A 72,089-nucleotide genomic window follows, 5' to 3' on the forward strand; every position below is an offset into this window, starting at 1 on the left:
GGGGGAAAGGGAGCTGAGGATGCATGCTCAGGCCGGACAGGCTCTGGTGGCAGAGCGTGGCCTGCTCAGCATTCTGCTGCAGCACGCCTGGCTCTAGTGTGGGATGCAAGAACACTTGAGCTATGGGGCGGCTGCATGAGCAGCATGGGCAAGCCCGGCAGTCCTCGACTTTGCTTGTGTCCTATCCCACCTTGCTGTGGGCACTCTTAACCTGATCCATGGCATTGAGGCAGCTCCAGATGCCACTGGAGATCGACATTATGGCCAGGGAGGTGGCTGTGATGGGGTTGTATATGTGAGCCGCATGGTTGATACCTTGCATAAACCCCCATGCAGACTAGAGGGAAATAGACTGATGGACTTGTTCTACTCTGTGGCAACATGGTGATTTTCTCTCTGCCCTTCTGTGGTTCCCTTCAGTGAACTGTAAAAAAGGCTGGGGCCTTGAATATGTTCAGAAGAACAGGCTGATTACCTCTGCACTGCCAGGTGAGCACCTGGGCCACAACAAAGCGGGACCATGAATCAGTGGTAAATTTACACAATCACTGTGACTACCACAGACATGGGTACGGGCTCAGTGCTGATAATGCTATCCTTGCATACAAGCAGGCACAATATATTCATAATAATGGTCCACCACTATGGCCCGACTCACATAGGCAATTCATTTATGACCTCCAATTAGAGAGATTTATCTCAAACTGCTTAGCCATTCTGTTATGTATAGTGCTATAGAATGTAGCTATTAGGGTGTAGATTGTAGAATGTATGATGTCAGTTATAATTTAATGAAAGCGGTGGAGCGTGGGTGAGAGGAAACTGTAGGAGAGAGAGGGAGAGAAGGAGCTCTTCAGGGGTAATGTACCTGTATGCTTCTTGTGGATGAATAAACTTCTAAAACATAACCCTGTGTTGGAGATCTATATTCAACAGTATTGGCAATGAGATGGAATTCATAGAAGAAGGAGCAGACAGAGTCTTCTTTACTGATTAGGTGGACTGGCGACTGATAAGGAACAGAGACCGCAGTATTAGGGCTTATCTGCATACACATCAGGAGAGTCACTGGAAGAAATGGTCTGCAAACTTTTTAGTTTTTTAGTTTGGAGTTCGCTGTATAGTGCCGCTAGCCACGGCTCACACATTTGTAGTGTCTGCATTCCTTTACTCCCATCTTCCTGTGATACGCCTCATGAAGTCTAGAGCAGCTGCACTTCTGCACATGCATCTTCAAGATTACAACTTTGCGAGTGTAGCACGAGACTTCCTGAGCTCAGTTCTCCGGCCATAGAAATAGGGTGGATCAAGCATTGGCAATACAATGGGTCTTGCATTTGCTTGAGTTAGAGCTATCAGCATTGTAAATTATTAAGGCCCTCTCCCTGCAGAAATTTAGTACCTTTAAACAAGGGGAGGGGTGGGCTGGGTGGGGTTAGGAACGGGGCAAAATTACCAAAAAATTACAAATATATTTTTTTAAAACAGGCGCGATTGAGCTGTATAAAACCTTGAATTCGCGAAGGCGCGCTAAGATAAACAATATAATAAAACTGGTAGCCATGAAAAGCGCTAGATTACTGCCCAGCGAGATTGCGCTGTGTTTGAAATAAAAATAAAAAGTAGTCCAGAAACCATACAGAAATCATGGAGCGTCGTATGTTTTCAGTAGTTGTCCAGTGCGTTCGAGGAGGGCTAAACACGGGAAAAGGCATGACCTGTGTGTAGTTCTCAGTGGCGACTCACAGGAGGAAAAAGGGGTGGTGCGGCGCGGCACATGGTGGGGTACAACAACAACAAAAAATACAATAATTAAAAAAATGACTTACCTTACGCGTCACGCTGGTGATCTGCTCTGCTCCTCTCCTCTACTGCAGGTACAGGTTATCAACCTGCCCTGCGTCCAATCCTCACATTGCTTTCATGCCTCTGGCAGCATGAAAGCAGCATTAGGATTGGACAGAGCACCCAGCTAGGGCACTCTTAGGCAGAGTGCAAGTCTCTCCCTGCTGTCTCCAACCGAGCAACACAGTGCCTGCGTTGCAGGGTTGGAGAAAGCCCAGTGTGCATGTGTGTTTGGCTGGCCGGCCAAACATGCGTGCACACTGAGGGGGAGTGCTGTGCTCATCGCAGCCCCATGGCTCCACCCTTTTTTCCTATAAAACAATAATAAACGTAGTTTAGTCTAGTGTCATATCTAGTACTACCAGGAGTGGCTCCTCCGCTATGGCAGCAGCTGCAAAACTTTTACTATAAAACAATAATAAATGTAGTTTAAATAATATTGTTCTCTTTAAAAGTGTTATAATTATTTTACATTAAGAGGGTTATTCAAAGATATAAAAGCTGAAATGTTCTTGTTAAAATCTGGTCAAAATCAGTATAAAATAAGAAAAAGAGGGGTAAAAAATGTATTGCCCAAGTTGATTCTTATAAAGGTTTTAGACACAACTACAGCCCGATCCACTGAACGGAATTACACCAAATTTAGCCGAAAGGTAGCTCTTGATCCAGAAAGTGCTTTTTTGTTGTTTGGTGTAAATCCATTCCAAAGTTTGAGAGAAATTAAATGAAACCCAAATTTGTATATCTAGGGACGTGACAAATTCACGAATGCTCTTGATCTTGTGGAGAGATCTCATTGACTCCCAACACTTCAACCCGGAAGTGTTGACTGACATTTTGGGACTCTGACTAAGACAAGCCCCAAACAAAAACATAAAAAATATAGAAAAGGGGGCAGGGTATAAATACCTTAAACCCCCTAGCCTTGATGCTGGAGACCCTGCAAAGGCACAAAAGCATTTTTTTAAAAAATGTTTGCTGCTAATTTGCTGCAAATTCATGGCAAAAAAGAAAAAGAATAAGTGTGGGCTCCTGCGCTTGTTTTCAAAGAAAGCCCTTTGGTGGGCCAGATCCCGGGGGCATACAGCAATATATAAAATTAAAGGAGGAGTACAGAGGGCCCCACTCCTAGAGCTCTTAAGAACCCCGGGGACCACCACCTTCCTTGGGCATAATAATTATTTTGGAAGAAGGTCATGCGGACCCCCCCTCCATGGTCTCAAATGAGCCCCAGGGTCTACCACATCCCAGGGACTTTATTTCATTCATGGGGAGGGCTGCGTGGCAGTGGGTGGATTAACGTAATGTAATTAAAATTACTTAACATTAAAAAAAACATAGAAATTCACTAACAAAAACAAATGTTACAGGGATGTTATAGTTAGAAAACAGAATTAAAATAACATAGACATTCATTAAAATAATAAAGGTTACAGGGGTGTAATAATTAGGTTCTGAATATACACACACAAAACTATAGAAATTCAGCAGTCATAATTAAAGTAACTATAACTCGTACCATAAGGTACATATAACTGGCGCCCCCGCCATGCACCATTTTGTCATCAATAATTGTACTACATTTATTATCAATGATATCATAGAAGATGTTATGAGTGATTTAATATATGGGGTAGTTAGTAGTGCATGGAGATGGTGCGAGTTATAATTACCTTAGGACCTAAGGATCCAGGGGGTGCCAAATTTATCCCAAGTGTCAGCATGTGGGAGGGGAAACTCCTGGCCACTCCTTAACCAATAGATACTATACATTCTCAGGGGTAACCTTACCCACTTTTGCAACACTTCCTGTGTGTTTTACTGTAAGCAATTCCACAGCACCCCTCTTTCCCTAAAAAAAAAAGCAGAACCCTTTTTCTCCTGATCAGAGCTCCCTGTGCCCACCCTGAGATGTGGCTGTGGAAATGGGCAGACCATCCCTTGTGGTCACTCCAAACCAGTGCTGGGGCAATTTCACCCCCATCTCCCCACTGGTTTTGGAGCCAAGCTGGCTAGCAAGGGAGGCAAGTCAAGGTGTGAGCTACATCCACCAGTGTAAGGGTAGGCATCCTTTGAAGCTCAGGAAGGAGCTGTGCACTGCCCTCTAGGCCTCCCTGCTCAAGGAAGAAAAACACCTGTCCACACCCAAGCCCTTTATCCACTGTCTGTGAGTAGTCCACATCTCGCCACAGGTGAGCCATCAGGATCAGTAGACACTGTACACTTACAGAAAGGCCTATTTGGTTTAGGCAGGAAAATTACAACTTTCTAAAAGTGTAATTTCCAAAATAGCAATACAAAATCCAACTTGGGCATTAAGTTGGATTTTAAATTACTATTAAAATGACTCATTGAATATTTTTTCAAGCAGCTCCCAAACTGAAATTAATGGGTATAAATTGTTCTAGTGTAACCCAGTGTTTGCTTATGGGAGAGCTAGCCTTGCTACAGTGAACAATGAATTTGAGTATTTTTCACTGCCTGGACCTGTAAATCATTAAATGAACATGCCCTTCTTTTTAAACACTATGCATCATTCACCATGATATTAAAAAGAAGGTTTGGGCCTGGTAAACTGTTTACGTTGTCAGGTTAAACTGGCAGTTTAAAACTGCATACCCAGGCTGCAGGGGCAGGCCTAGAGGCATGCTTTATAGTGCTACTTTAGTGACTAGCAGAATGAGTGCTGAAACCCACTAGCAGCCTTTAATTTACAAGCTACAGATCTGTATGTGCCATATCTTAGGGACATGATAAGTAAATTATTTGTGTCAATTAAGTATATGTCAATCTTACCATGTTTAAAGGAAGGGCACAAGCACTTTACCCTGATTAGCAAGTGTGCAGAGTCCTAAAATCCAACAGAAATGCAACCAATAATGGGCTTACTAAAAGAAAGCAAAAATCTGGGGAAATCTCACACAAAAGGATTAATATTTACAGTGTTTTTGAAAAGGGTGCGTTGTAAAAAGGAGCTGACACATGTTTCACTCACTAGAAGATTTGTCTAGGGTGTAGTGCCTTACAAACTAAACTATTATACACCAAGGGGATACTTCATAGTACGATATAAAGTTTTTGAATTAACTTGATAGATGTGATCATCTTTGTGGTCTTTTGCTAAAAACTACACAAAAAAGTAACACGCTCATGATTACAGTTACTCTACTGAACCTGCTATAGAAGCTGTTGATTAAACAGTAGCTTAATTGAATATTAAAATTGGCTTGTTATCCATACAGCCTTGAAACATGTCAAAGAGAGCTCCTATGGGCTTGACAGTTGCTCCACTTGTATCCAGTGAAGTAGAGTGTTCAGTTTAAGATCTTATGTTTGGTTCTCTAGGCTTTTCAAGTAAGGGCCCTCACAATTGAGGTCGATTGGGGCTTTTTGCATTGTGCTCTATGATGTATCTAGACTCCATTCTTGTAAGAGCTTGCTCCCTGTCACCTCCTCTGCTACTCACAGCTATTGCATCAATAACAAATTAAACTAGTCCCTTAGAATTATTCTGATGGTATTGCTCAAAGTATCTGGCCACTGCATAGGTCTGATCCTTATTCATAATGTCCTTCAAGTGTTAGAGTATTGTCTTGTGGACCGGTAACGTTGTGCTACCAATATACATGAGATCGCATAGACATTGGAGGTTACACACCACAAAGCTGATTTTGCAATGGTAGGCACCTTTGATCTCATATTTTCTGTGTGGGATAGACTACGCCAAGTCTTTCTTTCTTTTTTTGCTGACTTCTGGACTGCTTTTGACTTGGCTTTCCCTCATAGATCTGGCTATCCTAAAAGTTATTCCTGGTCTTTGATGTACCAGTTTACCTATCACATGATCGCTCCTAATCAGGTGCCAGTGTTTATGAACAATAGGATGCACCGCCTCTATCCTGTAACTGTTTTCTTCAATATTTTGGAGTTATTTGGGGTAATTAGCAGTGCATGGCGAGGGGTGGAAGTTATAGTTACCTTAGGACACGAGTTATAGTTACTTGACATAACTCTAACTATAACTGGTGAATTTCTATGGTTTGGTACGTTTAAAATGTTAGCTTAACTATAAATGCATTTCTGGTTTTTAAATGAATTTCAGTTTTTTTGCAATTATCTTTCCTAACTATAACACCCCTTTAACCTTTTTTTTCAGTAAATTTCTAGTTTTTTTTTTATGTAATGTCATTTTCATTACTAAACGTTAATCCAAAAATCGCCACACATGGCGTTTGGTCGTGCACGACAGCTGTTGGCCCACAGGGCTTGCGGGCAACCCCCTTAACCACCTAACTCCATGCTGTGCATGGCCCTTTGGATGTGTGCAGTGGGAGATGGCCACGTCCTGTATGAGAATAGGTGTGGTAGGGTGTATCTGGGTGTAACTGGGTTTGAGAGTGGCTGTAAGAGTGTCTGTCTGGGTGTGAGAGTGGGTGCTTTAGTGTCTTAGTGGGTCTGTGAGTGGGTGCATCAGTGTCTGTGTGGGTCTGTGAGTAGGTGTGTGAGGGATTCAGTGGGTCTATGTGAGGGTGTGTGAGAGTCTGAGTGGGTCTATGAGTTGGTGCGTGTGTTTGAGTGGTTCTATAAGTGGGTCTTTGAGGGTCTGAGTGTAGCTGTGAGTGGGTGCACAAGAGTTTGAGTGGGTCTGTGAGTGGGTGCGTGAGTGTCCGAGTGAGTGGGTGCATAAGGGTCTGAGTGGATGTGTCAGTGGAAGAAAGAGATTGAAAGTGAGAGAGCGAGAGAAAGAGAGTGAGAGGGAGAGAGACAGTTTTTTAGCCTTTGTTGAATAATATACTTGGAATGAGATATTGCTGGACAAATTGAAAAGAAAAATGTATTTGTCAATTAAAAACATTGAGATCTTGTTTTTTTAAATTAACCTTAAACTTTTGATGTTGCCAATAAATTAAAGTAGAGAAAATGATCACAGGCACACCTGTACCAGAACCCTCAATTTTCAATGTGAGGATTGGTGACTTTAGCCATTAGGCCACAGATAAGCCCTTACTTTTTTAAAAGTCATTGCATGGAGAGACCACTGCAATGACTATCTCTCTCTCTATCTCTCCCATCTCACCATGGGATGGAAGAGAGAGAGAGACAGAGAGAATGACAGGACAGCGGGGAGAGCCTCAAAGCCCCTGCGGTCCTAGCCGGTTCCCCACATCCTGTGGGAGCTGACATTGCTCCCCCAAGTAGGGAGCTGCTTTTAATAGCAATTGGAGCAATGTTTTCATCTGTCTTCCCTGCACGCATATTTGTGTGCAGGGAAGACAGATGAAAACACCGCTTTCTGACAGCAGGAGCTGTTTGACAGATCCTGCTGTCAGAAAACAAACTTTGGTTTTGCTTGGTGGGGGCTGTCAGCTCCCAGCAAGCAAAAGCAAACAGCTATGTCCTGGGGGTGGGCCTCCGGGACATAGCAGAATCTGGCCGTAGGGTGGTGGCTTTACCCAGGGCCGTCAGTGACTCCTCAAGGGGGCTGCACAACACCCCTCTAATGAACATAGCCCCGGGGAGGTGGTGGTCCCCAGGGCTTGGGGGTCCGAAACGTGCCCTCTTCATTCTTTTATTATGGCTCCTGGGAGGTGGTGGTCCCCAGGTCAGCAGGGGGTGCCACCTGCCCCCCTGCATCAAGTTACCTTAATGCCCTTGGGAGGTGGCTGTCCCCGGGCCAGCAGGGGGGCCACACTGCCCCTGCGCATCAAATTACTTTAATGCCCCAGAAAGGTTGTGGTCCCTGTACAAGGTGGGGCAGTGCGCCTCCCCATCAAATTACTTTAATACCCCAGGGAGGTGGCAGTCCCCAGGGCAGCGGGGGGCGCCTGGCCCACTGTATAAAATTACATTAAAGCTGTGGGGAGGTGGCAATCCCCGGGGCAGCGGGGGGGCTGGGTACCCCCCGCACACATAATCTTTTTAGCCCCGGGAGGTGGCGGTTCCCAAGGCCCTGGGTGTAGCCCCCCACATTAAAATTAACAATGCCCCCATTACTTGGCCCACCCGGGGGCTTGAAAATAATGAAGAGCAGAAACCGTGCTTTGGCTTTTTAAACATTCTAAACATTTTCACCAGATCCTCCACGAATCGTGGCAACATTTTAAAAAAATGCTGTTTATCTCTGGGGGCGTCCGTATGGGACCCCAGCACCAGGACTAAGGGGTCAGAGTGACTCTACCCTGGCCTCTTTTGTTTTGTTTTTACACTTTTTTCTGGGACTCAGCTGAAGCCGAGTCCCAATATGGCTGCCTAAAATTCCTTGTTGAAGTGTTGGCACCCAATCAGATCTCAGCAGATTGAAACGGGTCACAAATGCGCATTCCTGTATATACAAATTAGTTTTTCATTAATTTCTCTAAAACTACTGAACAAATTTACACTATGTAACAAAAAGGACTCTGTAACAGGGTTGTGGCAAACCTGTCACGGAACAAGGAAGCGGGCTGATATCATCATACCCCAGGGGTACCGGCGAGAGAAAGGAGGGTCCGACCCTTTTCACAATCCCGGATATCCGGGTTAAAGCGGGAAGAGAGGCAGCCGGTAGGGAGAGAGATAAGAAGGAGAAGGAGGACGCTGAGCAGAGTGGGGAAGAAGGATAAGGACCGAACAGCGGAGACGACGAGGTGACCCGGACCGAGACGACCAGAACGAGCGAGGACGAAGGAGCAACTGACACGGGTCGAGAAGACACCAACTCGGGACAAGACGACAGAATCAGCCATGTCCCTGGAGGGACGTGGCTCATGCAGGTATATGCCTGTCTACAGAACCCTACAGGGTATTGGTGGAAGTGGGGAGGCGGGAAGGACAAATTGGGAGACAAATACGAGCATACTTGAAACAAAGAGGGAAAGGATCCCTGTACACCTGGGCTTGCACTACAGAACTATTATGCCATGAAAGTCTATTGTTTTCATGCGCACAACAAGGTGATTACACTGTAACTTTGTAATTTCCCACGTGGGAATTTTCCCTCCCACTATTTGCCCATTCCGCCCCACCTATTTGTTTTTATTTTTATAAATAACAATAAGATAAGAGAAAGCAGTCCACTTACCTCTTTATCCTGGTTCTATTTTTCCCGCATAGTCCCGCCGACGTTGGAGGGGACTCAGGTAGATATATACCTAAAAGAAGAGAAGAAAATGAAGGAACATCAGAATCAACAAACAGAGAAAACCCAAGTCTAAATAAGACAAGAGGAAAAGAACTGTAGAAAGAGATAAAGAAAGAAAATAGATTAAGACCACTCACCTGTACATACACAACTTCAAATAAATTCATCCAGTATAAGATCCAGTTGTATCTATTCTTGTGTCTTCCACAAATACCCCTAAAGAACCCGCCATAGACTCTTTCTGGACCAACAGCTACCTTTCTGCCGAATTTGGTGTAATTCCGTCCAGTGGTTTTGGCGCTATCGCTGTACAAAATCCCTATGGAAAAATGATTGGGGAAAATGTGTTTTGGGACACCCCCTCTTAATCGCACCCGTCCCCCACTTGATGTATCACCCCAATACTTTCCAGACAGCAGCTGAAGTGAGCATAAAAGGGAATATTTTGGAAAGATTCTTCAACCGACACCAAAGATATAGGCAAATCAAAAAATGCTTTTACTATTGAAACTAGGTCCTAACTATATCCACCTAGTGGTGACCGCCACTAGGTAATATATTGTATATTTGAACAATATACATATTCAGTGTCGCCAGGGAAGGATAAACCTAAATCTTCCTACAAGGGACCCATTGTTCTTGTTGCTGTTTAAGTATCCTGACACCAAGATGTCCTGTAGTGCACAAATACTGTATAAATTAATTAATTAATTACCAGATCGCACAATGCAGAATCTCAGTTCTAAATGCAATGCTTGCAATGCTGGTAATAGGCATAAATCTTAATTGGCACAAGAAGAGTATCTCTGTACAGTGGTGCGCCACAGTCACTGAAAACCTAACAATCTTGTGTTTTTCCTCTAGCACTGACATATAACACAGTTTTTAGATCTGGGGACATAACAGCACTGTACGTGGATTAAACTGAAAGTGCTACAATTGAATTAGCAAATTGTGCAAGATCTTTCTTAACACAGGGGCACTACCTAAACTGTTACCCAATATTTGTAAACAGAGACACCCAGTAATAAAGTCAAATGTCCATCAACTTTGTTAATTGTTATATTGTAAAGTACAAATGGTCTAACCCAAAACAAGAACAAAAATCCAGTAGTCAGTATCATTTTCTGAAGCAACACAATTGCAATTGACACCTACTTCATGCAGAGAGCCATCTCAAAGCTACTGACATTTTGAGTTGAAGTGTATAAAGGGAAGCTGAGTATGGATGTGTTTGATTAGGTATTTTTGAGTACAGAATATGGGCTATCAGTGGGCATATTTCTGTGTGTTTTTACCATCGATGATGTGGAGAACCAAACAAAGATTGCTCAAAACAATATCCAGCTAACTAAATATGTTTTATAAGGCACACTTCTTAAACTGCCCCAAAACCTCTATTAGCCTCAATCGAGTGCCATATTACTTAAGTGATAGATACATACAACAGATAGTTGTGCCATCTCCAGAGAAGTGTCACTCAAAAACAGATCCCACATACTGTGAAAGAGTGCTTTACTTTACTCCTGGTCCCTATGTCACCCTTATCATTTAGCCTGTGCTAATAATGATAGAGCTATATTTTCAGATGATCCGGAGGAAAAGTCTTAAGACTATAATAATATTTGAAAGTCTGTGTTTGATAACATTGTTCCTAAAACAAATCGCACTCTCCAGCCAAAACTCAAGGGCCGGAGAGAGTTTAATGTGGAGTTATGCATGGAGAAGAGACACCACAAAGGTTTTAAAGAGAAGTGTAGAACTAATTTGAGACAGAGAACACAATTGTCAACAAACATTAAGTAGTTACAATCATAATATTGGAGCAGCAAAGAAACGCATATAAAAGAATGAAAAATATGTCTAAAACATTATTTAAAACCTTGAAATCTTTTGTAAATCCCGAAGCTTTAAAAATTGCAGGTATCACCTTCACAATTTTTGTCGTTAGCTTGAGTACCTCGATCTTGAATATCCAAGTGGATTTTTTTCACATTCCGAATAGTATACATTTAATTTGACAGTAGTTACTAATAAAACTACCTAATCTATATTTTAAACTTTCATTAAGATTGCAGAAGAGAAAATGATCAAACTTTACCAAGTCACATGTATTTCAGGATCTGCTTTAGCCACCTGCCTTTGTAGATTTCTATACCTTGTGAAGTGGGAACCTGGCCTAGCTTCCTATTGGAGCGGGATTAAGACTGGTTTGCACCCAGCTGGTCCCTTTATGATGTGGTATGGTGGACAGAATAATGATGGAGTAGATTGTGGCCTAAAGTGGTTACCAGTGGTTGATATTGATTCAGTGAACCTTACCCATCACATTTGAGTTGTCCTCAACTCCTTAGGTAGGATGGATATGTCCCTAGTTCACAGTACATGGAACTCAAACTCCACTTCACTAACAAACCCCAAATAGGGTCAAATGGGTCTGAGGTTGCTTGTGTTCCGATCTAAAGGGGACTTATCCTGGCAGTTCGTGCTGGACTGTTCCTAGTGGAACAGGACAGGTCTGATTTGCATGTAGCAGATTTCTGTTTGGAGCGGCACACTGGGGGAAATATTAATGCCTGTAATGTGACCCAAGCAATTGCTATTGATTGAGATTAACTCTTGCATTCCTTCCATCAACGTATTGTTTATGCTGCACTTTTTTGAAGCTCAACACAGCCAAAGCTGCTGTTATGCCAATTTCAATTCTTTCAGCAGTTGAGACACAAAGCTTTCGACCATTGCACTTGGTATCTTCACTCTGTGCCTACACCTAATCTACAGACCATCTAAACTTTCTTTTTTGAGTAGATTTATCAAGTATGTTACTAGTAGAGGTTTGAGATCGATAGACCAACTGTGATTTGTTGTTCTCAAATTTCATTTGATTAAATGGAGTGGGAAATCTTTCCCTGTACAAGGCTCTTAGGACTGAAATTAATTTACTTTAGATACCAGAAAGGAATCATATTTAAAGGAAAATGACGGAGCGCAACACTGCACCAAAATTGGCAGCGCCACGCTCCGTCATTTTCACATTGCAGGGATGGGCCGTATTTAATTGAATATGGCGCACGCCTGTGTTGTCCCGTGCGCTGGTGCTAAATTGAGCTGCCTAGCGCCAACGCAGAAGTGCCAAAGCATAATTTTGAAATGACTGTTTATGTGCGGGAAGGGACACCTTCCTGCACATAAAGAAACATGCCTGGCATTTTGCTCTTTCTATTTGTGCTGCAGCAAAAGCAAAAAATGAGGAGGAATAATAGTATTCCTCCTTGTTGCGCCTTGCTAACGCCACCCCTGGGGTGACGTTAGATTTTGGCACTGCCTCAGGTTTACGAAAACGCGTAAATCTGAGGCTGCGTCAAAATGCAATGGGTGTTGCTGTGGAACGCCCACAGCAACACCCATTGCACCCCCCTTCCACGCAAAGGGGTGCTGTGAAGGGGTCATATTTACAAGGTGGCATTAAGCCACAAAAAGTGGCTTAACGCCACCTTGTAAATATGGCGCAGGGCATTGCGCCACCGGAGAGTCACAAAACGTGACGCTCCGGTGGCGCTAGGGGCCCATGAATATGCCCCCATGTCTTTCGAAAATTGGTAAACCACTGAAGACTATGGGCCCGATTCACAATGGTTAACTAAGACCAAAAGTTTAAGTTTAGACCAAAAGTCTAAACTTAGACCTAAAGTCTAACTTGACTCGCAGTTTAGTTACACCTTTTGTCTAATTTTAGACTTTGGTCTAAGTTTAGACCAAAAGTCTAAACGTAAACCAAAAGTCTAACTTTTCTACGAGTAAAGTCAGATTTTAGTTCTAAACTTAGGCTTTTGGTCTAAGTTTACCTTTGTGAATGGGGCCCATGGATTTTTACATTGTAAACCTTTCTGTCATTTTTTAACATCTGTACTTTTTTCTTTTAGAATCTCAAGAGGTCTACCAAGGTGAATGCTGCACCTCATAAAATCCCAAATAACATAACATAACCCTTCTTAGGCCTTCACTATGTGTGGCCTCTTTACTTTGATGGTGCTGGTAACACCAGATATGAGCTCTATCAGGATTATATTTTTTTCACTTTTACACAGAGACTTTGCTGGTAATAGACACAATCTCCATGTGAACATCCTGGGGTAAATGAAGTATTACTTAGGGAATCAGACTCAGAATTACAGTTCTCTGATAATTCCTTATTTTGTATCAAACCCTTAGGGTCCAACTCAAAATAAACATAATTGACCCCAATTCAGAAGTCACCAGTATACCCTGGTATAGTGAAGAACTGTACAAGCTCAGAGCTGTAGGAAAAAATCTGGAAAAGAGTTGGAAAAATGAACAAGTCACCCAGAAGTAAATCTTAATCAATAACAGCAGGAAACTCATTAAAAATCCGAGACACAAAATGCAAAAGCAGCATACACTCATAAGCAAACTTTCTTTTCTCAGATCCCAGCTCAGATCATGTTCAATTTCATTAATGGAAGCACATTGTATCCCAAACCTAAGCTTATTTCCCCCTTAGAGGAAAAATGTAATGAATTCTTAAGATTTTTCTTAGGAAAAAATCTCCAAAATCAGAAGCAAACATCCTCCTTTCAGAACTTCAAAAACTATATACTATCTTAAAACAACCAATACATGGATCTTGGTTTTTTCTGGCATAACTCTTTATTACATTTTCAGTGAAAGAAACACACAGTGTTATACGGATATCAAGCATCAACTCAAGGGTGTGATCCTACCACATTTTCGGGACATAGTACATCCGAGTAAAAGTGGCATATCGAATTATACATTGTAAGGACCGTTATGAAATATACCAATACCTCAAGTAGATAGCACCACAGAACACAAAATTACCTACACATATCAGATTTTGGACAGATCTCAGAACCAATTTGTACAATTCTATTCCCTTTTCATCATATAACTATGCAAGATATCCACATCCCCTTCCATAAAGTGTCACTGAAGCCAATATTCTTAAAGGATCAGGTATTTCTCCCCTCCGCCACTGTTCATGTACACACGTGCTAATGACCTGTGTTTGCCTTTGAGCATGTTGTGACCTGTTTCCGATGGCATAGGTGTTCAGTAGTCATATTGTGTCATGTTCCATGTCTCAAAGCGGTCTGTCATCTGATTTGGCCTGTAAAGCCAACTGGAGCATATTCTATTATGTGATTGATGGTCCCTTGACCAATTGAGGATGGATGTGGATTATGACATTTATTTCTGCAATGTACCATTTCATCAGTTCCTGTAGCCAGTTTGTGATTGGTTGGGCATTGACAGCCTTCCAGATCATCGTGGGTCACGGTAATGGTCAGACCGCTGCCAATGCGGCGGCCTGAGTGGCATATTATGACTGTAGCGATATCGCTACGGTCGGACAGTCAGCACCGCCAGATTTTGATTACACGATGGCCTGGCAGTGCTGAAGGTCCTAATCCACCAGGGCTGAGCTGCAAGCAGCGCTGCCCTGTGGATTATGACCCCCTTCTCTGCCAGCAATTTCATGGCGGTAACACTGCAATGAAAAGGCTGTCAGAAACAAGGTCCAGGGGTGGCCCCTGCACTGCCCATGCACTTGGCATTGCAGACAGTGAACACTGCGACGGACGTTGGTGCACCCTGCGCACTACAGCATAGCCGCCGGTTCTATTATGAGCCGGAGACAATGCTGTAGGACGTTTCCCACTGTACCAGTGGGCAGAAACTGATTTCCACCTGCTGACCCAGCTGGAAACTCGTAATGGCCCCGGCGGGGAGGCTGCCACACTGGTGGCAACCTACCCATCGGAACTTCGGCAGAAGGGCTTTTCTGTCTGCTGAAGTCATTTTCAGGGCCTAACTGTCTGCCTGTCAAGTTACAGGGAGTTTGTTTAATGTGTCACAAGGAGAAGTTATAACCAACATAATCAAACAAATATGGTCAACATACTTTGATGAACTTTTGCCTGCTAGAATACTAGAAGATAATTTCCATCATCTATTGCCATAATGGCTGACGCTGATCAATGCCCCTTTGCAACAAGATTCCTATAAAAAAAACTCAAGACTGGACAAATCTCACTGGTTTCCAAAAAAACAAATTCCAATCCTGAATCCCATGACAACTATAAACCACTTACTAATTTGCCTTAGTTAAGCAAAGGCATAGGTACATGTGTAGCCTTCCAACTAAAGCATTATATTGATGAAAACACATTGTTTGCACCTTCACAATAAGTATTTAGAGCAAGTCACAGTATGGCAATGTCTACAATAAAAGTTGTAGATTATGTTATTTGATTATTTGATCATGGAGATGTCTTTTCACTCAACTACACTTTTTTGCAGCTTTTGACAAAATCAATAACAAAATTCTTTTTAAAAAGCTTGAATGCCAAATGGGCCTCCAAGTTTTAATACTCAGCTAATTCAAATAAATTCTAAATGCTATTCAAGCCTTGTAAAATTAGGAATCTATATATCCAAACTAGAAAAGGATACCTGTGTGGTCCCACAAGGATCAATATTATCCTCATTCATGTTTAATCTTCATGTTGAATCCCATGGCCAATTCTTGGAGAATTCTAACATCATACTGCACCAATACAAATATACCAATACACAACTCTATGTAAAAATATCCTCCCTGGAAGACATCACTCCTTTTAAAGGAGGCCTAGAATTGCTATGTAAATTGGTGACAGAGACTCCTTGAAACTCAACCCTCAGAAACAGGAATTTATGCTAACATCCCAGAAATCCAACATAAGAATGAACCCAGCCTTAATTGCAATGTTTACAGAATACGGATACTCATCTTCTCCCTCCACAATAGTCTAATCACTTAGGGGTTCATTCCAACATTGGCGGTAAAAGGTGCATACCGCTGTCAGAAGACCGCCAACATACCGCCGCGGCCGCGGTAAACCGCCACGGTCATTCTGACCCACAACACGCAACCCGCCAAAATACAAACACCCACAAAAGTCCGCCACACCAAAGGCCAGCGAGAAACTGGCGATAACCAAACCGACACCGTCACGCCAACAGAAATACGCCCACACTATCACGACACACGAATCCACCCGGCGGTCTTTCAAACGCGGTATTCCATTGGCGGTACACACCGCTGCGCTCAAAATACACACACACTTACAAAACACAGCCACATTGGACAATTCCAAATACACACACCTGATACACATACGCACACCACTCCCACACACCCAATTAAATATAAAACACACACCCACATCACCCACAAACCCCCACTCCTAAAAAATCGGGACCACGCACAGAGAAATAGAGAACCGAGCACCCAGACGCGCATATTACCATCACCCAGCAATATTACCACGCACTTCACACAACACACCAATATACATCACCACACTTAGCACCACACAATCCACCCCACACATCACCTACACCACCCCATGGCACCGCAAAGACATCCCAGGTTTTCTGAGGATGAACTCAGGGTCATGGTGGAGGAAATCGTACGGGTAGAGCCACAGCTATTCGGAACACAGGTGCAGCAGACGTCCATTGCCAGGAAGATGGAGCTATGGAGCAGAATAGTCGACAGGGTCAACGCTGTGGGACAGCACCCAAGAAATAGGGATGACATCAGGAAGCGGTGAAACGACCTACGGGGGAATGTGCGTTCCGTGGTATCCAGACACCGCCTTGCAGTGCAGAGGACTGGCGGCGGACCCCCACCTCCTCCCCCAGAATTTACAACATGGGAGGAGCAGGTCTTGGCGATCCTGCATCCTGAGGGCCTCGGCGGAGTATCTGGAGGAATGGACTCTGGTAAGTCTCATCTTCACTACTTCATCCCCCCCACCCCACCAGCATGCCAACTCATACCCCCACCCTCACCCTCACCCCCATCTATCCTACCCCTTGCAAATGTCTCACCATCACGACCCACCCATCCCAACACCAAGCCCTGCATGTGACCACAAAGCATGGACACCCATCACGAAAGCATGCCCACTGCACATACCCACCCCCCCCCCCAAACCACCGTCACAAAAGCCCCCACACAGGAATGCAAGCACTGGGGTACACGGGCACCCACCCATTGCACACCATGGCACACACAAATGCAATAATCATTGTTTTATACCCCTGCAGGACCCGAACGCCACATCACCGCGCAGGAGGGTCCACAAATGTCCACTCCACCCCCAGAAGAGGCCCACAGTGATGACAGCAGCTCTGTCGACCTGGATCTAGATGACCAGCCCGGCCCATCGGGGACCTCGGGACAGTCGGTTCCCCTCAGACAGCCACAGGCCACAGCAGACCTTCCCCCCTCTGGGAACACCAGCACAGCACCCACCCAGCGGGCCCATACCTCTGTCCCCAGGACACGTCAATCAGTGGTGTGTCCACCACTACAGGGCACCCAGGTTAACCCACCACCACAACAACAACAGGGACCTGGGGGCAGTGGCAGTGGGCACACGGTCCAGGGGACAGAGGCCCAGGGAAACAGGGGAACTGGGAGGGCTGCTGTGCGACAGGGGGGGGACAGGCCCAGGGAACCCACTCTCCATGAGGCCCTCTCCAACATCATGGGAGCGTACCATCATTCCCAGGAGACGATGGCGACGGTACTGGCCAGGTTTCAGGAGACCCAGCTCCTGCAGGAGGACCAGTATTTGGGGTTCAGGGAGGAACTACGAACCATCAGTTCCACCCTGGGCACCATCGTATGGGTTCTGAATCTGGTAGTCACCACATTGCGGGACACTGTGGCACCACAAAGGGCCCCTGACACTAGCATGGACCAAGAACTGCCTACCACCTCCGCCGGTGCTAGTGGACAGGAGGCCCGCCACAGGACCAACAGGCCACCAGCACCCTACCCCCTGCAGAAGGAGAACCACCCCGCAAGCGGTCCCTGAGATCCAGGAAGAAGACAGAGTAAGATGCCAAGACCCCCGCCAGGAAAGGATACCTCCCTGATTGTCATCCCACTGTCCCACATTGTCACCCTGTCCATCCTTAAACTGCCCCAGCTCCACCTTCCACAGGCATTTGGACAATGCACCTGTGATACTAATAGTCTGGACTCTGCCATGGACATTCCTCCACCATCACCCCTCACCAATTTGCAACCACCCACCAATATAGAGCACTGTAATAAACACAGTTATTGCACAAAACAATCAGGAGTCTGGCTGTGATTTTGAACAAATGTATTAGACATTACCGTGCCAAAATGCTTATTTACATTGTGATGCCAACATACCAATGTCACACAGCTGTAGTCCATGGGGAAACAAAGCAGATGTCACACAGTGGGGCCCACATCTCTGAAATCGGAAGGGAAAGTCACAACTCAGTTACCATACACTGGGTGAAAAGGGCAGACAGTAGAGAGGCAGTAGTGTTTAAGTACATGTAGTATGCCGGTGTGTATTCTTACCTGTGTGTCATTGGAACTATTGCTGTATTACTGTGTTCCTGTTGTCTATGTCGTCTTCTTCGGCTTCCTCGTCTTCACTCTCCACAGGCTCCACAGCTGCCACAACACCACCATCTGGACCATCCTCCTGCAGAAAAGGCACCTGTCGTCGCAAAGCCAGGTTGTGAAGCATACAGCAGGCCACGATGATCTGGCACACCTTCTTTGGTGAGTAGAATAGGGATCCACCTGTCATATGGAGGCAGCGGAACCTGGCCTTCAGGAGGCCGAAGGTCCGCTCGATCACCCTCCTAGTTCGCCCCTGGGCCTCATTGTAGCGTTCCTCTGCCCTTGTCCTGGGATTCCTCACTGGGGTCAGTAGCCATGACAGGTTGGGGTAACCAGAGTCACCAATTAGCCACACACGGTGCCTCTGGAGTTGCCCCATCACGTAAGGGATGCTGCTATTCCGCATGATGTACGCGTCATGCACTGAGCCAGGGAACTTGGCATTAACATGGGAGATGTACTGGTCTGCCAAACACACCATCTGGACATTCATGGAATGATAACTCTTCCTGTTTCTGTACACCTGTTCACTCCTGTGGGGGGGACCAAAGCCACATGGGTCCCATCAATGGCACCTATGATGTTGGGGATATGTCCAAGGGCATAGAAATCACCCTTCACTGTAGGCAAATCCCCCACCTCAGGGAAAACGATGTAGCTCTGCATGTGTTTCAGCAGGGCAGACAACACTCTGGACAACACCTTGGAAAACATAGGCTGGGACATCCCTGATGATATGGCCACTGTTGTTTGAAATGACCCACTTGCTAGGAAATGGAGCACTGATAGCACCTGCACTTGAGGGGGGATTCCTGTGGGTTGGCGGATAGCTGACATCAGGTCTGGCTCCAGCTGGGCACACAGTTCCTGAATAGTGGCACGGTCAAGCCTGTATGTCAGTATGACATGTCTCTCCTCCATTGTCGACAGGTCCACCAGCGGTCTGTACACCGGAGGATGCCTCCATCTCCTCGCATGTCCCAGCGGACGGTGCCTATGAAGGACAACAGCGAGCACAGAGTCAATCAACCCACAGGTACGTAACCACAGCTTGCACAGAACACGATTCTTAATCCATAGAATGGCTTGTATGAGTGTTGATGCAAGGCCTAGGTATGTGTGACGCAGTAAAAAGTAAGCCATGTGGGCCCCTGAAATGGAGGCTGCCTGACCTGTAAAGTGCGACAATGGGATGTGAGGTAACTGCGCTGGCGTTGCACACCGTGGCGGTAGGCGGTCGAAGACCGCGGCGCAATGCAGCATTGGTTAACATTGAACCCTATGGGTCTCAGGAGCCAATGACGATGTGCGCCGTGACCGCCATTTTCTATCTGCTTAATCACTCGATACCTGATCTTCGACAGGAGAGGATCTACACTGCAAGTGCTGCTGTGACCTCGGTCTGGAAGAGACAATGGCTCATGCGACTGGGGAAAGGGCCCCTGCCTTCACTGCAGAGGAGTTGGATAAACTTTTGGATGGGGTCCTCCCCCAGTACGCGCTACTCTACGGTCCTCCAGACAAACAGGTAAATACACTGGGAGCATGCTTTATGGGCTATGCCTGTGTTGAGTGGGGTGGATGAAAGATGGGGGGAGGGGAGCGATTGAGGCATGCATCAAACGACGGTGAGAGCATGTGCCACATGGCAAGGGTAGGGATGGGGGGCCACTCACATTGAGGGTGCAGAAGGTAATGACTATTCTTCTCCCACTGTATATTTCATATAGGTCAGCGCCCACCAGAAGATTGATATTTGGCGTGCCATCGCCAAGGACGTCCGGACCCTGGGGGTCCAACACAGACGGGGCACCCACTGCCGGAAGAGATGGGAGGACATCCGCCGCTGGAGCAGGAAGACGGCGGAGGCTCAGCTGGGGATGGCCTCCCAACGTGGGAGGGGTGCCAGTCGGACTTTTACCCCCCTGATGTCCCGGATCCTGGCGGTGGCCTACCCTGATTTGGATGGGCGCGTGAGGGCATCACAGCAGACACAAGGGGGTGAGTACACTCTCATTCTGCTGACTTTGCGCGCAGTGGAGGTGTCTGGGTGGAGGAGGAGGGCTGTGGGTATCCCTAGGCCAGGGCGATTTCTGTAGGCTAGGCCCCTCCGTAAGGCATGGCCCTGTGCCCCCGCCCCCCACCTCTGTAGGGTGCCAAGTACAGCTATTCATGGCCCTGTGTCATCTATGTGTGCAGATGTCGTCCATAGGCTTGTAGGCCATGTCCCAGGGATTGAGTAGTCGACCCCAAGTGCGCAGCGTAGTGCAGGGGGCTTCTGTGTCTGTCCTGTCCGCCAACGGTGTCGCCAATGCATGCACTCAACATGTCTATATTCTGTTCCCCCCCCTTTTTTGTGGTCTTCCTGTTCATGTGTGCATTAGCATCATCAGGCGGAGGAGAAGTGGCATCGGAGCAAGAGGGAGCTGCATCCCACATGGTCATGGAGGGCCACGCAACGGACTCCGAATTCACCAGTGGGACGGAGGGCGAGGGGAGCTCCACAGCGGGGTCTCGGGCAGACATCAGTGACACCGACTCGTCCTCTGAAGGGAGCTCCCTTGTGGTGGCGGCAACATCTGTGCCCCCCGCAACAACAGGTACAGCCGCCACCCACCGCACCAGCACCGCCCTCCCAGCAGCCCCTCAGCGTTTGGCCCGTGCCCGCTCACCCAGGAAGGTGGGCATCTCCTTCGCCCCAGGCACCTCAGGCCCTGCCCCAGTCACCCCTGCTGCCCTCAGTGAGGAGGTCATTGACCTCCTGAGGACGCTCACTGTTGGGCAGTCTACCATTTTGAATGCCATCCAGGGTGTAGAAAGGGAGGTGCACCAGAGTAATGCATACCTGGAGGGCATTCATTCTGGTCAGGCGGCCCTTCAGCGATCATTCCAGACTCTGGCCTCGGCACTGATGGCAGCCATTGTCCCTGTCTCTAGCCTCCCCCCTCCAACTTCCTCCACCCATACCCTATCACCTGTACCTCTGCCTATCCCAGACACACCATCAGACCAGCCTGCACACACCTCAACACCCAAGGGAAGCTCAGCCAGACATAAGCACCACACATCCCACAGGCAGTCACACAAGCAACATCCACATACAGACATACCAACACCCACTGCCTCCACTGTGTCCCCCTCCTCCACGTCTCCCTCCTCCCTCCCTGTCACCTCTCCCTTCACACCTGCATGCACAACATCTTCAGCCACTACGTCCCTCAGCAGCACACACACCAGAAACCCCGGCACACGTGCAGTGACCACCCCCACTGCCATTTACACATCCCCTGTGTCCTCTCCCAGTGTGTCTGTGACCTCCTCTTCCAAGATACACAAACGCAGGCAGCCACCCACCCAACAGCCATCCACCTCACGACAGCCTCCAGCCCAAGCACCTGCACCCAAAGCCACCAGACTTACAACTCCTACAACCACAACCTCTTCCTCCACTCCCATACCCACTACACCTACCCGTCCCACTGCTCCAAAAAAGTTTTTCCTGTCTAAACTCAACCTCTTTCCACCAACTCCCCCACCCCATCCATGTCATAGGACAACAGTCAGCACCTCAGCCACGACAAAACCGGCCCCTGTCATCACAGTCTGCCATGGACAGTGGAGTGCCCCACCCACCAGGGCAGCCAGTTTGGTGCGAAGCCAAGGCACGGGCAGCCCACCCCCGGAGAAACAACCCAAGATAGGCAGTGGCCGGCGGGAGAGGGTGAAAACACCAGGGACTAAAACCCCTACCAGGGCTCCGGCAGGGAGTGTGGAGACAGCTGGCGCACCGCCCAAGGTGGGGAAGGGCCACAGGCGATCAGGGAAGGCTGGGAAGGGCAGCACGCCCGACAACTCCGCCATCAGCCCAACTGGCAAGGAGGGCCCCGCCAGCCACAGGACAGATGGGCAGGAGGGCCCCGCCAGCCACAGGACAGGTGGCAAATGACCTCCCCGCCATGGCCGGAACCGCTGAACTGGGCACCGCTGTCTCAAGCACCGCTGAACTGGGCACCGCCGTCTCAAGCACCGCTGCACTGGGCCCTTCATCTCAAGCACCGCTGCACCGGGCCCTTCATCTCAAGCACCGCTGCACTGGGCCCTTCATCTCAAGCACCGCTACACTGGGCACCGCCGTCTCAAGCACCGCTACACTGGGCACCGCCGTCTCAAGCACCGCTGAACAGGGCACGGCCGTCTCAAGCACCACTGCACTGGGCACCGCCGTCTCAAGCACCGCTGAACTGGGCCCTTCATCTCAAGCACCGCTGCACTGGGCCCTTCATCTCAAGCACCGCTGAACTGGGCCCTTCATCTCAAGCACCGCTACACTGGGCACCGCCGTCTCAAGCACCGCTGAACTGGGCACCGCCGTCTCAAGCACCGCTGCACTGGGCACCGGCGTCTCAAGCACCGCTGAACTGGGCACCGCCGTCTCAAGCACCGCTGAACTGGGCACTTCATCTCAAGCACCGCTGCACTGGGCCCTTCATCTCAAGCAATGCTACACTGGGCACCGCCGTCTCAGGCACCGCTGAACAGGGCACCGCCGTCTCCAGCACCGCTGCACTGGCCACTCCATCGCAGGCACCGCTGGCCCATGAGCGGCAGGGGCTGGGCTGCATCTGTGTCGGGCAGGGCTGCACGAGGCACTCTGGGCACCAGGCCCCCTCCAGAACCAGTGGAGACTGTTATTCACTTGTGAGACTGTGGCTTTGCACTCCCCAGGATTGAGCAGTGGGCAGCCCACCCACTGTATAGACTTGTGATACTGTGGCTTTGCACTCCCCATGATTGAGCAGTGGGCAGCCCACCAACTGTATAGACTTGTGAGACTGTGGCTTTGCACTCCCCAGGATTGAACAGTGGGCATGGAGGCCCCTCGTGGATCTGGCGTCGTGCACTCATCTGGCTGAGGTGCCCCCCTTTCCCTTCCCCCTGAGGTGCCTGTAGTTTTGCTATCTGATGCCCCTGCAGTGTTCTCTCCGTTAGAGTCAGGTATCCTGTGTGGGCTTTGCCCATTTGATTTGGGCCCAGTGGTCCACGGACAATGCCTGCTACAATGCTCGGACTTGTACATTTCTGTATATAAGAGTTTTTGATGTGTATATATATTTTTTTGGCAGTATTAGAATATATTTCAATGTTTAGAATCATTTCCTTTTGTCTTTGCATTCTTCCGGGAGGTTTGGGGGGTGTAACTGTGATGTATTGCTATGCATTGATGTGTGTGTTGTAGTGGGTGAGGGTGGGGGTGGGTGTGTCGTGTATGTGTGTCCCCGTAATTTTTTCCCTCCCCCCTCCCCTGTGTCGTAGTTGCAGTACTCACCGTTGTCTTCTGCGCCAGCGTTCGTGCTCCTGGTAGAGGAGCAGGAAGACTATCGCTGGGAGTATGTGGAGTTCGGGTTCCATGCTGTCCTGATTCCTCGTGGGGTGTATGGAGGTGAGCGTTTTCCCTTCGAAATGGCTGTTTCCGCGGAGTTTTTATCGGCGGGGCTACCGCCCAGGAAAAGGTGGCGGATTGGTAGGTTGTGATACTGTGGGCGGTACATTGACTCCCGCCTGTCTGTTGGCAGGGACCGCCGCGCTGTTTGTTTGTACCGCCGTGGCGGGCGGTGTGTTAATGTGGCGGTCTCTGTTGGCGGTTACCGCATCGGTCGGAATTCCATTTTTTTTACCGCCAGCCTGTTGGCGGTTTTGCCGCCGCTTTAACACCGACCGCCAGGGTTGGAATGACCACCTTAGTTCCTAATCAACTACAATCTTTCTTTTAAGTCCCACATCAGCAAACTAGCACAAACAGCCAACTGTTACCTACAACAACTAAAAAGAAATTAGCACTTGCTTTTAAATGAACAATTAAAGTCTGCTGTCCAAACTCTAGTCATCTCCAGATTGGACTCAGGAAACACTATCTTAATTGGCCTTCAAGGTACGTTTTGCTACCACTAAAAGCTTTTCTGCATTCTACAGTACAACTGAGCACTGGAAAAAGAAAATTCAGTTACATCTCGACGATCCATAATAATCTCCACTGGCTTTTCTTAGAATCTTGAATCCAAATAAAACTTTGTTGTGCTCATATGAACGTTGTTTTATATCAGAGTTTCTGAAAATCTCTGATGGCTTAAGGGAATCAGCAAGGACTCTCTCATTATTGAGCCCCCAAAATTCAGAATGGCACTAGCTCAAAGACAATCCTTTCCTGCATCAGGTTCTAAAAATTAGGACACCCTCCCTACCCATTTAAGAAGCACTTCTGGCATCCTCTTCTTTTGTAAAATGCTCAAGACTTACCTATCCACATGATTCCTAAAGTGAGAGCTCACAAGATAGAGGTGGTCATTACAACCCTGGCGGACGGTGTTAAAGTGGCGGTAAGACCGCCAACAGGCCGGCGATAAAAAGTTTGCAATTACGACCGTACCGGAAACCGCCAACAAAGACAGCCACTTTAACACTCCGACCGCCACGGCGGTACAAACAAACAGCGCGGCGGTCACCGCCAACAGACAGGCGGGAGACAATGTACCACCCACACTATTATGACAGGCCAATCTGCCACCTTTTCCGGGGCGGATTCACCGCGGATAAAAACACGGCGAAAACAGGAATTTCGAAGGGAAAACGCTCACCTCTACACACCCCACGAGGAACGAGGACACCATGGACCCGGAGCTCCAAATTCTACCTGTGATAGTCTTCCTGCTCCTCTACCAGGGCACGAACGCCGGCGGCGAAGACCACGGTGAGTACTGCACCTACGACACAGGGGAGGGGGGAGGGAAAAAACAGGGACATACACACGCAACACCCCCACCCACTACAGCACACACACTAATGCATATTAATACATCACAGTTACACCCCCCAAACCCCCCCGGAAGAATGGAAAGACAATAGAAAATGAGTGTAACCATTGTAATATATTAAAATCAAGTAGGCAAAAATATATATATATATATACACCATTTACAAAATATATACCAAGCATAGTAGTCCAGGTAGTGCTCCAATTAAGTCCATGGAACACTGGGCCCACATGGTATGGGCGAGGCCCACACAAGATCCCCGACCATAACGGAGAGAACACTGCAGGGGCATCAGACAGCAACTAAACAGGCACCTCAGGGGGAGGGAAAGGGGTGGCACCTCAGCCGCTTGAGTGCACAACGCCAAATCCACGAGGGGGCCACGTGCCCACTGTTCCATCCTGGGGAGTGCAAAGCAACAGTCTCTCAAGTCTATACAGTGGGTGGCTTGCCCACTGCTTTATCCTGGGGAGTGCAAAGCCACTGTCTCTCAAGTCTCTACAGTGGGTGGGTTGCCCACTGTTCAATCCTGGAGAGTGCAAAGCCACAGTCTCTCAAGTCTCTACAGTGGGTGTTTTGCCACTGCTCAATCCTGGGGAGTGCAAAGCCACAGTCTCTCAAGTCTCTACAGTGGGTGGGTTGCCCACTGTTCTATCTTGGGGAGTGCAAAGCCACAGTCTCTCAAGTCTCTACAGTGGGTGGGTTGCCCACTGTTCAATCCTGGGGAGTGCAAAGCCACAGTCTCACAAGTCTCTACAGTGGGTGGGTTGCCCACTGTTCCATCCTGGGGAGTGCAAAGCCACAGTCTCTCAAGTGGATAACAGTCTCCACTGGTTCTGGAGGGGGCATGGTGCCCAGAGTGCTTCATCCTGCTAAGGACAGAGGTAGTGGATGTATCTCTCCACTGGTTCTGGAGGGGGCCTTGTGCCCCGAGTGCTTCATCCTGCGTAGGACAGAGGTAGTGGATGTATCTCTCCACTGGTTCTGGAGGGGGCCTTGTGCCCAGGGTGCTTCATCCTGCCAAGGACAGAGGTAGTGGATGTATCTCTCCACTGGTTCTGGAGGGGGCCTTGTGCCCAGAGTGCTTCATCCTGCCAAGGACAGAGGTAAGTGGATGCATCTCTCCACTGGTTCTGGAGGGGGCCTTGTGCCCAGAGTGCTTCATCCTGCCAAGGACAGAGGTAGTGGATGTATCTCTCCACTGGTTCTGGAGGGGGCCTTGTGCCCAGAGTGCTTCATCCTGCCAAGGACAGAGGTAGTGGATGTATCTCTCCACTGGTTCTGGAGGGGGCCTTGTGCCCAGAGTGCTTCATCCTGCTAAGGACAGAGGTAGTTGATGTATCTCTCCACTGGTTCTGGAGGGGGCCTTGTGCCCAGAGTGCTTCATTCTGCCCGTGACGGACTCAGTAGCGTCAGTGCCCTTGGCGATCATGGGTCAGCGGTGCTTGAGGCGGCGGTGCCCTGTTCAGCGGTGCTTGAGACGGCGGTGCCCTGTTCAGCGGTGCTTGAGGCGGCGGTGCCCTGTTCAGCGGTGCTTGAGCCGGCGGTGCCCTGTTCATCGGTGCTTGAGGCGGCGGTGCCCTGTTCAGCGGTGCTTGAGACGCCGGTGCACTGTTCAGCGGTGCTTGAGACGCCGGTGCCCTGATCAGCGGTGCTTGAGACGGCGGTGCCCTGTTCAGCGGTGCTTGAGGCGGCAGTGCCCTTTTCAGCGGTGCTTGAGGCGGCGGTGCCCTGTTCAGCGGTGCTTGAGGCGGCGGTGCCCTCTTCAGCGGTGCTTTAGACGGCGGTGCCCTGTTCAGCGGTGCTTGAGACGCCGGTGCCCTGTTCAGCGGTGCTTGAGACGGCGGTGCCCTGTTCAGCGGTGCTTGAGGCGGCGGTGCCCTGTTCAGCAGTGCTTGAGGCGGCGGTGACCTGTTCAGCGGTGCTTGAGACAGCGGTCTCCATTGCAGGGACTCAGCTGCTGGCAGTCCTTCATGGCCCAGCGGGGCTTGTGCTGGCGGTCATTCATGGCCCAGTGGGGCTTGTGCTGGCGGTCCTTCATGGCCCAGCGGGGCTTTTGCTGGCGGTCCTTCATGGCCCAGCGGGGCTTTTGCTGGCGGTCCTTCATGGCCCAGCGGGGCTTGTGCTGGCGGTCCTTCATGGCCCAGCGGGGCTTGTGCTGGCGGTGGCCTCCTGGGCAGCTTGGCTGGTGCTGGCGGTGGCCTCCTGGGCAGCTGGGCTTGTACTGGCGGTGGCCTCCTGGGCAGCTGGGCTGGTGCTGGCGGTGGCCTCCTTGGCAGCTGGGCTTGTGCTGGCGGTGGCCTCCTGGGCAGCTGGGCTTGTGCTGGCAGTGGCCTCCTGGGCAGCTGGGCTGGTGCTGGCGGTGGCCTCCTGGGCAGCTGGGCTGGTGCTGGCGGTGGCCTCCTGGGCAGCGGGGATGATGGCGGTCTTCTCCGCCGTGCTGCTCTTCCCAGACTTGCCGGGTTTCTTGTGGCCCTTCCCCACCTTGGAAGGTGTCACAGCTAACTCCACACTCCCACCGGGACCCCTGGGAGCGGCTTTGGTGGCTGGAGTCTTCCCCCTCTCCCGCCGGGCACTGGCCAACTTCTGATGCTTAACAGGTGGGGGACTGTCTGTGCTGTGGCTCCGTGCCACACTGGCTGCCCTGGTGGCCGGTGCACTCCAGATTCCAGTGACTACAGGCACCACTGGTCCCGGAGATGTTGTGGCTGAGGTGCTAGTTCGGTACCTATGAGACAGATGGGGTGGGGGAGGTGTGGGAAAGAGGTCAAGGTTGGACAGGAAAAGTTTTTTTGACACACTGGGACGGGTAGCTGGAGGGGGTTTGGGAGTGGAGGAAGAGGTTGTGGTTGTAGGAGGTGTTCGTTTGCTGACTTTGGGTGAAGGTGCATGCGCTGGAGGCTGTCGTGAGGTGGATGAATGTTGGGTGGGTGTGTGCCTGCGTTTGTGTATCTTCAGAGGGGGAGTCACAGACACACTGGGAGAGGACACAGGGGACGTGTGAATGGTAGTGGGGTGGTGACTGCACGTGAGCGGGGTGTGGTGGTGGGTGTGCTGGAGAGGGACATAGTGGCTGTAGAGGTAGTGCATGCAGGTGTGAGTGTAGGCGAGACAGGGAGGGAGGAGGGAGAAGAGGAGGAGGGGGACACAGTGGAGGCAGTGGATGTTGGTGTATCTGCATGTGTGTGATGCTTGCGTGAGTGCCTATGGGATGTGTGGTGCTTATGTTTGCCTGAGCTTCCCTTGTGTGTTGACGTGTGTGCATGCTGGTCTAGAGGTGTGCTTGGGATAGGGGATTGGGTCGGGTGGAGGAAGTTGGAGGGGGGAGGCTAGACACAGGGACAATGGTTGCCATCAGTGCTGAGGCCAGAGTCTGAAAAGCTTGCTGAAGTGCCACCTGACCAGAATGAATGCCCTCCAGGAATGCATTTGTTTGTTGCAACTGCCTTTCTACACCCTGGATGGCATTCAAAATGGTAGACTGCCCATCAGTGAGGGACCTGAGGAGGTCAATGGCCTCCTCACTGAGGGCAGCAGGGGTGACTGGGGCAGGGCCTGAGGTGCCTGGGGCGAAGGTGATGCCCACCCTCCCGGGTGAGCGGGCACGGGGCGAAGGCTGAGGGGCTGCTGGGAGGGCGGTGCTGGAAGGGGGTTGGCGGCTGTACCTGTAGATGGTTGGGCACAGATGTTGCCGCCACCACAAGGGAGCTCCCATCAGAGGACGAGTCTGTGTCACTGGTCTCAGCTCCTGTCCCCGCCGTGGAGCTCCCCTCGCCCTCCGTCCCACTGGTGAACTCCGAGTCCGTAGTGTGGCCCTCCATGGCCATGTGGGATGCAGCTCCCTCGTGCTCCGATGCCACTGCTCCTTCGCCTGGTGATGCTAATGCACACAAGAACAGGGAGACCACAAAAAGGGGGGGGACGACAGAAGAAAGACATGTTGAGTGCATGCATTACCGCTACAGTTGGTGGACACGACAGACACAGAAGCCCCCTGCACTACGCCGTGCTCTTGGGCTCCACTGTTCAATTCCTGGGAAATGGGTTACAAGGCTATGGACGACATCTGCACCCATAGATGACACAGGGGCATGACTAGGTGTACTTGGCACTCTACAGAAGTGAGCTGGGGTGCCACATGGCCTGCCTTACAGAGGGACCTTGCCTACGGAACTCGCCCTGGCCTAGGGAAACCCACAGCCCACCTTCCCCACCCAGACCCCTCCACTGCACGCAAAGTCAGCAGAATGCTAGTGTACTCACCCCCTTGTGGCTGCTGTGATGCCCTCAAGCGCCCATCCAACTCCGGGTACGCCACCGCCAGGATCCTGAACATCAGCGGGGTCATGGTGCGACGGGCACCCCTTCCACGTTGGGAGGCCATCCCCAGCTGAGCCTCCGCCGTCTTCTTGCTCCAGCGGCGAATGTCCTCCCATCTTTTCCGGCAGTGGGTGCTCTGTCTGTAGTAGACCCCCAGGGTCCAGGCGTCCTTGGCGATGGCACGCCAAATATGTTTTTTCTGGTGGGCGCTGACCTACATGATTTGTACAGGGGGAAGAGAAAGTTATTACCAACTGCACCGTCAAAGTGATTTGCCCCTATCCCTACCCTTGCCATGTGGCACATGCACTCACGTTGTTTCATGCACTCCGCACTCTCCCCCCTTCCTTCTTACATCCACCCCTTTCCACACAGGCATAGCCCATACAACATGCTCCCTGTGTACTTACCTGTTGGTCTGGAGGACCGTAGAGTAGCATGTACTGGGGGAGGACCCCATCCACGAGTTTCTCCAACTCCTCCGATGTGAAGGCAGGGGCCCTTTCCCCAGACACTCGAGCCATTGTCTCTTCCAGACCGAGGTCACAGCAGCACTTGCAGTGTAGGTCCTCTCCTGTCGAAGATCAGGTATCGAATGATTGAACAGATAGAAAATGGCGGTCACGTCTGCGGCGGTGCGTACCGTCACCGCCGGCATACATTGTCATTGGCTCCTGGGACCCATGGGGTCCAATGTTAACCAATGCAGCATTGCGCCGCGGTCTTCGACTGCCTACCACGACGGTGTACAACACCAGCGCAGTTACCTCACATCCCATTGTCCCACTTTAGAGGTCAGGCAGCCGCCATTTCAGGGGCCCACATTGCTTCATTTTCATCTGCGTCACACATACCTAGGCCTAGACTCAACACACATACAGGCAACTTTTTGAGTATGAATGGTGTTCTGTGTAAGCTGTGGGTACGTACCTCTGAGTTGTTTGACTCTGTGCTTGCTGTTGTCCTTCATAGGCACCGTCCACTGGGACATGTGAGGAGATGGCGGCATCCTCCGGTGTACCGACCGTTGGTGGACCTGTCGACAATGGAGGAAAGACACGTGATAATCACATACAGGATTGACCGTGCCACAATCCAGGAACTGTGTACCCAGCTGGAGCCAGACCTGATGTCAGCTATCCGCCATCCCACAGGAATCCCCCCTCAAGTGCAGGTGCTGTCAGTGCTCCATTTCCTTGCAAGTGGGTCATTTCAAACTACAGTGGCCATAGCATCAGGGATGTCCTAGCCTGTGTTTTCCAACGTGTTGTCCGAAGTGTTGTCTACCCTGCTGAAACACATGCGGAGGTACATCGTTTTCCCTCAGGTTGAGGATTTGCCTACAGTGAAAGGTGATTTCTATGCCCTCGGACATATCCCGAACATCACAGGTGCCATTGATGGGACACATGTGGCTTTGGTCCCCCCCCCACAGGAGTGAACAGGTGTACAGAAGAGTTATCATTCGATGAATGTACAGATGGTATGTTTGGCAGGCCAGTACATCTCCCATGTGAATGCCATGTTCCCTGGCTCAGTGCATGACGCTTACATCCTGCGGAATAGCAGCATCCCTTATGTGATGGGTCAACTCCAGTGGCACCGTGTGTGGCTATTAGGTGAGGACCTGGAAGCTAGTCAGTGGGAATGGTTGTCAGGGTCTGGGGATATCCCTCCAGGTTAGTGTGTGTGTCTAACAGTTGTCCCTCGCCATTTGCAGGTGACTCTGGTTACCCCAACCTGTCATGGCTACTGACCCCAGTGAGGAATCCCAGGACAAGGGCAGAGGAACGCTACAATGAGGCACATGGGCGAACTAGGAGGGTGATCGAACGCACCTTCGGCCTCCTGAAGGCGAGGTTCAGGTGCCTCCATATGACAGGTGGATCCCTATTCTACTCACCAAAGAAGGTGTGCCAGATCATCGTGGCCTGCTGTATGCTTCAAAACTTGGCTTTGTGACGACAGTTGCCCTTTCTGCAGGAGGATGGTCCAGATGGCGCTGTTGTTGCAGCTGTGGAGCCTGTGGACAGTGAAGACGAGGAAGCAGAGGAAGAAGACATGGACAACAGGGACTCAGTGATCCAGCAATATTTCCAGTGAAACACAGGTAAGAATACAAACCTGCCTACTACATGTCCTTATACACTACTACCTCTCTACTGTCTGTCTTTTTCACCCAGTGTATGGTCACTTCATTGTCACTTTCCCTTACGATTTCACAGATCTGGGTCCCACAGTGTGACATCTGTTTTGATTCCTCATGGACTAGAGCTGTGTGACATAGGTATGTTGGCATTACAAATGAAAGAGCTTTATTATTGCTAATACAGTATTCCGAAATCACAGACAGACCCCAGATTGTTTTGTGCTATAAGGGTGTTTATTTTAGTGCTCAAAATTGGAGGGGGTAGCAAAATGGTGAGGGGTGATGGCGGAGGAATGTCCATGGCAGAGTCCAGTCTATTAGTCTCACAGGTGCATTGCCCAAATGGGCATATGAAGTGGAGCTGGGGCAGTTTAAGGATGGACAGGGTGACAAAGTGGGACAGTAGGATGACAAGCAGGGTGGTCTCATTTCTTGGCGGGGGTCTTGACATTGTTCTCTGTCTTGTTCCTGGATCTCAGGGACCGTTTGCAAGGTGGTTCTCCCTCTGCAGGGGGTGGGGTGCTGGTGTGGTCGTCCTGTGGCGGTGCCTCCTGTCCACTAGCGCCGGCGGAGGTGGTGGGCAGTTCATTGTCCAGGCTAGTGTCAGGGGCCCCTTGAAGTGCCACAGTGTCCCTCCTGGTGTTGAGTACTTCCTTCAGCACCCCTACGATGGTGCCCAGGGTGGAATTGATGTTTCTGAGTTCCTCCCTGAAGCCCATATACTGTTCCTCTTGCAGGCGCGGGGTCTCCTGAAACTTGGCCAGTACTGTTGCCATTGTCTCCTGGGAGTGGTGGTAGGCTCCCATGATGGAGGAGAGGGCCTCGTGGAGAGTGGGTTCCCTGGGCCTGTCCGCCCCCTGTCGCACAGCAGCCCTCCCAGTTCCCCTGTGTTCCTGGGCATCCGTCCCCTGGACCGTGTGCCCACTACCACTGCCCCCAGGTCCCTGTTGTTGTGGGGGTGGTGGGTTAGCCTGGGTTCCCTGTAGTGGTGGACACACTGCTGATTGACGTGTCCTAGGGGCGGAGGTATGGGTCCGCTGGGTGGGTGCTGTGCTGGTGTTTCCAGAGGGAGAAGCTCTGTAGTGGCCTGTGACTGGGTGTGGGGAACCGACTGTCCCGAGGTCCCCGATGGGCCGGGCTGGTCATCTAGATCCAGTTGGACAAAAGTGCTGTCATCACTGTGGGCCTCTTCTGTTGGTGGTGTGGACATGTGTGGACCCTTCTGTCCGGTGACGCTGTCAGGGGTATAAAGTTATGATTATTGCATCTGTGTGTGTCAAGGTGTGCAATGGGTGGGTGACCGTGTACCCCAGTGCTAGCATTCCTGTGTTGGACCTTGTGTGATGATGGTTTAGGGGGGTGTATGGGTATGTGCAGTGGGCATGCTTTAGTGATGGGTGTCAATGCTTTGGTGCATGCAGGGATGGTGTTGGGATGTGTGGTTTGTGATAGTGGGACATTTGTGAGGAGTAGGAGTGATGGGGGTGAGGGCGAGGGTGGGGGTAGGTGATAGCATGCAGGTGGGTGGGGGATGAAGTAGTTAAAAGTTTGACTTACCAGAGTCCATTCTTCCACCTACTCCTGCGAGGCCCTCAGGATGCAGAATCACCAAGACCTGCTCCTCCCATGTTGTTATTTGTGGGGGAGGAGGTGAGGGTCCGCCGCCAGTCCGCTGAACCGCCAGGTGGTGTCTGGAGACCACGGAACGCACCTTCCCCCGTAGGTCGTTCCACCTCTTCCTGATGTCCTCCCGATTTCTTGGGTGCTGTGCCACTGCGTTGACCCTGTCCACTATTCTTCGCCATAGCTCCATCTTCCTTGCAATTGAGGTGTGTTGCACCTGTGATCCGAATAGCTGTGGTTCTACCTGGACGATTTCCTCCACCATGACCCTGAGCTCCTCCTCCGAGAACCTGGGGTGTCTTTGCCGTGCCATGGGGTGATGGGTGGGGTGGTGTGTGGGGTGATAAGTGTGCTGATATGTAGTGGGGTGTTGTGTGAGGTGCGTGGAAGTTATGTGGGTGATGGTGTTGTGTGCCTGTGGATGCTAGTGTTGTTGATGGTGGTGTCTCTCTCTGGCTTTCGGTCGTGATTTGTTGTCATAAGGGTTTGTGGGTGATGTGGGTGTGTGTTTTATAGTGTATTGGGTGTGTGGGAGTGGTGTGTGTATGTGTATCAGGTGTGTGTATTTGGAATTGTCCAATGTGGCTGTGTTTTGTAAGAGTGTGTGTATTTTGAGCACGGCGGTGTGTACCGCCAATGGAATACCGCGGTTGAAAGACCGCTGCGTGGATTCGTGTGTGTCGTGATAGTGTGGGCGTATTTCTGTTGGCATGACGGTGGAGGTTTTGTTTTCGCCAGTTTATCACTGACCTTTGGTGCGGCGGACTTGTGTGAGTGTCTGAATTTTGGCGGATTCCGAACTGTGGGTCATAATAGCTGTGGCGGAATTCCGCGGCCGCGGCGGTGTGGTGGCGGTCTTCTGCACGGCGGTAAGCGGCTTTTACCGCCAATGTCATAATGAGGGCCTGAGTGTCTCCAATTCTGTGACCAAGATCATTTTAAATGCTTTTCCAAACATTAAATAGCTCAGCTTTACCTGCATTTCTGGCTCCGTTTATGGTCTTATGATAATGTGTGAGATGTTGTCATAACAAAGGCACCTCTGAATTAAGAGCTCACGAGTTAGAGCAGCCCCACTTCTGGGAACAAGACAATCTAATATGCTTTTCCATAAACTATATAGCCCAACTTTGCAGGCATCTCTGATTCAGTTTATGTTTTAGTATGGTGCTGAGTCTTATAATCACTGCATCTACACAAGTCACTCCCTTCCTCTTCCTTACTTGCCCTTTCCCCATTTCTGTTAACTTTTTGCTTGGTCTTTTATTGCTGTACTTTGTAGGATAATTGTGCATAAACAGTTTATGGTTTAATGACTGCCTTTTGCCCTTCTATATACATCTACAAAGAGTTCCCCCAAAATAGAAATTGTTAGATACTTGCCAATGACTGATAGTCCCTTTGTATAGTAGGGTTACATCAACTATTTTCATAATACTCAACACATGTATTGTAAATTAAAATGTCCATTCCTCACTATAAACCAGCTTTCTTTATCCTACTGAAAATGAGCACAATTCATTAGAGTAGCTAGAGTGTATATGCAGATTATTAGGTCGAAACTCCAAAGCATTGTGATTCATTGACATTTCAACCATTTGTATCTGAGTTGAGAGAGCCCTCTAGTAACTGCTTGTGGAACTGCACCTCCCCTATTGGAGTGTTTTATGAGTATGAAGAAACTAATCCTCTCAAATCAAAGACAAAGCTTACAGCCAGAAAACATAAACAGCCAAATTAAGCTATCTAATTCTACACATACTTACCAGTGAATTAAAGTTCCTTCAAACGGTAAGGTATGATCACAGACTTAAAAAAAAAAGAAATGTCATGAAATCTGTAATTTTAACTCAATTTTACGAAACAGCCCTCACAAATAATAAATCCTATGCAAAACAAACAAAATTAGCCAAATAGCTACACTATGTATGCAACTATATATATACTAAAAGGAAACCTAGTAATGACTAGTGAAAGTACACATTCACAAAAGAATATAAATGTTTTTGCATATGACTTGTGAGGGACACCTAGTAACAACTTGCGGAACTGCACTTTTATGAAAGAATATCAAAGCCGAAAAGGCTGGAAAGTGGTACCTATTAACTACTAGAGGAACTGCATGCAGTTCATCAAAGGCATGAAATGCTTTTGCATCTGACTCAATTGTGAACTTTACTAATGTTTTGAGGAACTGAAGCTCTGGGAGAGAATTTTGAAGATCTAGCATTTGACTCGAGAGGGATCTCTAGCAGTGACATGAGGGTTTGAAGATTTGATTATATGTATTTATATATTCATTAAAAAAAATAAGGGGCATATTTACAAGCTCCATGCACCACCAGTGTGTCAATTTTGTTTACGCACCAGCGGCACATACTTCAGACCCATAGCTACAAGGCCAAGCAAAGCCACTTTGCATGGCTTTTCATGGCCTTGTAGATATGACGTAAGGCAACGCAGCACAAGCCGCTACCATGGGCGTTGCAGTAAATGTTCCCACACAACACCTATGGATTTTGCCAGATTCCCTGATTTACAAGAATCTTTAAACCTGAGAATGCTTCAAAAGTGTACGCCTCCCAAGGGCAGGTGCAACTAGGAGAAATATCTTTATTTTTCCTGTTTTTTCCTCTTTCTATGTGTCCAACATTCTGAAGCACAAATAGAAAGAGGAAAATGCTTCCCAGGATTGTCCCTTCAGGCACAAAAACAATCCTGCCAACAGTGTATACACCCTTGCACCATGGTGCAGCGCACGCAGAGAGGTTTGCTGCACTGCCCTACACCAATTCCTGGTAAATATTCCCCTAAAGGTTTAAGATTACCTATAGCAAGGAAAACTTCATTTATTATTTCTATCCGATAACAACTTAAACAGCGCAAATCTCGTAAATTCAGAAGTTATAGTTAAACCTTGAAGTTATAATTTTAACCCCACCCAAAACTTAATATAACTTGTGCATCTCTGTACAGAGTATTACCAACTCGCTAGCATGACTAAATTAACTATAGCTTGGCCTTTTACCATGCACACTATTCTCATAAATTATGTCATTTGAGATATCATGAGTGATGTTATGAATGTCATAATTTAACCTGCTATAAGTGAAGTATTATGAAAGAGTATAAGGAGTGCTTGGGCAAGTCGACAGGTTTATTCATTTAGTCTGGCTTGCACATTCACAACAATCTGTAGGGAGGTGCGCGAGTTATAAGTAAGATTTGGGCAGGGTGGGGTGGTGGTTGTGTTTGTGAATTATACAGATACTGCAATCGTGATGCAGTAGTTTTGTTTTTGTAAAACAGCATTTTAATGGCTTAGAACTCTGTCAATGTAAGAAACAGGAACTGCATAGCCTTTATACCCATTCAATTTGATATCTCCAAAGGAAAAGGTTATGCCCTTTGGAAGAGGGAATATCTTTTTTTCAAAAGCCACCTTGCAACTTTTGGGTAGCAGCAATGGCGGAAGAAGATGATCAAGTGCTGTTGCAAGAGAATGAAGAAGATATGACATGGAGGAAGAAATCAAAGGAATCCTTTGTATAGAATTTTCCTTCATTGCCACCTATAGAGAATTCTAAGTGCGTTACATGCAACATATGTAACAAAGTAATGCAACATATGTAACAAAGTAATTCTTGTAAGAACATTTAACAGTACTCCATCGGTAAAAAAGGGATGAGAAAACACCTGCAGACAACTAATTTCACCAGGTTGGTGCATGCTGAAATGAGGTGTCAGAAGGAGATAGAAAAGACTGAAGAAGCAAGATCGGCAGCTGCCTTTTCTTTGGTTACGGCACCACCTTCAACTTATTCTGCTTCATCATCAACCCCAACAACTAGATCCTGCATCTGTTCCTCCCCTAACACCTTCTACTTCTTCTGCTCCATTTGCACCTCCACCAACACCCGGTGCAACTGCCTCTCCACCAGTATCTGCTCCTGCAGCGCCAACACATCTTTTGAAACAGGTTTGTGAAATAGTTGAGCAGAATAGCAGTGCAGCGACCTACTGTCTCCTCTACCCTACCGTCATTGTTCCAGGGAAAAGAAGATATGACCATCCTTCATGAGCTTGTCATGGCTCACCATTGTCCTCCCCAACACCCTTTTTTACTTTGTTTTCCTCCTGTTTTATGTTCAGACTATTGTTTTGGTTGGTTATGTTGATCTTGTCGAAAAATAAAAATGTCCAGAAAAAATCTTAAAACAAATAAGAAGGAACAAAATGTTATCTTCATAATTAACCAAGTGTCTCAAAATATAAAAAGCTTCTACAAATGCTCTGCTTTCCAACAGTTGGCAGAGCCTCTAGAGTTGTTGTTGGTATTTAGTAGTATTGTGCTGTGTGTTTATATCCCACTTTGTGTAATGAACCAATCACATAATACTTTACTTCATAATGTTATTTCTTATCTAGTTTTCTACTCTTTTTCATTGTCATGTGACCAAAAACGTGTGTGTGTCAAATGGCTGTCTAATGCTTGTTAAACATCATTGCTGCAAACTATTTTATTTTCTTACCTCATTTTGGTTTTTGTTAGTATTCTGCATTATATATTTGTGGCCCAAATCGTATTGAAGCCAATAGTTGTCCTCCTTTCAAAATTAAGTTGTTGGTATGATCTAATTTCCTAATTGCCAATATTCTACCTCTTTATATATTCTTTTGACTGTCTCTGTGTTCCTTATTCTTGTATGTCAGTGTATGTGCAAGATGTGTAGGGTTTGGTTTGATGGCCACAGTTTCATTTTTTTGGCCAGAGAGTATGCAAAGAAATTAGGTATTGAACATGCTTTAGGTTTGAAAGGAGTTGAACATGGATTGGTGAAAGAGGTATGAAATGGAATTAGTTACTCCCTTTACTTTCCTCTGCCAGTAAATGTGACCTTATGGTAATCCACTGTGGTGGCAATGATATAGGACATGTAACTGTAGTTACATTGGAAATTGAGATGAAGGAGATATTTTTCATCTTGATGTTTGTGTTTGCGAATACACATTTTGTATTCTCAAATATTTGTCAGAGACAAAAGAGGTCTACTGCAAATGCTGCTAAGTTTGAAAAGACTTGAAGACATGTGAATAAGGCAGTGTCAGCATTATTTCACGTTCATAAATTGTCTTTCATTTTTTTCATTTGCATATAGTGCAGCACTGTACTGTCTTGATGGTGTACATTTTCAACCTATGGAAACCATATTTTAATTTCAAACCATAAAACTTGGCCTTAAAAACATATATAAATAGGTTTATTAAAAAGGCTCTTTGAAGAGTCACTCTACAGGGAGTGCAGAATTATTAGGCAAATTAGTATTTTGACCACATCATCCTCTTCATGCATGTTGTCTTACTCCAAGCTGTATAGGCTCGAAAGCCTACTACCAATTAAGCATATTAGGTGATGTGCATCTCTGTAATGAGAAGGGGTGTGGTCTAATGACATCAACACCCTATATCAGGTGTGCATAATTATTAGGCAACTTCCTTTCCTTTGGCAAAATGGGTCAAAAGAAGGACTTGACAGGCTCAGAAAAGTCAAAAATAGAGAGATATCTTGCAGAGGGATGCAGCACTCTTAAAATTGCAAAGCTTCTGAAGCGTGATCATCGAACAATCAAGCGTTTCATTCAAAATAGTCAACAGGGTCGCAAGAAGCGTGTGGAAAAACCAAGGCGCAAAATAACTGCCCATGAACTGAGAAAAGTCAAGCGTGCAGCTGCCACGATGCCACTTGCCACCAGTTTGGCCATATTTCAGAGCTGCAACATACTCAGAGACATGGCCAAGGTAAGAAAGGCTGAAAGACGACCACCACTGAACAAGACACACAAGCTGAAACGTCAAGACTGGGCCAAGAAATATCTCAAGACTGATTTTTCTAAGGTTTTATGGACTGATGAAATGAGAGTGAGTCTTGATGGGCCAGATGGATGGGCCCGTGGCTGGATTGGTAAAGGGCAGAGAGCTCCAGTCCGACTCAGACGCCAGCAAGGTGGAGGTGGAGTACTGGTTTGGGCTGGTATCATCAAAGATGAGCTTGTGGGGCCTTTTCGGGTTGAGGATGGAGTCAAGCTCAACTCCCAGTCCTACTGCCAGTTCCTGGAAGACACCTTCTTCAAGCAGTGGTACAGGAAGAAGTCTGCATCCTTCAAGAAAAACATGATTTTCATGCAGGACAATGCTCCATCACAAGCGTCCAAGTACTCCACAGCGTGGCTGGCAAGAAAGGGTATAAAAGAAGGAAATCTAATGACATGGCCTCCTTGTTCACCTGATCTGAACCCCATTGAGAACCTGTGGTCCATCATCAAATGTGAGATTTACAAGGAGGGAAAACAGTACACCTCTCTGAACAGTGTCTGGGAGGCTGTGGTTGCTGCTGCACGCAATGTTGATGGTGAACAGATCAAAACACTGACAGAATCCATGGATGGAAGGCTTTTGAGTGTCCTTGCAAAGAAAGGTGGCTATATTGGTCACAGATTTGTTTTTGTTTTGTTTTTGAATGTCAGAAATGTATATTAGTGAATGTTGAGATGTTATATTGGTTTCACTGGTAATAATAAATAATTGAAATGGGTATATATTTGTTTTTTGTTAAGTTGCCTAATAATTATGCACAGTAATAGTCACCTGCACACACAGATATCCCCCTAACATAGCTAAAACTAAAAACAAACTAAAAACTACTTCCAAAAATATTCAGCTTTGATATTTATGAGTTTTTTGGGTTCATTGAGAAAATGGTTGTTGTTCAATAATAAAATTAATCCTCAAAAATACAACTTGCCTAATAATTCTGCACTCCCTGTATATTATGGCTAATGTTATTTTATCACATGCATATTTTTTAAATGTCATTAGGTACTGCTGTACTTTTAGATAATTTCAAGAAAGTACCGTGATAGATTGTAAATATGTTCTACATACTTATCTAACTTCCCAATTGCTTTCTTTACACTATAGAAAGAGTAATAAGCTATAGATCACATAAAAGTACATATCAAAAACAAAGTGTGATCGAAACAATATGGCTGTCTTTTTATTTTGCAAAGGCTTTTATTAACCAATAATCTTGTGTTCTGTCATCACCATCTACTGTGGTACACCGCATAGGTACCGCTGTGTACAGCGCCCAATTAATCACTAAGTTTTTGTCCCTTATTACTTAAAAACAAATTCAGATCAAATAAATTAAAAGACATTTTCCACACCATAATCTATATTCCTGCTAAATTTCATGTACATCTGTTCAGCCTTTTTGCTGCTATGTCTGTTTTAAAAAGTCTACGGAAAATGCATTGGTGGAAAAACCTGTGTTGGGATCTCCACTTTTTTCTTAGTGCCCCTTAACTAATCACTACAAACCTTTCCATTATCAGTCAATGTAGTAAAAAGGATAGGTCTGCAAAGTTTTGTGTAGGTTCATCCAAAAGTGACAAAGTTATGAACAAGTGAAGCAAAACAAAAATCTGAGGAATTCCTATCTCTCAGAGTTGTAACTGTAACTATAGACCTGATATATGAACCCTTCACCAAATTATTTGTATCTATTGGTTTGCATGTTTCTTATTCCTGCCCTAGTTCTTGCATAGGTTAGAGGCCATTTGTCATGAGCACAAACATAACCTTTGGGCTGCTGAGAAAGTCACAACATACAGAACGCAGTGCAGCACACAATGCCCCCAAAATCCATTCCTGGACACTTTCAATGTATTCTTGTAGGTCCAGGGGTCTGGAGCATTGATGTGACACACATCACCGCCACACGTATACAAAACACCAGAGTCACACACCAACATAACCGCAGCTACACAAACGCGTTTCCACAATGTAGCACTGCACACCTACAACAACAACACTAATAGACAACTCACAACCAGTCAACACAGGAACACACCCATACAAGATACCAAATAACACACCACGCCCACACAGCACACAACACAGATGACAAAGCCATACCTACATACACGGGGACATACACAACAACCACACAATGGCAAACAACAGAACCACAACACATCACACCACTCAGAAAGCACAACTAACTCCACATGGTAGGGGCATCATGGGGGCAGGCAGGCACCTCAGGGGTGAGGATGTGGTGGTGAAGGGGGTGGTGTTGGGGTTTAGGATGGGGGTCGTTGGGTTTGGGGGAACTTGGGTTTGGGCGAGGGGGTCTTTAGCTTTGGCTTTGGGAGGGGGGACTCTGGATTTGGGTGGGGTAGATTTATTTGCAGAGGGAGGAGCGTGGGATACACCAGGGTGGGCATGGGAGGAGGCAGAGGTGGAAGGGCAGGACTTTGGCAGGAACACAGGGTGCTTTGGGGACTCAATGGGTGGGAGAGGGGCAGTGGACAGGGTAAACTAAAAAAAGAAATGTTTTTTAGGTACACAAGGGTGTTCATTGGAAAAGCGTTTGGGAGTGGAGGGAGTGGAAGTGGTTGTCAGATGTGTCCTTGAGTGTGTCTTGGGTGCAGGTGCATGAATGATATGCATGTGTGTGCTGGGTGTCTGTTGGGTGGGTGAGTGTGGGCGTTTAGGTGGCTTGGGAGAAGGGAGGGAGGAGGTGCTGGGAATTGCCGTGATGGATGGTTGACTGTGTGTTGGGGTGATGGCTGCAGGTATGGTTGATAGACTGAATATGGGGGTGTCGGTGGTTGTGGTGAGTGCAGATATGGTGACTCGGGTGGATGTCTGTGGGTCAGCTATTGTGGTGACTGTAGGTATGATGGGAGTAGTGGCTGGATCAGGGAGCGTTGATGTGATGCCAGCAGGTGTGAGTGATGTAGTGGCTGTGATGGAGGGGATGGTGGGGGAGTCTGTGCAGGGAGTGGATGTTGTTGTGTCTGCAGGTCTGTGTTGTCTGTGTGCATGCCAGTGGTGGGTCTTGTGGTGCTTTCTGTTTGTCATGTGCATCCATGTCTGTTCGAATGGATGCCTGCGTGTATGAAGGTGTGCACTGGATGGGTGTGGGGATAGAGTATTGGGATTGGGAACAAGTAGCTGGAGGGCCAGAGCCTGAAAGAATTTCTGCAGGCCAGACAGGACATCATGAATGCCTTCCAGGAACGCATTGCTCTATTGCACTGGAGCTGCCAGTCCCTAGATGGCATTCACAATGGTGGTCCGACCTACAGAGATGGACTTCGGGAGGTCAGTAGCCTCCTCACTGAGGACAGCAGGGCTGACTGGGGCTGGGGCAGAGGTGCCTACGGCGAGGGAGACACCCACCCTCTTGGGCAAGCGGGCATGGGCAACTGGGTGGGGAGCTACAGGGAGGGTGGTGCTAGTAAGGGGGTGGTGGACAAAGATGGTGCTGGGGAAGGCCCCGATGGGTCCGCCAGGGAGTGTCCACTGGAGGAGGATTCCAAGGATGATGTTGATCCTGGGTCCCTTAGCCTTACTGGATTCAGCCTCATGGGTGCCGTGGGCTGCCACTTCCCCATGCTCCAGTGCCCCTTCTCCTTAACAAGATGATGCCGATGCACACAAAGGGAGAGAAAGACAGGAGAGGGAGAGAGAAAGATAGGTAGGGAAATGGTCAAAACCTAACTCGCCTAAACACATATGTACATGTACATATCACTCATTACATCATATGTCAGGGCAGGCCATTGCAATTGCACTCCAAGTATGCCAATACATATTTCATCCCGCAAAGCTGTAATGGACATGACACATCAGATATACACACAAGTAGGAATATGGATATGAAGAGGCAGTGACACTGCATCACTCCAGGCTTTTGGCCGGGGGCTATGTAATTTCACATGGATTCACAGAGTAGTCACTTCAGTCACTTCCATGGGCACTTACCACATCTAGTACCATCCCATTGTTGTAAGGTCAAATCCACACACTGATATCTACAACAACTGCACTTGCTGTACCATCTGTCCCCATGTTAGTCCATTTGGCAGTACCCCTTTGTTGTGTACCTATACATCCCTCAACACTGAATGTGACATGTGATTGCATAGTCAGCTATCAGGCCAATACTCCTGTCCCATTGAGGCCCTTCTTGTGTTGGCAATGTGGCGGCAATGTGGCGGCAGACCCACTAACAGTCAACGGCAGCAACTATACCAAACCAATACATACACTTTTCCAGTAGGAGACCAACACAGATGGATTTGCATTTACAGCTCTGATACACTGATGGTGATGGTTGGAGCAGCTCAGACACAATGCATAGGTAGCCAAAACAGCACCAAACAGGGTAAGTTTTGGAGTGCACTCCACTGACAGCATTGTCTTGTCAGACAAAAACATGAGTACCCTGGCACGGTCACTAATACCCATTGTAGTTATGTGTCTACCATTGTCCACATTCACAGTATGGCAGAATCAAGCCACCCAATCCCACAAAAGCCCTGTGAACTGTGAGCTAAGAGTCAGTACTCACCCCATTGTGGCTGCTGTACTGCCGTTAAGCACCCATCCACCTCAGGGTAGGCCACTGCCAAAATGCGGGCAATTAGGGGGGTCAGGGTCCGATGGGCACCCCTCCCTCATTGGGAGGCCATCCCTAGCTGGGCCTTCACAATCTTCCAGGCCCCCTGTCTCAGGTCCTCCCACCGCTTAATGCAATGGGTGCTCTGTCAGCTATGGTCCCCCAGGGTCTACACTTGCTTGAAGATGGCACGTCATATCCCCTTCTGATGGGAGCTGACCTGGATGGGTGACACAGACAGGAGGAGAACGTGATTAGGAGTGGCACAACATCACCAGCAGTCGACTACAAACACCAGACACATCCATCCAAATGGGTCACACTCCACAGATCCATGTTCCCAGCAAGCATGCACTCTGTGGCCGGTATGCCTACGACACTCACTATGACACACACACCTAACACACACTACAATGGCATTGTACTCACCTGTTCCTCTGGGGCTCCATGAAGCTGTCCATAGACAGGTAGGACCCCTTCCGACAGTTTCTCCAGTTCTCCTTTAGTGAAGGCTGGGGCCCTATCACCTGCAGGACGTGGCATGATGCCTCCCAGAGGCAGTGCACAGCAGCTCACATAGTGGAGGTGTTTCTTTCAGGAGTGTCAGGGTCAAGTAAGCTAGGTGGCAGAAAATGGCAGTCATGGGCGCTGCGTACAGGACCATCACCGCCGGCGGTGATCCACATTGGCCCCAATCCCCCATAGGCATCAATGTTAATGAAAGTGCATGGTGGTCGCGACCGCCTACGGCCATGACGACATCCACCGGTGGACTTGCATCACTTCCAACTGTCCTGTGCTGCAGGACAGGCAGCTGCCATTTTACTTATAGGTAATAGGATTTTCCAGAAAATGTACATGCGGCATGATAGTGAAATGTCCATATTTCTGCACAGGCCCATGTATTTACATCATGTGTGGGCACATAAATGGGACATTCAACACCGATGTCACCTGAAGTGCATTTCCCCTACATGTTGCCCCATAGGCAGTGTTGCACTCAAGATCACTGTCATATTGACATGCATGTTCCATGCAGGACACATATGTGCACACTACATGGAATATAACATGCATTGGGTGGTACAAACAATGAACAGGGCCATCAATGGGCAGCACACATGACATTAATACACAATGAAGTAACTGTCACCCATTCGGGCATTTCTGCATTGTTCAGTGTGTGGCACACAAAACTGACCTGCTAACTTGTTGGGAGTGCTCATCACATGCTACATTTTCTCATCTACACCTAGATACCATGTAATGGGGATAAGGAGAAATGAATCTGTGTACCGTCCATTAGTCAACCATGCTACCTTGAAAGAGAGACACATTATGCAGACCTTTCATCTGAATCGTGTCACCATCACAGAGCTCTATACTCAGTTGGAGCCTGATCTACTGCCTGCCACCTGCAATCCCTTTGCAATCCCTACCCATGGTGCTAGTATTGTCGGTGCTGCACTTCCTTGACACAGGCTCCTTACAGGTCACAGTGGGCTTTGCTGCAGGGATGTCACAGCCCAGGTTCAGCATCATGTTGTGGGATGTACTGTCAGCTTTCCTAAAACACATGGACAGTTACATCAGGTTCCCCCAACCTGCGGATTTGCCCACTGTGAAGGCTGACTTCTATGAGCTGGGACACATCCCTCACATTCATTGTGATTGCTGCAATTGATAGCACCCATGTTGCTTTGGTTCCTCCAAGGGCCGGCAAAGAGATCGATTGTAACCGGAAAAACGCTCACTCCTTTAACGTTCAGGTCGTGTGTGTGGTGGACCAGCACATCTCCCAAGTCACTGCCAAGTTCCTGGGATATGTCCATGATGCCTACATATTGAGGAACAGCAATGTCCCACACATAATGGCACGTCTACAAAGAGAGAGGGGTTGGCTCATTGTTAGGTATCCGTGTAGATATGTGTTTCTGTTGTTGCATCTGTCAACACTACCTTCCCTATGCCTGTCCTTGACTTCCAACTGGTCCTGCCTTTATTCATACAGGAGACTCAGGATAGACTAACCTTCCGTTGCTGTTGACACCAGTGAGATACCCTAACACGGATGCTGAGACACTTTACAATGAGGCCCACGGCAGGATGAGACGTGTGATTGAAAGGACTTTTGGCCTACTTAAGGTAAGATTCTGGTGTCTCCACGTCTCGGGAGGTGCCCTCCTCTACAGTCCCCAAAAGGTTTGCCAGATCATTGTAGCCTCCTGTATGCTCCACAATTTGGTCCTCAGACATCAAATCCCATTACTGGCAGATGAGGAGATGGCTGCTGGACCAGTGGGTGGTGATGGACACATGGATAATGATGAGGAGGCAGATGATGATGGGGCAGCTGAGTCTAGGACGGAGCTAATCAATCAGTACTTCCAATGACATACAGGTATGTTGTGTGTGTAATGTAGCAGGTGAGATATTTGCACTTGGATTCAATAAACAGCCCCTTCTGGCCAGGTATATCAGTTGGGATGTAATTTTGTCATTAACCATATGTGGGTGGTGATACACAACTGAGTTTATGTCAGGAGCATTGTCAGTGGTTTAAACACTGCCATTTGTACCGTAGACAGGTTGCTAGGTTGACATCTACCGAGGATAGTCCTGCAGTGTGCTGTGTCATGTAATCCCCTGCCCATATCTGAGTCAAGCTATGGGTTCTGTACAGCGTTTCCTCTCGTATTCTAACTGTTGCCTGAGCCTTTCATGTAAACTTGGGTCTGCTAACAGTTGAAGGTGTTGTGTTGAGCCCATTCCAGATGTCAGCTACAGGTTTTTGTTTATGTCATTCTTGAGTTTCTTGATGTTGAGGTGTAATGTGTTGTGCCCTGTTTCCTTGACAGAACACAAGGGACACTGCTACAAATTACTGCATATGTGCAAAGGGTGGCACCATGGCTCACATCTTGATTTGTGCCCGTGTTGTCCTTTTTACAGATTGAATTACTGGATCTACTCTGGTGTGTGGCTGGACTGCTAACGCTCCTTGAGAAGCATAATATGACATCTCTGGTGTCCTATGTTCTCTGAGGTCGATGCCTCCCTCTACTGTGATTTGTACTGGCTGTAGGTTGATGGGTGGTATGTCACATGACATTTCATTTTGCTCACATTTCCATACCATACAACAAAGACACAAATGCATATGCTCAGTGTTTATTGTGCAACTATTGTCATACAGTTGATGAGTGGGGTCATAGTGGATGTTTACATTGGAGTAGATGGCCTAGCTGTAGGTGGTACAGGTCCAGTGTCCAAGGGCCACGGGAAAAGGTGAGAGTTGACATTGTACAGTCAAAAGGGTGTGCCAGTGGCACACAAGGGAGAATGTTCAGGAGAGGTTCACTTCCTGGTAGTGGTATTTTTCTTGGCTTCTGCTCTAGCTGGATGCCTGGCTGGACGACCCCATTTGCGGGGTGTTCCTCAGCTACATAGGAAGGGGTGTCAGCGGCCTGTGGGTCCTGTGGCAGGGCCTTCAGTCCACTGGCTGCTGCTGATGTAGATGGCTTCGATAAGGGGGTGCCAGTGGAAGAGGCCTGCTGGTGGGTGGAGGTGGAACGCAGGATGTTGAGGAGGTCCTTGAGCACCCCTGCAATAGTGGCCATGGAGGCATTGTTTGCCTGCCACTGTTGCATGGCCTGCTGATGGTATTCCCTCTGTAGCCTTTGGTTTTCCCCCAAGATGTTGAGAATTTGGTCCATCTTGTCCTGGGATTGCTGGTATGCTCCCAAGACTTGGGAGAAGGCCTCCTGGTCAGTCGGGTCCCTTGCCTGCCCCTTCCTCTGGCCCACTGGTGCCCACCCACACCCCCTGCCCCCATGTGCCTGTGCCACAGGCATAGTGTGCCCACTCCCAGCATCACCAGGACCTTCATTGTCTTGTGTTTGTGGGTTAGACTTTGGTCACTGTACTGTGAGGCACAAAACTGATTGTCCAGTCCTTGTGACACAGGTTTGGGGATGAGGGGTTGGCTGTGCCGTAATTGCCACCGTAGGGGGGTTGGATGTGGGCATGGTGAGGCTGAGAGTGGTGGACTGACCAGATGTGCCCGATGGGCCAGGTAAGTCATCACTGTCAAGGCATCCTGAGCGTACTCAACACTGGGGCCTTCATCCTGGGGAGGGCTGGCAGTCTCTGGCATCGTCTCCATGGTGCCAGTGGCTGGGGTATCTGTGAAAGGAGTGGAAGATTGTTACCTGGTGAAGTTATGATTCCCAGTTATTGCAAAACACTGCAGGCACTGTTTGTGAATAGTGGATTGTGAGCAAGATGACCTGTTACATTTAATGGTGGGGCATGGGGATTGCATTGCTGTCACTGCCATGAGTTGGTCCTCATTCTAAGCATCCAGTTGGTGTGGGGGATGTAATGGTTGTACATGCAGGAGTTGTACTGTGCAGTGCTGTTATCAGGTTTTGATGTGGAAGAACAGGTGCTTTGTGGGAGTTGTAGTGATTGTTCTTGGCAGTGCTATCTGTGCACTTGGGTGGGACTTTGTGGGTATTGTGGCAGGGTGATGGTGTGGCCTGCAGGGGAGGGGAATTAGGTGTTTGGGTGTGAGTTGGAGTGGCAGATGGGGTGACTTGGGGAGTGATAGGGTGGTGAGGGGTATGCTGTACAGGTGTGTTTAGTGCCAGGGGTGTGATGGTTTCTTACCAGACTCCAGTCCTCCAGTTCTCCCGATTTTCTTGTCAGGCCCTAAGAATGCAGTATTGCCAAGATCTTCTCCTCCCACGATGTAAACTTGGGGGGGCATCGCCGGTCTTGTTAATAGCTACCTGGTGCTGTGATGCCATGAACCGCACCTTCCCCTGTCGGTCTTTCCACCTCTTCCTGATGTCCACCCTAGTGTGTGGTTGGTTGCCCACTGAGTTGACCCTATCGACAATTCTCTGCCATAACTTAATTTTCCTGGCAATGGACGTTTGCTGAACCTGTGCACCAAACTGTTGTGGCTCTACCCTGAGGATTTATTCGACCATGACCCTCAGCTCTTTGTCTGTGAAGCATGGGTACTTTTGACGTGACGTGGTGGTAGTGTTGTGGGTGCTGGTGTGTGTTGTGTGCAAGGGTGCAGTGTGGTGTAGTTGGTGGGGTGGGAGGTGTTTTGTTGTGTGCACTGGTTGTATGTGATGTTTGTGTGCAGTGTCGGATTTGTGGCTGTTTTTCGGCGGTATACCTTGTGGACTCTTAATACAGCAGGCAGGATACCGCCAACACTGGCTGTCTTTTGGTTGCAGCCACCACAGCAGTCTTGTCAAAAGACCACCAAACTCGTAATGAGGGCTATAATGTTCTCATCTGCACCTTGCATGCTGTTCTTTAATGACAGTTAATACCTTACAGTTCTGTATTATGATTGTGACTTGTGTTGGAGTGTGTTCTTTAAAAGCAATAATAATACGAAAAACTTGCAATATATATTGTGTGATGAAGCTGCATAGAAAATGTGTTAACGTAGAAAATAATGCACGCGTTTGAAATGTGCCCATGGGGAGTGGCTACCAATGTATACGAAGACTGATGAAAAGGCTTATTAATTCTGAATTTTATGCAATAATGTTTGAATTAGTATTAGTATATCGTAATTAGGGTTAAGTGTTAAGAGTTGCTTTATTTAACAAGAAGGGCTTTATCTTAGCGAGGGTTTGGGCCTAGCTGCCTGGCCTCATATTGAATTGTATTTTCTAACGTGTAATGTGCTGTTTTCCTGAAGGACACGAAGCTGTACTTTTCCAAGAGCTCTATGTGTGTAGCCATAGTAAATTCTTTCTCAAGAGAACCAACTTGTTTAAGGCGATGTTCTTGCTAGATGCAACAGTGTAATTCGTAACAGGTGCAAGGTTAACCGTACTAGGAGAAGACAAGGAAGACACTGACTGGAGTGCAAAGTGTAACATTTCCTATCTGACATTCCATCTGTTGAAGACTTCAATAACATGGACCAATCCGTGGCATGGGAACTGTGAACTCTGGAAAATTCTAGCAAGGTGCTTACCAGATTATTGGACAGAGATAATGAGGCACCATACTTTATCCAATGAGGAATTAGGGAATAGTTAGATAGCGTGACTCAAGAACAAACCATCCATTTTGTCATTTTCTCCATTCTCATTTCTCCATTTTGCCATTTCCCTTTCGCCATAAGACTTTTGCCATTTGCCATTGGCCAGACACTCCAAACTCATACTTTAGTTTTAGTTGTCCTATCATCTAAACCATCCTTTGTCCACCTTTTGCTTGATATTATCTTCTTCACTATTTGAGGGAAGTAAAATGTTCCTTAGCTATGCTATTTCGAGACTTTGTCCCGTCCTATCTCTGCTGATGGTGAATTGACTGTTGTCCTGAGGACGAAGACTGATGCTGCTTGCTCATCTGTTGAATTGGTAACTATCCAATGCAAATTGTGATTGTTTGTTTGCCTTTTCTTTCTAGGTACCAACTGGTATTTTGATAGAGGCCTTAGTATAGATGTTTTCTAAATTTGTGTTCACTAAAACGTTTTGCATGAAGCCCAACATGCTAATGCTAATTTGAGGTTAGTTAAGGCATTCACTAATACCTTGTGCAAATAGACAAATGACTGAGTTCTTGCTTTGTTGAACCATGTACTAATGAGACTTTGCTAAGTTGATTCATTTTAAATGTTGTGTCTAAAAACTGAATGAATAGTCTATGCATTGATTAAGTTGTGCTCTGATTTGCTAATTAGGAGTGCTTCTGATGTGGTTTATTGATATTGGAGTTAACAGACATGATATTAGATTGTAACTAATAGGGAAATAAATATCCTAACACTTAACTAAATTGATGTGGTTATTCATGGCTGAAAGGTCATGATGTGTTCAAATTATTGATTACTATTGATTGTTCTATTGAGAAATTGATTGTCATTATTGTTTGTTCATTGATTTTTGATTGGTGATGTCAAGATAATATCTTGTACTGGGAAGTCCCCAAACGTGGTTCAAAGGTTTGTCGACCTAAACGTGTCTCCTTGTAAGTTTACTTATTAAGGCTCTGACGCCCTAACAGTTTTGGTAGCAGAGGTGATGGTTTGGCCCTTTGGGGCCCCAGTACGAAAGATTAACAGTTTTGGTAGATATTGATGAGTTTGGCCCTGTGGGGCCCCAGTGCAAAAGGGCTTGTTAGTAGAGTTGAAGGGGTTTGGTAGTAAGCAAGGTGTACCGAATAAATTGGGTTTTGAATAATTTTCAACTGCAAATTGGAAAAAGGATGTGTCCCTAAGTCCCAAATGACTTTCCTGGAATCTCGGAGCTTGCTGAAGGGAGTTTGAGTATGTTCTCGGCATTCTAGTGATAGTGTGAATGAAGTAGGTTATTGCGCTTGCACAGTTTATGCATATTGCAGGTGAATTGTGGTGTTTGTGAGGATTTTAGGCTAGATGATGATGTTTTAGTAGGAGTGGGCGTACTCCGCAGTATGAGAGTAGGGAAGTCGGCGAACTTCATGTGAGTGTGGCGCTTTGTGCTCAAAATTGTCCACGTGGTTGTTAATGATGTACGGACCTGGCGTGGTCTAAGACTCCGGAGTATATTGATAAGTGTATGAGACACTTGGTTTACGTTGTAATTTGTGCGGTTTAATAGGTCGATAGTAAACTCGACGAGTCGAGTTTGAGTCAAAGTGAGTGAATGAAAACTTCAATGGGGATCTGGTAAGTTCTAAAGTGCACTAGAACAAAAATCCATTGACAAGTCAAGACGGGTCAAATTTTGCTTGCGAGTGCGGGATCTGAGAAGGAGAGAGTAGAGGCCGAGGCTAAGCGAAATCTCTGTACAGTTCTGAAGCGATTGTGTTACCCTTCCTGTGGTAAACCAGCAAATTTGAGTTTAATTTTGGTTGGTGCTCGCAATATATTGCATTAGTTTGTGTGAATCGAGAATGGGAAGACAAGCCGCTAGACTTTGTCAGCCGCAGTGTGTGTGAGTGTCACGTTATTGGAACCGCACTGGGATAGGTTGGTTAGTAAGAAGGGTCGTGCATGGATTTGGCAGCCGTCCTTGAGAGGCAATTGGTTGAGAAGTTAGGCAAAGAGAATTCTGGGAATTAAAGTCACTTCCTGATTTGATTGTGAACAAAGTAAAAGACGCAAAGATTAAATTTTTTAAGGCTTTAAAGAGCGTTTTGAGGGGAGACGTATATATTACCGCGAGTGTAGGGGAGGTTACACTGCCAGAGGGTACACCGGCTTATATTGTAATGGAGGAAAAGGGTGTCGCGCCATGCCTTTGGCTAAAGCAATGGTGCAAAGCGACGGAGAAAAGTGGGAGCCTAGCGTTTCCTGTAAATGGGACGTTCAATTTGAGGATTTTGGAAAATGTGTGGATGGTGCTATATGATCTGAAGCCACCTCCGAGGCCAGCACAGTTTGAGGCGTTAGCAATCTGGGAGCTAATGGCAAGACAGCAACAGCAACAGAAATTTGAGAGGAGAATGAGGAGAGCAGAAGAGACAGTAGAAGAGGCTAGATGGGATTGTATACAGAGAGTTTGGAGAAGAGAGACATTAGACAGGGTTGAGCTGTTTCCAGTGATAACCCAAGAGGGTGAAGATAAAGGGAGGAAAGCTACTCGGAAGACTGACACAAGTCCTTTCAGAAACAAGGAGCTAGAAGATCCTCGATAGGAACAGAGGACTCAGACGATGATGAATTCCGTAATCAGTTACTGAATGATCGCCCACCACCATATGTGGCAGATGAAAATGGCCCGAGTACCAGTACATGCCCTACAGGTTCGATACAGGAGAAGGCGACAATGAATCCGACACAGGGTAGTCCTGTCTCCACACAAGTCCCGATGCAGAGTAGTTTTGCCGTGTCTACCACTCAGGTTATGCAACCTCAGTTGCAACCGCCACAGGTTCAGAGGCTTTACCCTGACGTACCCATTTTAGAGACTACCACTAATTTGATGGTGCCGACAGAGCCAGTATATGGGAGACCAAAGTTGATTCAGATTGAACAAACTCCACCTTTACTGCCCCAGGTGCAGCCGCAAATGACCCCAAGCTATACTTCGGTCACAGGACCACAGTCAAACTTGACACCAGTGATGAGCCAGAATATGGGAGTTAGCCTTGCACAGGTTTTGGGAAACAGACAGACACCAGATGCCATATCTTTGCCTATTACGGTTGGTTCACCAGTACCATCGTATGCGCAGGCGAGGCCTAGAGTATGCAATCAAGGGGTAATGATACGACAAGAGGAGGGTTCATAGGAAGCCCCCAAGGGACGACTCCAGTGGAAACGACATTTGAAGGATCTAGGCCCTTGCTAGATTTCAGTCCGATCAGGGCTTCGCCAGATGCCATGAGACAGTCAGGGTCGAGACTGCTGACACCGCAGATCTCGGCTGCAGATGTACCACAGACACCTTTAGTGCAAGCTGGGAACATCTCATTGCAAGGTTTAACAGCACAACAGCTGACCGACTGGTTAGACAAGCTTAATACCCCACAGACTACTTCTGCAGCAGCAGGAAAAGTGGAAGGAGAAGAGTATTTGAACTATGTGAGGTTGGGCATGGAAGCCAAAGAACTCGTTGAAGGGAGCATGGGTGTGAACAGGCTGGAGTCATACACGGAAGCAGAATTGAGGTACTTGTGCCCAAAGATAACTAGAGAAGTGAGTAAGGTGCACCAGAGGTTGGCAAATGTGGCAGACAAGCACGGCATCGATTTAGAGAATACCAAACATCTGAAGAGAAGTTACAGATTAGATTTTGAGCCAAAGGATTTTGAACACATGAGGTCTACTGGGATGAAAGCACACCTCAAGGAGATACTGTAAAGTGTGCAAGTTTGGGAAGCCTTAGAGAAGTGGGAAGGCAGATGGGCAAAGAAAAGAGACAAGATGAAGAATGATTGCATAGAGCCACCAGCTAAGACATTACCGGATACAAGCACGGTAAAGATGTTACCAATGAGAGAAACCACCGGAGGGGTTCTTGTCCATGTACCGTGGACTAGAGGCAATATCCTGTCATTTACAAATGACTTTCCCAGGCTGAGGGAAAAACCAATAGAGTGGTACCAGCAGACAGACAGGTGAAGCTTGCGAAGTGTCTTTGGGAAGACCTGAATACTCTCTTTGAGATCATAGTTCCAGCTGATTTGTGGGTTGAGTGCAAAAGGAGCGTAGATTGGCCGACTGAGGAACCAGCAAGGGACCGGAACACAGGGGTTCCATCTCCTGATGTGATGAAGTATTATTATAAGGTGATTGAGTTTCTGAAAACGAGAGTTTTGCCTAAGAATATTGACTGGCAGAGGATTGATCGAACAGCTCAGGAAGTCAAGGAATCAATACATGCCTATTGTGAGAGGTTGTTGAAGGCGTTTAAACATTACAGCAGCACAGAGCGTATTGAGGCGAAGGACATGAATCACCTTGTGTTCAGGTTTGTGGAAGAGTTGAGGCCTGAGATTGGCCAGATGATTAAGAATCATTTGATTTGCTGGAAAGCTAAGCCGATTGATGAGGTGTTGCAGTATGTGAAGTATTGTAGCGCCGAAATTGAATTGAAGCAGAGAAAGTTGAAGGAGAAAGCGATGGTGATGCAAATTAAGGCAGCACAGAGAGGGATGCAGGGAGGTTTTCTACAGCAGATGGTACAGCAGCCGCAGGGAAATGGGGCGTTTCAGGCACAGGTGAGAAGTAGAGTTCGAGGAGGTATTGTGAACCGCGGTACAGACTTGAATGCTGTAGTAGTTCAAACCGATGCACAGGGAATGAAGAAGCTGTTACCTTGTCATGCTTGCGGGGTCGTTGGACACTGGAAGCGGGAGTACCTAGTGATGGTGCAGGATGGTGTTGTTCAACAAAGCAATGATGTCAGTTCATTCCAAAATGTGAGAGGACCAAGATTGAGAGGTCCAAATCCAAATTGTCAGAATACTGTAAATCAAATGTAAGGTTTTCAATCCATGCAGCAGGTGCAGATGCCACGTATACAACCAATACAGTTACAACAAATGCAACAGCAGGTCCCCATGGTACCTAGACAGCAAATGCAAGTGCCTTTAGCCCCAATGGAACAGCAACAGGTGATGCTTCCTCAACAGGTCACAGGTCAAAGAAAGAGTCAGAATCACACAGTACAACAATACCCATTGCGTGGTGAGAATGGAATAAACGATGAATGGTCGGATGAGAGTTCAGACGGAGAAGAGTGCAGGCTTGCAGCATCCTTAGAGGTAGATCAGAGTGGACCCTATGTTCAGGGGAAGGTAATGGGTCACAAAGTTTCATTCTTGGTTGACACAGGAGCTACACGCTCCACAGTCAGAAGTGCAGAGGTTCTGAAACTGCCCCTTTCGGGACGGACAGTCAAGGTAGTAGGAGTAGCAAACCAACTCCTGACTAACCCGATCACAGATCAGGTTGAGCTTGGCACTTTCCAAGGATTGCACAGATTTGTGGTTTGCGATTCAAGTCCCGTACCGCTATTGGGAAGAGACTTAGGGGGTCATTCTGACCCTGGCGGTCGGCGGTGAAGCGGCGGTAAGACCGCCAACAGGCTGGCGGTCTTTTTTCATGTATTCTGACCATGGCGGTTACCGCCATGGTCAGCCGCCGCTTCACCGTTCCGCCCGCCACGGCGATAACGACCGCCGGGCTGGAGACCTGGGTCTCCAGCCCAGCGGTCGTCACATACCGCCGGCGGTATTCCAACCCGCCTGACCCCGGCTTACCGCCATGGATTTCATGCGGTTGGGGACCGCCATGCAATCCATGGCGGTAAGCACTATCAGTGCCAGGGAATCCCTTCCCTGGCACTGATAGGGGTCTCCCCCACCCCCAACCCCCACCCCGACTCCCTCCCCTACCCCCCCCACCACCCCTGCCACCCCAAAAGGCTGCAGGACCCCCGTCCCCCACCCCGATCCCCAACACATACACACATACAGGCACGCATTCATGCACATACACACACCCGCCCGCATTCATGCACGCATTCATGCACATACACACACACCCCCGCATTCATGCACGCATTCATGCACATACACACACCCCCCCGCATTCATGCACGCATTCACACGCCCCCTCAATATACACACACGCACACCCCCATGCACGCACACAACTCACAACACCCCCCAACCCCCTTCCCTAGCGGACGATCACCTTACCTGTTCCTGGTGATCCTCCGGGAGGGAACGGGCAGCTCCGCCGACACCGACACGCCAACAGAACACCGCCACAGCGAATCACAGGTCGTGATTCGCTGGGCGGTGTTCTGTTGGCGTGGCGGTGGAGGTGGAGCTACCTCCACTTCCCCGCCTGCCGCCAGTATGGCTGTTGGCGGCTCTTTGTCCGGTCTATTGAAAAGACCGCCGAGGTCGTAATGACCCCCTTATTGTGCAAGACGAGGTGTTCAATTACCTTTTCTAATGAGGTAATTGAGGTCAAGAGAAACAGTGACAATTAAGGGGAGGAATAGGGTTCAGAGCCTGAAACTGAGACAACAGATGAGGAATATCCTCTGATTAACTTCTTTCCGATGTTCACAGTGGCTGATCTCCCGGCAGACTTACAGGGAACAGTTCAAAAAAAGGTGTGGGATTTGACAGGGAAAGAAGTACGGCTGATAAAAGGAGTAGAGATGGTCAAAGTCAGTGTGAAGCCAAATGCTGTGTTTCCCCAGATACCGCAGTATCATATGGCTGAAGATGTCCTTATAAAGGTCGCGCAAATCATTGCAGATTTTGTGAAACAGGGAGTCTTGAAGGAGGTGTTGAGCAGTCTATGTAATTCACCAATAATGGAACTGAGAAAGCCTTGTGGGAAGGTTCAGATTGTCCAAGATTTGAGGAAAATCAATGAAATAGTGGTGAAATGTTGCCCAGTGGTGCCAAATCCTGCTGTGATTATGTTCCAGATTCCATGCTATGCAGAATGGTTCACAGTAATTGATCTGCCCCAAGCGTTCTTTTCCGTGCCTCTTCATGAGGACAGCCAATTCCTTTCCTGTTTTAAATTCTTGGACAAGGTCTACAGTTGGTGTCGAATTCCTCAAGGGTTTTTGGAATCACCTTCTATATTCAATCAGATACTGAAGAAGAATGAATATGGAGTAATTGGAGCTGCCTTTCCCATTGACTTTAGTGCAGTACATCGACGATTTATTGATTGCGTCCAAAACAAGGGACGAGTGCAAGTATGATTCGATTGCCTTACTGTCGTAGGCTAGCCGATATCAAGCACACAAGACTAGTTGAGTCTATAGGTAAGTAGTATTTATTTCGAGTGGTAGAATACTTTAAGGTGTGGGAGGTCTGTGGTAATGGGGTTTTTCCTCTTTTCGGACTCCTCCTCTGGCCTTCGTTGACTACTCTTGTCTTCTTCTCTTCCTGCTTTCTCCGTAGACCTCTCGGGAAGCATGTGAGGACAGAAGAAGAATAGGTACGGTAAGTGGGTGCATTATTCTTTCCTTTCTTTTCCTCTCCTATTCTCTCTCTTTTCTCTTTCACTCTCTTTATCTTCTGATCTCTTTTTCCTGCTGTTTCGTTTCTGTCTTCCGTCTTACTCTGCTCTGTGCAGTGATATATGCTTCGGGCTTTCCTGTCTTTCTTTTCCTACAGATTCTTTTTCGGCTTGCTATTGCTCTTGAGTCTCCTTCCTTTATTCTTATTTCTTTCTTTCCTTCTTATATATCCTGGTAGTAACTGGAACCTGTTTCTTCCTGGTCCACCTTTCCTTCGTGTTTATCGTGCTCCCCGTTCCCGCCCTTCCTGCTCCCTTATCTGATTCTTTCCCTCCCCGTGTAGACCGTGCCCATAATATCCTTATTTACATTCTCCCTCCCGTCCTCCCTAACCCTGCCCGTCCCCTGTCCCGTACCTGACGTGGCCACGCTTCTCCTGAAGCGTGGTGGGTCCTAAGGATCGGCTTCCCGGGGTCTGTTGTCGTCTTCTCGGATTGGGACCACAATGGTTTCTTGCTCCGGTCTTGTTTCCCTCTCGAGAATCGTTGGTAGCCCAAGGGGTCCCCTCGGTCCCTGGGCGTCCATGGTTCGTCGGGGTGAGACTTCGGATGTCGCCTGTAGAAATCCGCTCCGAGCATCCGCCGTCTCTCTCCTCCTCTCTGCGTCTGGGCTTTTTGACTTCCCTTGTTTCCGCGACGAGGGATCGGAGCCAATCGGAAAGGCCAACTCCGGAGACACTGCCGGGTTAATCCAGGCAGCATCAGCACCAGCCGCTAAAGTGTGCGGGTTGGCCCGGTCCAACCAGTCACACTTACTGAATAATTTGGGAAAGAATGGACACAAGGTGTCCCCAAAGAAATTGCAGTATTGTCAGAAGGAGATGAAGTATTTAGGTCATCAAATTGAGTGAGGGTCGAGGAAATTATCCAGAGAAAGAATAACTGCATTGGTACAGATGAATCCACCGACGACACAGAGAGATGTTAGGATGTTCCTAGGAATGGTGGGCTACTGTAGCCAGTGGATCCCGAATTTCTCAGTTATTTGTAAGCCATTGCAGAGGCTGACGGTCAAGGAGGGTCAGGATGCTATAGTTTTGGGAGAGAAGGAAATGAGAGCATTTACTGAGTTAAGGTAGAGCATGTGCAAGGCTCCAGCTTTAGGGATGCCTGATTACACAAAGTCTTTTGTTCTGTTTTGTCATGAATGCGATGCATGCTCTTTGTCTGTCTTGACACAGGTCCATTGAGGTGTAAACCGACCAGTAGCATATTTTTCAGCTACTTTGGACCCAGTTGTAGCAGCCTTACCGGGTTGTATGCATGCAGTAGCAGCAGTTGGACAAAGCCTCACACAGTGTGAAGGCATAGTGATGGGACATCCCCTAACAGTCATGGTCCCTCACTCAGTTGAGATCCTCTTGACACGAACAAAAAAGCAGCACATGACTAATGCAAGATTGACCAAATATGAGATGATTATATTGGGGTCACCAAATGTAACGTTAAAGAGATGTACAGTGTTGAACCCGGCAACTTTGCTTCCAAGTGAAAGTACAGAGGTTGAAAATCTGGAAGATGTAGAACATGATTGTCATGAGGTAACAGAAATGTGCACCAAACCATGACCTGATATTAAAGATACCCAATTGGAAGAAAATGACCAAATTATCTTTGTTGATGGCTCATGTTTGAGAGACTCAGTAGGAGTGCTGACAACCAGATATGCTGTATGCATGATTTCTGGTATCCTAGGAGCGTCCTGACTTCAAGGAGTGTATTCCGCTCAAGTAGCTGAATTGGTAGCTCTTACTAGGGCTTGCCATGTCTCCGCTCAGATGAAAGTCACTGTCTATACTGATAGTCGCTATGGCTTTGGAATTGTTCATGATTTTGGCCAGCTATGGTCACAGAGGGGTTATTTGACCTCTTCTGGTTCGCCAGTGAAAAATGGTGAAAGAATTAAAGGGTTGTTGCATGCGATTCAGTTACTTCATGAAATTGCCGTGGCGAAATGCAGTACACACCTGAAGTCACAGGACTTTGTTTCAATGGGAAATGGATATGCGGATCAAGTCGCAAGGTTTTGCGCATTGAACTGTATATTGTTCAAGGATCAATGAGAGTTGTTACCTGAAAAGGAAAATGAGACATGCACAGCTTATGCATTGAGGGTGATTGACACGTTAGAAGAATTAAAATTGTTACAGGGCCGTGCCAGCAAAGATGAGAAGCGTTCTTGGGTTAGGATGCAATGCATCAAAGACCAGATGATTTGTGGGTTTCAGACGAAGGGAAAATGGTCTTACCGAACAGTCTTTTGTCACAGTTTGCAAGGTTTTATCATGGTCAAGCACACATTGGGAGGGATGCCATGATAAGGTTGTTCAAGATTGACTTGTTTAACCCAAAATTTAGACAAGCTGCAGCGGTGATTTGTCATCGTTGCGGATGATGAACGCGGGGAAAGGGACAGTGGTGAATTTGAGCCACATTGGAAGAGCTGGAGGTCCATTTAGCAGAATGCAATTGGATTTCATTGAGATGCCCATGTGTGGAGGTTTGAGGTATGTGTTAGTGATTGTGTGTATCTTTAGCCATTGGATGATTGAAGCTTACCCTACACGCAGGAATGACAGCCTCACAGTAGCTAAATTGCTGCTTAGGGAACTGATACCGCATTTTGGTTTTCCGATCTTTTTAGAATCAGATAGAGGAAGTCACTTCAACAATGAGGTGGTTAAGTTGCTGTGTGCAGCATTGAACATTGAGGAGAAGTTGCATTGTAGCTACCGCCCTGAAGCATCAGGACTAGTGGAACAGATGAATGGTACCTTGAAGTCGAGAATGGCAAAAATGTGTGCAGCCACAAATTTGAAATGGCCCGACGCATTACCTCTAGTGTTAATGTCAATGAGAAATACACCTAACAAGAAGACAGGACTGTCTCCGCATGAGATTCTCATGGGTCGAGCCATGAGACTGCCCGCAGTGCCTGCGAATGCTCTTGTGAATATCACGGATGATATGGTGTTGGACTACTGCAAGGGTCTGGCTGACGTGGTCCGCTCTTTTCCTCACCAGGTGGAAGCTACCACCCTGCCACCGATTCATGATCCAGGACACAACCTGAAAGCTGGTGATTGGGTTGTCATCAAAAAACACGTAAGGAGGGCTTGCTTGGAGCCACGTTGGAAGGGTCCCTACCAAGTGATATTAACGACTACTACTGCTGTGAAGTGTGCAGGGGTTCCGAACTGGATCCATGCCAGTCACACGAAAAAGGTGACGTGTCCAACTGATGAGGAAGTTGAGTTGTTGAAAGTACCAACAACAAACAGGGAAGAGTGATCGAGGGGGAACTCCAGTAAGAGACGAGGGAGAAGAGGGGTGACGGTGAGCCTATTTCAACTGAGGCAGCAGGGGAGCCTAGTCAGAGGGAAGCTCTCCCAGAAGAAGACGATTATGAGAATGGGCAAGAGCACTTGACAGACCCAGAAGGCGAAGGAGTTGAGGTGAAGGAGAATCAGAGTATCCAGACTCCTCCTGAGCAGGTTGCAGGTCCATCAAGCGAAAACACCATAGAGCAAAGAGAGAGAGAAGGTTGCCACAGGAAAGACCAAAGACTAAAGAGACACTAAAAGGAGACAAGTGGCCAGAGTTACAAGTGAGGAGGGGAGAAGTGGTTGTTGAAGATGCGATAGAGGAAGAAGTTGACACCACAAGGAGAGAAGATCTAAGTGAAGGAGAGTTGCAAGGTGATCGCAAGTTGAAAAGGAAAAGAGTAGCAAATAGAAGGTACGCAGGTCCTGAATGGGCGTATGCAACGACAGCTGAATGGCAACAGGAGTTCTTGGAGTTTTGTTTTGATCAAGAAGTCCCAGGTCAATACTTTGGTACCTGAGTCCGGACAAGGAGACTGAAATTGGTGTAAAGATTTGAGCTAAAGAAAAATCGAAATTAAAGAAAAGAGACTAAGAATTTATCGGTTAAGACTTTGAGAACCTGAATTGACTTTTGAAAAACAACTTTGACAAGCTGCTAACCTGAATTGACCAGGGATCCTGGGAGAAAGATTGAAAGCTGTAAATAACTGCTGAAAGAAGATTTTGCTCATTTTGACTTTGCTGCGGGAGAGAAATATTAACCATCTTTTGTTGTTGTTGTTCTAAATAACCGTCCTCCACTTTCTGATTCTTTACAGCTCATGGCTAGTACTAGGCAGGAGAGTAGAGGGAGTAGACGCAGTAAATACTTGGGTGTTGGCTTAAGTATTGTGTGCGTGGTATTCATTGTGGTTGCGATTGTGAATATGACACTAATGTATAAGAGTGGGATTAACAATGCTCCAGTTCCTGAAACTACTACTGTACTAACAGCTTGGGAGAGGTTTGAGCTGGATGAGAGATACTTACATGAGGGAACTAATGAAAAAGGGGCACTTTCTACTAACGTTTTCTATCGCTTGCTGAGTGAGTATGTTGAGACAATGGAAGCAAAGGATTGTTTTGTGTGTACACAGATTCCTGTTTCGGTACAAGCAGGGCTTACCTATCATAGCTTGCCACTAACCTATGGGATAAGTTGTAGTCTGCTATTAACAAGATTTTATAACCAGGAGGAGATCCAGTACTTCTATTCTAATCATGACTTTGTGTTTTCCTATGTACCTATAATAGAGGATTTGAGTGATGTAGCTAGATACTATAGTATAAAGTTAGTTAAAGGATTCTTTGAGCCGACATTGACAATTAGTACATCTTATGCTCACCGCAATAACTTGACATGCTTGCTTACACCTGTAGAGAAAAGCTTTTTAAATCACACAGATGATAGAAGAAGAGCATTAAAGGGTAAATTATAAAAGGGATTACAGCAGCGAGCTTTTGCTAGTAATGAAGGTTATGGTACAATTAAAGAGCAAGGGAAGTTAGCTTTAGATGCATTACACGTAGGGAAACTTTGCATATCTACGCCTAAATCATATGATGACAATGTGTGGGAATGAGTGAATGTAAGCATGTGTTTATGTTTCAGAGTAAATGGACGTTCATGTTAAATGGACAGGATCCATCGATCCCAGGGATCTACTATATATGTGGGCTTAATGCTTATTACCGTCTTCCAAAGGGATGGTATGGGTCATGTTATTTGGGGATAGTTTTCCCAAAGATATACCAACTTGATGATTTAAAGAAGTTTCCGAAATTGTCTGAATAACATCGTACTAGACAAAAGAGAGAGACCACTGCTGGGGTAGTGGGAGACATATTTGGGACGATAATTCCTTCAGTGGGAGTTATTCTGAATTCAATAAAGATTCGAAAGTTGTCTACTGTTGTGGATAACATGCTGACAAATTTTTCAGGGACTATACTCCTGATGGATACTGAACTTGCTGCGGAGAGGGCTATGACTCTTCAAAACAGGCTTGCTTTAGACATCCTTTTAGCAAAAAATGGCGGAGTCTGTAGAATGCTTAATGAGAACCATTGTTGCTCATATATACCAGATAATAGATTAGAAGTATGCTTACTAACTTGACTAAGGATAGCACAGACCTGAAGGAATTGAAAGAACCTGGTGTTTGGGAGAAGGTTGAACGAGGTTTTGCTTCAGTGGGAAATTGGCTTAGCAATATTTGGCATGGGTTATTGTCTAAAATAATACAGAGGATATTGATTGTTATAGCTTGTCTATTTGGATTGTGGGTGGCATGTAAAATTAGTAAAAGAATAAAACTGAATAAGGCGAAAAATAATAAGAAGAGGGAAGAAAAGGAAAGGGAAAAATTGTTTAGGGAAAAGTCAAAAGGGAAGCCAATAAGTGAAGAGATTGAAATGACAGAATTTTAACTGATGTAAAATTTGTGGAGAAGGTTTTGTGTGATGACAAGAGTCATCAGAGGAGGGATTGTTGGAGTGTGTTCTTTAAAAGCAATATTAATACGAAAAACTTGCAATATATTGTGTGATGAAGCTGCATAGAAAATGTGTTAACGTAGAAAATAATGCACACGTTTGAAATGTGCCCACGGGGAGTGGCTATCAATGTATACGAAGACTAATGAAAAAGCTTATTAATTCTGAATTTTAGGCAATAATATTTGAATTTGTATTAGTATATCATAATTAGGGTTATGTGTTAAGAGTTGCTTTATTTAACAAGAAGGGCTTTAACTTAGCGAGGGTTTGGGCCTAGCTGCCTGGCCTCATATTGAATTGTATTTTCTAACGTGTAATGTGCTGTTTTCCTGAAGGACACGAAGCTGTACTTTTCCAAGAGCTCTATGTGTGTAGCCGTAGTAAATTATTTCTCATGAGAACCGACTTGCTCAAGGCAATGTTCTTGCTAGATGCAACAGTGTAATTCGTAACAGGTGCAAGGTTAACCGTACTAGGAGAAGACAATGAAGTCACTGACTGGAGCGCAAAGTGTAACATTTCCTACCTGACATTCCAACCGTTGAAGACGTCAATAACATAGACCAATCCGTGGCATGGGAACTGTGAACTGTGGAATATTCTAGCAAGGTGCTTACCAGATTATTGGACAGAGATAATGATGCACCAAACTTTATCCAATGAGGAATTAGGGAATAGTGAGACAGTTTTGATTTAATAGCGTGACTCAAGAAGAAACCATCCATTTTGTCATTTTCTCCATTCTCATTTCTCCATTTTGCCATTTCCCTTTCACCATAAGACTTTTGCCATTTGCCATTGTCCGGACACTCCAAGCCCATACTTTAGTTTTAGTTGTCCTATCATCTAAACAATCCTTTGCCCACCTTTTGCTTGATATTATCTTCTTCTATATTTGAGGGAAGTAATATGTTCCTTAGCTATGCTATTTTGAGACTTTGTCCCGTCCTATCTCTGCTGATGGTGAATCGACTGATGTTCTGAGGACGAAGACTGACGCTGCTTGCTGATCTGTTGGATTGGTAACTATCCGATGAAAATTGTGATTGTCTGTTTGCCTTTTCTTTCTAGGTACCAACTGCTATTTTGATAGAGGCCTTAGTATAGATGTTTTCTAAATTCGTGTTCACTAAAACGTTTTGCATGAAGCCCAACATGCTAATGCTAATTTGAGGTTAGTTAAGGCATTCACTAATACCTTGTGCAAATAGACAAATGACTGGGTTCTTGCTTTTTTGAACCATGTACTAATGAGACTCTGCTAAGTTGATTCATATTAAAGGTTGTGTCTAAATACTGAATGAATAGTCTATGCATTGATTAAGTTGTGCTCTGATTGCTAATTAGGAGTGCTTCTGATGTGGTTTATTGACATTGGAGTTAACAGACATGATATTAGATTGTAACTAAAAGGGAAATAAATATCCTAACACTTAACTAAATTGGGGTGGTTATTCATGACTGAAAGGTCATGATGTGTTCAAATTATTGATTCCTATTGATTGTTCTATTGAGAAATTGATTGTCATTATTGTTTGTTCATTGATTTTTGATTGGTGATGTCAAGATAATATCTCGTACTGGGAAGTCCCCAAACGTGGTCCAAAGGTTTGTCGACCTAAACGCGTCTCCTTGTAAGTGTACTTATTAAGGTTCTGACACGCTAACACTTGTAAACTGCAAGTAACAAAAGGATTTCTCTGACAAAAGTAGTGACCCAATGACCTATGTGCATTATATGCAGTTTGTGTGATCTTCATAGTACACTTCTTTGTAGCAGGCATATTAACCCTCTTCTCTACCTTAAAACTTTAACCAGAGAAAACTCCAAATAGAACAATGGTCACCAGTTATCTTGACATTTTTATTGTTGCGTGAAAATTGCTGTTGGCACGGAACGCCGCAGCAGGTGCTTTTAGAACCATAATATACCTGCAAACATGACGCCCCCACCCGAAGTCAGCACCCGGTGCGGCGGCACCAGCCGCACCGACTTAGAACTGGCCCTGCATTTCACTGTCGATCCTCAGTGGGGAATGTTGTGTGATTGAAGTGGCGGGCGCGCACACACTCGCTTTATTCAGGGATCTAATAAGAGAGTCTTATATATTGTCCATGTAAACTGAGGTCAACATTTCAAACACTATAAACAACAAATCTCCCAGCGGTTATCGCAATCGTGTTTCTCTTTAGTGCCCTTGTTATTGTTGGCTACCCTTTTCCTCTCTCCTTGGCTGAATCCAGGCTTTTCCTGTTGCTAGCAACTAGAATAAGGAGCCTTTGTTCGGTAACACATTCATTCACAGCAATCGTCATCTTCCTTGTACTGACATCTCTGGGGCAATCAGGAGATCCAGTTACTGTCGGAAAATAATTTTTTGTAATGCATAGAAAAAGGAATTCGATTGAAGTGTATGTAAAACCCCCAGAATCAATTGCTCGACTGCTTGGAGGACTGATTATGATGCAAGTCATTACTGGAATGCAAATAATAGTTTACAACCACAAATCAAAATGCTGTCCCTGTAAATCTGGGGAAAGTAGCTAATGGAAAGCTACTTCTGTCCATTCTAAATGCGGGGATTATCCAAACCCTAAAAACGGTGCTTAATTTGAAGCAGTGGTTGCAGATGAGGCTGGCACTTATTTTTCCTCAACAGAATTTCATCCAGAGCAAGAGAAAGAAAAACATAAACAATCATCTCGCATTTACTCGAGTTAAAGCTATTAGCTTTGTACACTCCTAACCGGACTTGTCTTGCCACATAAACTGAAAAGTAAAACAGATTCACATTAGCGAGCCGACGGCTGCTGTAAGAGCAAAGCAAACATACCAAAGGAAACAGAAGTTCCCTCGCAGTGAAACATATCGGCAAAAGTGCAATTATACATGTAACCAGCAAAAGTGCAATTATACATGAAACAGGCAAAAGTGCAATTATAACATGAAACCGGCAAAAGTGCAATTATACATGTAGCGGCAAAAGTGCAAATATCCGTGGAACAGGGTCGATGTTATGCAAAGCGCTCTAATACTGCCCAGCGAGATTGCGCTGCCTACGAAATAAAGAGAAAAAATAGTGCAGAAACCATTCAGAAAACATGGGGCCTCGTATGTTTTTAGTAGTTGGCCGGTGCGCTCGAGGCAGGCTAACACTGGAAAAGGCGTGACGTCGGCATGCCTTTCACTAATTAAATCAAGCAAATTTTAAAAAGCAAGCCCACGAACCAACCAAACTGATGGGCTTGACATGGGCCTGGTTACAAGCCGGCAGAGAGATTACACCAGGGACGAAGCTCTTTGTGCTCAACCCTAAAAAGGGATAGAAAGAAGAATAAAAAGACAATAAACAGTGAGAGAGGGAGAAAGCATAGATGAAAAAGAATCTGCATGAGTGAAAGAGGCAGGAAGTGTCTGGTGGTGGAATAGAGAGGCGAAACATGGAATCAACTCTATGCAGCCTTTGTATTCATCATCTATCGCTCTGGCCACGGGCTTCTGAGTAAACCTTTGGGTTGCAGCGCTTATTTTATTATATATTAAGCATTGCCTAAAACATTAATCTCTTTACAGTTCTCAAGAGTATTCAGAATGTAAAGTTAATACTGTAGTGTAAACATTCAAATTAGGCGGGCTGTGGTGGGTGGTAAACTGTGTCAGAATCTTCAAAATCTGTTGCTCTCATGGTCTTTGATGGGGCCAATCTAGATGTAGTTTTCAAAACTATTACTTGAAATGCATTGTTTAAGATATTCCAAGAGTAGCAATACTGCTTTGCGGTGAAGCATGTAGCTACTCAGATGGTATGGCCGCGACATTCATGGAGCCCTATCCAGTTATTTGTGATGGGCCTTTTGCAAGTATGCAGCTGCAGTTTCAACGCCCACAGATGGCACTATATGAAGCGGTCCCATGGGTAGCTTCTTGAGACTGGATCTCTATTCATAACAAAGCAGTGGCTTCCAGGAACCACCTGGGCAAGTATGAGGGCCCACAGAGGTCAGCAGATATTAATGCTAATACATGCCAACCTTAGGAGCACTGGTGACATGCACTGGCCTTGTATAGACCAGGACCTGCAGAACTGTTCTTCAGTCGGAGGCTTCTTTCTACTTCATAGTTATCCAATGAGAATTAGCCCTTGCCTTCCACATGCGTTTTGGATGGATTGCAAGAAAACAAAGAAGCAAACAAAAGCATTGTGTATACCATTCCTAAGAGCAAGGTTTGCAAACAAACTGTAGGAGATACTGAAGTATTCATTTTAAGGTTTTACTAATAAAGAGAACTGAGAACTGCATTTCAAGATGTACAACATTCATGAATTGATTGGAAACTTGTTGGCCTTGTTTTGAAGCCACTTGACATTTGCACACAAAATCTCAGTGTTCGTGAATGACCTTTGAAACCGCCATACTTGTGATTTAAAATAGAATGTCCCATGGTCGTTGAGCAGTTAAGGACGTTGGAACCTTCATATGAATCAGAAAACATCCTCTTGTAAATTTCTTGTGGTAAGCCTGGCTGCCCACGATAGGATTAGATAGTTGCCAGCTCCTTATGCGTAAAAGGTTTAGAATGTGAGTGCCCATTTGGTGTCATTTTTTATATTTCCTTGAAGCAAACAGATTACTGTTAGTACGTACATAAAAAAGGGCAAGACTAATCACAAAACAAAAATAAATATGCCCATTAGCTAAACACCCATCACGATATTGAGTCCTATAGCTGAATAATTGCTCAGTACTCTTGTTTCAGAACGCCTTCATGACTGACCCACCCCAAATCTTTCAGCCCCATTTGGCCATTCTGAACATGAGAGGCTCCCAGATACAGCAACATCATGCATGGAGCAAGAAGCCACTGGCAGGCAAAACAGCTCTGGTTGCTCCCAACTTTGTACCCCTCTCCTGACGCCTCCTATTTTAACTCATTTCATTCCTGATTCCGTCAGGCTATCCCTAGGGGTTTCCATTCTGACTGAATCCGATTTGTTTGCATGGGCTTCCTGGCAAACGATAGAGCCAGTTGCTGCTGGGACATATATCATTAGCGGTAGTGCGTTCTGGATCAGATTTTTAACTTGCGGAGTCTGACAGTGTGTATGATGCACTGAAAGGCTGATCGAAAAAGTGGTCTCTAATAACACACCAACGTTTTCCCATCGGTCTCTAATTTTGCGACCTATATACCATTAGGTTGCATCTTAAAATCTCCAGTCACAGGAGGTTGCATAGTGACCTGCCTAATGAACATCAGGCAGGTCACTCTTTGAGCACCCCCGCCCCTCCTGGATTGGCTGCAAATACAGGCATGATGGCATGCAGGTAACAGCAAACCACCATCCCTGCATATGGATTCCCTAATAGGATATATTTTTAAAGCAGAACGTTTTCCTTAAAGGAAGCAGTACTAAATTTTTTTAATCCCATTTGTCAACACATCACTGTGAGCAGGCAGTGGTCATGTGTCCACTGCCTGCTCACACCTGTGGTCGCCCAACACGATTCCAAAGGGAACGCTCTCCGACTGGGACAGCTTCCTCTTTGCGAATCAGTTGCCATCTCATATGAAGAGTTGGTAACTGGTCAATGGGTTGTGATCTCAAATGTAATATCAAACCATTGACACATACTATGTCGAATTCCAATTAAAAAGAAAAGAGGGAATGCTCTTTCATTCCCGATCCTGCTCGTGATCTGGTGTGGATTGCTCACCCCATTATGGGAGTCAGAAATGGTTTTCTGACTCACAAAACTCAGTTCAATACATAGCAAAAACAAATTTGCAGTTGAAATCTGCACTATTTTGTGAAATTCAGAGTTTGTAAGCACAAAATAGCCGGCAACACCAGGCCAATAAAACACATTGTTCCACCAAGAGATCTTACTGTTTATATTCCTTTTCTTGTTACAGACCTAGGAATCAAGGCTATCTGCTACCCTAACCACGGGCGGTGGGCGCTACTTGCTGTCCAGTCTGATATACTGGCAGAGGGTAGCAGCTTATTTGGATATTCACATACTGACTCTCTTGATGGGCGAAGTGATTTATATATTATTAATGAATCAACAGTCTTTCTACTTTTATTGAACAATGCAATGCCAAGAATACATTCTCATCACATACTACACCTATCCAGTCCATAGTTCCTGTTTTAATATCTTATGTCTTCTCTGTCAACAATACGTGGCCAGGTGCAAGGCCAATGGAAGCTGCTGCCAAACTTCAAACAGAATTATTGGGACAAACAGGTGATGATAGTAGATGTTCAACTTCTTCAACCTGGTAGAGGGAATATCAGTGACTCTCCGCAGCCCTTGTGTGTATGTGGTCACCACAGAAAAATGTTCAATATTCCTCTGTCCTGCAGGTCCAGGAAGCAATATGGCACTCCCAAGAAGGTGCCTTGACTCGCTGTACATTAAAGGTATTTGTATAAGGTCCAGCTAGAAGATGCATTTCAAAAACCCATTCTCAAATCACCAAAATGAAGTGGATGCTTGTGGAGTGAGCAGGGTATTCCTAACTCCAGAATGGTAGCGTAAACCTCAGTTCTCACCCTGCTCTAGCACAGAGTCAAACTTGAAATGTACCGACTGCCATCGGCAGCCTGTATTGAAAAACACATTATGGAAGGGTCAGCTGTGCATACATACTCAATGAAGGGTAAGGCGGTGGATGATTACTGCATCCAATAAACACACCTTAATTGCTGAATAACTCTGCCGACCTCTAATGCGCCTAATGAGAATTAATTCGGAAAGCGTAATAGAGCTCACACTGTTTGTTAATTTGTCTGTTTCAAGTATCTCTTACAAGCCACATTGGCAGTAAGCTTCCCCCCAATAGGACAGCATCATTTCCATCAGCTGATTTGTCTTTGACTTAAGGAGGTTTTGGGCTTTACTAAGAAACATTTCCTTCTATCGGTTTTCATGGTGTTTAGAAAATATACAGCTCACATATGGATGAAAAATTCTGCTTATGAATAATCCCATTTTTTTTTATCTGCGGTGGCCTCCAAACTGGGAGAGTATTCCTCCTCCATGCAGTTAATGATAGCTAGACTGCTCCACATTAGATATTATCTCTCTGGGCTCATGCACACACTCAATCTGCATGTCGTTCATCCTGTCCTATCAACATTGTGACTTCACCCTCAGAAATACCTAGATGATGAGAGTTTGTCCTTGATTATTTAAATGTGGAGACTCTCTTTTAACCAGCCCTTTACAAAAGAAGACCTAGACCCATTACACCCTTTATGGACCAAAGCTCTCCTAGGAGTACCATGGGTAGGACCCCGGGTACTACTTTAAGGAAAATACTACATTAGGATCATCCAGGTTTAAAGGCCTAAGAAGTAACATTCCGGGTCTATCACCCCCTTCACTGGTCACACTCCAAATTTCTCTGTTCAATTGTCTACCATCTCTTCAATTATGTCCTCTCTCTCAAATAGCACTAAACATTCAGTTCTGACTTCACAGGTTCTGTCTGTCAGCTAAGGTCACACCATACTGCTGCTTCATACATATACAAATAGGCAGTGTCCTTGCACATACAGGAGGAATTTACTCAAAGCAAAAGCAAGTGCGAGCCTGCATAAAAACCAAAATGTTACAGAAGAATAACAATACATGGTTCACAAATAGCGTTCTCAATACTACTTATTTGAATAGGATAATAAGTGATTCTATTAAGGAAACTGTTAGCAATGGAGAAGGAACAGATTATAAAAACCTAATCAGCATTTTTGAATTGTTTCATAAGAACGGAGTAAATAAAATATAGGTGGGGACGAGCAAAAGGGAAGAAGTAAAGCAAATACAGAAGATGAAAGAAAATAAAACAGAAAAAATATCTGTGAAATATAATTAGGGAATTAGCTATACAAAGAATAATATCATAGAAGTGAGGAAAATACTTCAAACAAAACAATAAAATAAACAATTAATAAATAAATTACAAGGATAGCACAGCTCTCAAACATAACTTTTCAACATTATTGAATGAAGATGATGAATATTTAATTAAGAATACAATCAAAGGAAACAAAATATTATCCCTTTTAATAGCTAGAGACAGTGAAAATTAATTCTATCAACCTATGAAACAGCATATTCCTCAATTTTATCAGTGTTATAATTAGCAAGTTTATCATATTGCATTTACAGTTTACACTTTGTAAGGAAATGCTTCTTTTTTGCATGTTCACCCCAACATTTTTGGACTGGTGGTGCTGGTTTTTTGACTCTGAGAGAGCACTGAGACCTGCTTACCAGACTTTCAGTGCCAGTGTTTTAATCCTACACAAATTGCATGTCAAATTGGATACACCCAAATGGCAAGGCCTTACTTACATATAAGTCCCTAGTACATGGTACCCAGGGCACAGGGGGGGTCTTAGCACTGGTGGCGCCCTGTGCGGCAATCATTGTAGGTGCCCCGATGACTACCTCTGCCACGGATTCCCTCACTACCACCCTTTTAGAGTGCCCCTCAAGTCCCCATAACCACTCTCTCACACATGCATATAATTAGTTTTATAACGTCGACTCATACCAGTGTAGGGTGTCAGAGCACTTTACTCTGCACACTCATTACACAGAGACAATCAATCATAAGTGTGTAAATCAGTGTATAAGAAATGTTATATAAGAAAGAGAACTACAAGGTATAGGAGTCACATGTCATCCATACTGGTAGGCTGTATAATTTAAAAGTGCTTGGTCTGGAGAAGCACAAACTTAGAATTTAAAATGTAACACCATGGTTGGGGGTTCTCTTTAATAATAAGAAATTATTTATACTCAAATTAACCCTTTTTGCAACATTAGGATAGTGATAGACTGGGGAAAAATAT

This window comes from Pleurodeles waltl, chromosome 2_2 (assembly GCF_031143425.1).
Source record: "Pleurodeles waltl isolate 20211129_DDA chromosome 2_2, aPleWal1.hap1.20221129, whole genome shotgun sequence".
Classification (NCBI taxonomy): domain Eukaryota; kingdom Metazoa; phylum Chordata; class Amphibia; order Caudata; family Salamandridae; genus Pleurodeles; species Pleurodeles waltl.